This window comes from Miscanthus floridulus, chromosome 13 (assembly GCF_019320115.1).
Source record: "Miscanthus floridulus cultivar M001 chromosome 13, ASM1932011v1, whole genome shotgun sequence".
In the NCBI taxonomy this organism is placed as follows: Eukaryota; Viridiplantae; Streptophyta; class Magnoliopsida; order Poales; family Poaceae; genus Miscanthus; species Miscanthus floridulus.
This window is the reverse complement of record NC_089592.1, coordinates 75,216,476-75,287,923: the sequence shown is the minus strand read 5'-3', so window position 1 is coordinate 75,287,923 and position 71,448 is coordinate 75,216,476. Positions and strand designations below refer to the sequence as shown.

Here is a 71,448-nt window from a genome sequence, read left to right as displayed (position 1 = left end):
ATTTGATTATTGCAAGATAATTTAGAATTAGCCCAATTCACCCCCTCTTGGATATCTTGATCCTTTCAGAAAGCACATGTATATATTCAAAGTAACATTAACAGACATATTTTAAGCAACTTCACTTGGAAAATAAGCAACTTCTATGTGTTCAAACGGACACAAACGTCATTAAAACTAGGAGGTTCATCAAACCATTCCAAATCATCGTATTACGCACTACTAAGTACCTACACTTGAAAACTAGTATCTATACTGACAACCTTTACTACTATAAACTAACTAAATAATAAATACCTAATCAATCCCTAAACCCAAAGGCCTAACTAACAGTAACCTAAACCTTAACTACCTGACAAAACCTTAACTATACTACAACACACAATGTAAACCCTAAAAACTACCTACCTAAATAAACAAATTCACTAAATTAACTATACTAAATCACTAACCCTAACTATCCTAAATCACTAACCCTAACTAAAATAACATTCATAATAACAAGAAATCGAGAGAGAGAGAGAGAGAGTACCTTGATATGAGCCAAAGGAGAGGAGGCGGCGCTGGAAGGCGAGGCGGTGGCGGCTGGTGCAAGCGAGGAGTCGCTAGCAGGCGGCGGCGCTGGCAGGGGCTGGGCGGGCGGGGGCGCAGGCGATGGTGGCGGCGGCGTTCGGGGGCGAGGGCGGGCGTAGTGGGGCGTCGCGGGCTTTTAATTGGGCCTTGCCACGCCACCAGCGATGACGCGTCACAGCCGCGCCAAGATGGATGGCGCGGCTGACCCAGCCACGATGACGCCACATCATCCCCTCGCCGCGCCACCATGCATGGCGCGGCAAATGTGTTTCACCGCGCCATGGCAATAGGCGCGGCCAAAAGTGTTAGTTTTGAAAAAAAAACAGTGTTACATTTAAAATTAGTTTACAAAAAGTGTTAAAAATAAAAAAAAAAATCTCCATGGCGAGGAGCGGACCCACCACGACGAGCTCACGGCAGCTGGCGCTGCAGGGACCCACGGCAGGCGGCGCCGATGAGATCCATGGTGGGCAGCGCACGCGGACGAGATCCATGGTGTCCGGCACTACCGAGATCCACGGTGGGCGGCGCTGGGTAGCTCCGGCGGCGGGAGGCAGATGACGACGTAGGGCAACTCGATGGCAGCAAGCTGCAAGCCGTGTTGCCGAGCTCTGACAGCGGACGACGGCGCTGGGCAGCTCGACGGCGGCGGGCAGCGATGTTGGGCAGCTCGACGGTGATGGGCGGCGCTGTTGAGGTACAGCGGCGCAGGGCACCAGCTCGTGCGGTCGTGCTTCGTTCGGCTGATTCCGACCAATACAGACCTCTCCAGCTCGGTATGTGACTGGCTGATTAGTAACTATGGCAATACTACGTGGAATTTGAGGTCAAATTCGAAGAGTGAATTTCAAGACTCCAAACACGTGGTATTAAAAATATGCAATTCCAATTCTCTGATTCATATCTCAATGCCAACATCCAAACGGGATGTTAGTTCCTCCCCTAAAATTTACTTCCTATCCCATCGAATGTTTGGACACATGCATAGAGTATTATATATAGACTAAAAAATAACTAATTGCATACTAATTTGCGAGATAAATCTTTGAAACCTAATTAGCCCATGATTTGACATTGTGATGCTACAGTAACACATGTGCTAATGATGTATTAATTAGGCTTAATAAATTTGTTTTGTGGATTAACGGATTCTATAATTTATTTTCTATTAGAATCCAAACACGTTATGTGACACTTCTCATGTAACACCTGATAGATCTAGATTTAAACCGGGCTTGATGAGTCATGACTCATGAACGAATGAATGAAAGAAAAAGGACGGTGAGCCACGCCAGATCTGTTTTGTCCCTTTGAATAGGACCCTTCCAAATCGCTGATTGCTTGACCCATGAGACGAGAGGAGAGAACGGGACACAGGGAATCCACTCATCTTGGTTTAAATTGACTGGTTTGCTGCCGGTGCCGGCCGGTCCTCCCCGATCGTCCCCGGCAGTTATAAAACCGGCAAGCCACGCACGGCACGCCTCTCGGCTCCCGCAGCCCCCCCCCCCCCCCCCCCCCCCCCCCCCCCCCCCCCACATCGGCGCATCCCCCGTTCCCCCCGCTCCGCGAGCGAAGGCGAGGCGAGGTGGGGATACGGGCCGTGAGGGTCGCGCCCACTTCCACGGTTCCACCTCCCCCCAACCGCCGCCGCCGCCGCCGCCTTATTACACGGCCGCACACGCCCCGGCTCCTCCTCACTCTAGCTAGTACCAATCGCCCATCCAGCCTCATAATCCGACCACCAGCACGCCTCGCGCTCGAGCTTCCCTCCCAACACCGTGCCACCTCCTTCAATGGCTTCTGGGGCGCGCCTGCCGGGCTCGCCGGCCTCGATCGCCGTCCTCATCCTCTCCTTCTTCCAAGGTACGTACGTGGCGGCTCCGATTCATTTCCCTGCCTTGGATTGATTGCTTGGATTCGTGGGGGGATGGATGGGCAAGCTGCAAGTGTGTGTGACTGAACCGTGTCGATTGTTTCCGGTGGCGGTGCTCGCGTCCGTCCGTCCGTCGCGCAGGATCGGTGTGCGGCATCACGTTCACCTTCACCAACCGCTGCGACGACACGGTGTGGCCGGGCCTGCTGTCGGGCTCGGGGACGCCGCCGCTGGAGACCACGGGGTTCGCGCTGTCTCCAGGGCAGTCGCGGTCGCTGTACGCGCCGCAGGGGTGGTCGGGCCGCTTCTGGGGCCGGTCCGGCTGCGCCTTCGACGACTCCGGCAAGGGCTCGTGCGCCACGGGCGACTGCGGGTCCGGCGAGGTCGAGTGCCGGGGGGCCGGGGCGTCCCCGCCCGCCACGCTCGTCGAGTTCACGCTCGACGGCGCGGGGGGCAAGGACTTCTACGACGTCAGCCTCGTCGACGGCTACAACCTGCCCATGCTCGTGCAGGCCGCCGTGCCCGACTGCCCCGACACGGGGTGCCTCGTCGACCTCAACGAGCGCTGCCCCGACGAGCTCCGCGCCGACGACGGCCGCGCCTGCCGCAGCGCGTGCGAGGCGTTCGGCAGCCCCGAGTACTGCTGCAACGGCGCCTACGGCAACCCCAACACCTGCCACCCGTCGCAGTACTCGCAGCTCTTCAAGTCGGCGTGCCCCAAATCCTACAGCTACGCCTACGACGACGCCACCTCCACCTTCACCTGCAACCACACCGATTACACCATCACCTTCTGCCCCAAATCCACTCCGACGAGGTTAGGCTCTTCTTATTACCTCTTGCGCAAATCAGATCGTCCATTCCTTCATCTAGCTCCTTCAGTTTCAGTTTCAGTTGCAATTTCGAGCTGCAATGCTTGTTTGACATACTCGATTACGTGAGGAGGTCTTGATTCGGAATTCTTAGGCTTGGAGCAAAGCAAAGAAGCTTTGATTTGTACTCTTCTCTTTCCCATCCTTTTCCTTCTGTCCCCACTCAGCACCCTTGCCTGCCACCTTGTGTGGTGTGTGACTAGAAAATCACAATTGCCGAGTTGGAACTGCAAGGAACACATCAGACTGATCGAGGGTCTCACATCTGTTGCTCTTGTTGACGAACTACTAATATACTGTGCAGACTTGATCAATATTTCTTTTGACATATTTGCAGCAACAAATCCAAACATTCGCCGCGGAGGCCAAGCCACGAGCAACTGGAAGATTCAGTGTGGCTCGCATCCTTGAAGGCAAGTGACGCCAGTGCTCTGAAAATAACGTCATGGTGGTCGGCGTCCATTGTGCTCCGATCTGCCCTGGCAATTGCAGTGGTGACCTTGCTTGTTGCACAACTTACACCGTATCATCCTATGGTCAGCTTGCTATGATTCGGCAAGGTGCGATCCACAAGTTATTTTCAGACTGGAAGAGGATTAGAGCAGCAGTAGTGATCAGCAATGGGTTGAGAATATTCTGTAGGCTTTTTGTTTGTGGATAGGTGCTAGAAAAGGAATGATGTATTACAAGGTGGCAATCGGAATACCATGAATGCATTGCATAAGCTCATTGCCTTTCGGAAACACTTCTCTTTGCATTATTCTCTTCTTTGTGCATCAACTGTTTTTCTTTGGGGGGCGTGATCGACGCCGCATGCTGACCCGGCGTCACATTGGAATGACAAGAATATGCGATCTGATATCTCAAATGGATATTGTAACCATTTGATCTGCACAGGTGCACAGAGTGATGCGATTCAGGTTGCCATGTTGTCGTCGGGTCCCTTTTCCTATTTTTTCAGTAAGGCGCATAAAAAAATATCTCAGATGGATACTGTAACCATTTGATCTGCAGAGGTCGACACTCGACAGAGTAATGTGACTCAGATTAGAACTCTACACCGTCATGGTTGTGTTGTCACTTTGTTTTCTCCTCTAATTTTGCGTGACTAGTTTTACATTTTGAATGATATAAGCAAGTTAGTGACAGGTCTGATCCAGAGGAAAAGTCTGACAGCTCAATATATGACTAGTTTCCCTGTTTACAAATTTTACTAAATCTGAACATGAACACTGCATAGAATGCCTTACATTTCAGCACAAATTTTGGGAGTCATAATGCACTATTTACTAGAATCTAGAATGGATATATGAAACAAAAAGGACAAAAGGAAATTTGATGACATTTTTATTGAAAAAGAAAAGTCGAAGATAGAAAGGCGATCAGTAGTGATGCCTTTGGACAAAGAATGGGCATCCCCGCACTCATCGTGCCCAATCCAAAGAGCTCACCCTCCCCGTAACAGCTGCCCACCCTGCCTCCGCATCAGCCACAATGCGGCCGCCGGACGTACCACCGGGAGCTGGTTGTCCGCAGCGCCGCCGTCCACAGTACCGAGTTTGTTTGCTATGTGGAAGCCTATAAAGCTGCATGCCAACATTGCATCATCTCCCTTGCCTTTGCCGCATCATCTTCCTTGCTTTCGCCTATTAGCTTTTATACAGTATATACTACCAGTATTTGGAAGATCTTAAAATATCATAAATAATAAAAAAAAGATTCAAAAGAACAAGATAAGCCATTACTTGTCATAATATAAATATTGGCAGCTTATAATAATGACAAATTTGCTCAAATCATATCTTCAATAAATAGTCAATCCATTGATACCTACACAGAAGACTAGTAACCCAACATTTTAATCCCAAGGAACAATCGCTCAAAGACAAATTCTGCAATTTAATCTCAATGAACAAGTGCTCAAACACAAATTCTGCATTCTTTAATCATCAGCAAGAGACCCCCAAGATGCTAGAAGTTTTATTTTAAGATTGAGAATACATAACCTAGATAAAATATAGGGACTAGATGGAGCAGAGTACAGTAACCCTGCTTCTATCATGATCAGAGTACAAAAATTATTTCTGTGACATCAAACACCTGCAGTCTTAAAGAAAGGCAGTCATTTACAAAGTGGAACAAATTATCAAGCTCACTGCTCACTGCATATACTTTTTTGAGCGTGATCACTGTATATATATGTGGTTGGAGATTGCAGATATTCTAGGATAATGTTAACTAATATGTACAAATCCAAGTACAAGAGGGTGCATCCAGAAACCTTCCGCCTCCTTGATGAGGACCTATATTTCTCTCCTGCAGAGACAACATAAGCATACCATTAATCAGCAGTCACCACTGAGTCGTACACAGATTCAACGCATCGTATCTCAAAATGTAGAAAACAAAAATCATAGCTCACTGAATAGGACAAAAGAGAATGCAATGCAACTGCAAATATAAAGGGCGTACCCAGTGCAGAGAGCTCCCGCTCTATGCGGGGTCTGGAGAAGGGTGTCAGTGGCAAGCCTTACCCTCGCCTGTGCAATACGAGGAGACCACGACTCGAACCCGGGACCTTCCGGTCACAAGCAGTAAGACTCTACCGCTTGCACCAGGCCCGTCCTTCAAATACCAAAGAACCAATGGATTAATGGGAAAACGTTACTGGTCATAAATAATATATATTAACAGCTATACATCACAAAAATTCAGACAGGCAGCTCCAAGATGCACCATTATTCAATTCAGTCAAGCACATAGCAAGCATATGGGATGCATGTATATATATAAATTTTTCAGCCCAGTTGGAAATGTCAATACCACTCTTCTTGCATGCCAAACAGTAGGTTCAGTCAAGCATATATGAATCATGTGTATGATACTTGCTAATCTCAACTTACAATGGTTGAGACATAAGTAGTGACTGATGAACAGGGGCCGCTGCATAATTTACACACAAGTTGCCATTATGATTGATTCAAAATATAGACAAAATTTGCTACATAGTCACCATTATTAGTAGGCGGATCTGATCTCAGGCTTGTTATTACTATCTAGGGAGCACTTGCAGATCATGGTCCCAAGAGTCGACAAAACACAAGTACTGGCATAGACTAGTTAAGAAATTACCAAGGAGAAGCCGACTGCAGCGGCAGAGGTGTTGGTAGGGTTGGATGACGCCTTGACGATGCAGGATACGACAGAAATTACAAGGGAAATCGCTGTAAGTCCCTTTGTCGGCCAAGAGAAACCAATGGACGTGGAAGAAGTTAAGCAGAAGAGAGGATACTAACTGTAAGCTAATTGAAGCAGAACATACATTTCTTTGGATTGAGCCTGGTCAGCCATGTAGATCAGAGTCCATGCCGGGTTCTCTCGAATGGAGTAAGCCATGCTACAATGCTAACACTCAACTGAATTTGATTTGGATGTGCCTATAGAGATGATGAGATGGAAAAAGGATCTTTTCTTCAGTGGCAGGTGTTAGATGCGCCAGCCATTCAAAAGGCATTTGTACTCAAGGAAAATCCTCCAACACCTAAAAACACCAAAAATCATGTCACAACTGCACCATGGAAAATAACTGAAGACAAAAATGGGTATTATTATTGCCAAAATTATTGTGCATGCCAAGCCATCTATGAATAGTCATACTCTCCTTCTGATTGTACTGGTAAAGATGATCTCTTCCTTCAAGAGAAACAAAAATACTGACGCTTCTTCTTTTCACGTTCACCTATTGCAAAAAAAGCTCATGACCTACCAAAGGACATTGGTGTTATGTGAGCAGTGGCTGCATGGTATGACATATTAGATATGTAATATCAAAATAACACAAAAGAGGTTATAAGATGAATTCAAAATATTGATTCTTGCCTCGAAGAAATATCAACGAGGGGAAGCTGACGCAACATCCATTGTCAAAGCAACAGAGGTCCTTAATTTGATGCAATCCTTCTGGCTATTCACAACTGAACCCTTGGAAGCTTCATCCCCATTTCTCACTCCAGTCTGAGCAAACAAAAGAACATGATTTATCATTAGTTAACTAGATAGTTTTTTTTAGATAAAAGTGAACTAGATAGATCATTGCAACTGATGAGAAGATAAGAAAACTGCACATCTAATTACCTCCCTTCTAATATATAAACTCATCGTTTCAGGAAAGAAAGGTGTAATTATCTAAAAATTCTGATAAACAACTTGTATGTTAACTGTGACAAGAATAAATATTTCTTGAGAAAGCAATAATGTATTCACTAATAATCACACACAAATGCAATCTGATTCCAAGAAACCACACATGTTCCTAATCTTGCTTCTTCTCCACTAATAGTGTAGTAGTTAAATATAAACAAACAAATAAGTAGACACAGAAGCATTCAGTCTAATCAATAGAGTTAACAGTATGTGCATCCTTAGTGAGTACCATTAGCTTCAGGTTCTGTTTATTTGCTCAAACTGTTACTGATTGGTAATAATTGAGTTCACAACTCCATAGTAATTCTCACCTTCTGCAGCATTTATCAAGGTTCTTTCAGTATCATTGATTGTATTTAAGTATAAAACAAAAATAGTAAAAAAATGATAGCAGAGAAGCAGATTTTGAATTGCCCACATACACCAATGGTCACAAATAGGATCTCATCAAGTATCTTTAAGACAAATCAAGATGGTTAAACTAACTAGTACTAAAAAGGCAGTACAGTTAAACAAAAAAAAAGGCGGCACCTACGAATCGAAGAATCCTCAACAAAATCAACAGATACAGCAATTCGCTATCTCAAGCTACAAGTTAAGGAGCTAAATCAATTTTTGGCGTGTTTAATCATGCATCCGGCACCATGGTCTCATTGCGAAGTCAAAACCAGGCACCAAATCAGACAAAGAGTTCATGAAAGCGAAACAGTCATCGTCCTCCACCAGCGCGGGCAAGTCCTGATCATTGCCTGCTCCTGTGCCCGCCCCATCAGCAGGATTGGCGTTGACAACATCAGCCACCGCCACAGGAAGAGAAGTCACGTACTCGGCCTGTGGTGCAAGCGGGTACTCACCGATGAACAGGGCAGGATCTTCCTCTGCAGCACACCAGGTAGTGGCGTTGTCCTCCACCAACGCGGGCAAGTCCTGATCATTGCCTGCTCCTGCGCCCGCCCCATCAGCAGGATTGGCATTGACAACATCAGCCGCCGCCACAGGAAGAGAAGTGGCGTGCTTGGCCTGCGGTGCTAGTGGGTACTCACCGATGAACAGGGCAGGATCTTCCTCCGCAGTACACGAGGTAGTGGCGAGGGTTGCATCGTCCACTTCATCATCGTCCTCACCGTCGCTGCCCCAATCGTCCGCGTCCCTGTTGTGCTTCTTGGCGTTCTTGCCGTGGCCACTGTGGCGGATGCAGTACACCCTCATCGGCGACCGAGCGAACTCAGGTGGGGAAGTGATGGAGTACTCGTGCATGACCCAGCCCGTGCTGCCTTTGACGCCGCGCTCGTGGAAGCTGAGCGCGTACTTCTCCCACTCGATCTCCTTGGTGCGGCCGCACACGCTCACGCGCATGCGCTTCTTGGTTTCCTTTTCCTTGCCTTCTTCCTGGCGCTTTCTCTTGCCCTGCCCTTCCCAGGTCCCGTGTCCCTCGCAGGTCCGCTTCTGGCGGTTGCCCTTGGCGTTCAGGGCCTGCCCCACCGCGAAGAAGAAAGCCTCATGCTTCCGCCCATGCTTCTCGAGGAGAGCCCACGGCGGCGCGCTCAGCGGATCGTCCACGATGATGTCGTTCGGCGGTTGGGGCTGGTCCTGGATGCAAGGGAGGAGGTGAAGCCTGACCACCTCCACGTCAGTGGGCACAAAATGGAAGCCAGGAGCAAGACCAAGCTGTGCGGCCATGGACGGTGACTCTATTGCTCCGGCGGCGGCGGCTCGCTAGGGATTAATGGCGGGCGTGGCGGTAGAGAGGAGAAACGCGAAAGGGATCGGAGTGGGCGCTAGAGGAGATGGGATCGGGGGATTTATGAAACCGCGGGAAGGGGAAGGCGAGAACCCAAAACGCGTTGTCGATCCAGCCTTCTGAAATCCGACTCCGACTCTGCACCGCGGAAAATTAAGACAATCCGACTACAGATACCAAGTACGAGGAGGGAACAACGACTATTGTTGGTGCCAACATGCCCATAGAGATTAAGATCAATTACTCATTCAATCTAAGTCCAAATTCCCCAAAACCTGAAAACCTATTGCAGGAAAAATCCCCAATTTTTTATAGAAGCACTATAAAATCCAAACAAAAGGAAAGTTCATGTTCGTCGACGTACTAGTTCGTCATCCCCGTGGCCACCATCTGAGCACGACGAGGCAGGCTCTGTCGTGGAACCAGCCGCCACCCGCCGGGCTTTGCTGAACCTCCCGAAGGCGACGCAAGTCGTCGCTGCACGTGGCGGCGAAGAAGAAGGGCTCGCCGACGTACGGCTTGTTCGCTGCTATTGGGGTGATTTGGGCTGGCTGGCCCTGGTTCGTTACGAGAGGAAAATATTGTTGGCTGGCTGGTTTGTGCGGTTGAAATCAACAAGCGAATAGGCTGGTAAATCCTTATATCAAAAGAATCCTATGTAAAATTTGAGAGAATTCAAGGCTGAAAACCAGATATTTTAAAAAAATTATAGCAGATCAACTATTTATTATTTCTATTTTAAAAAATCATCTTCAGAGTCCGTTATTGTTTATTTAGCTCTTAAAAGAAATTAAAGCAAACTAGACACACTTTTTTTATTTTATTTTTATTGTTCAATCTTTTTTTCTAATAAAAGCAAACTAAGAATAATAAAAGAAAAAGAAATACTTATCTAGATATACAGGGCATGTTTTCTCCCCTAAGATAGTTGTTGTCGTGGTTGCTCAACGAGATGGCCGGATGTGGAGGTGCTAAAACAGAGCCTTCCAATTTTGATTTTGTTGTTGCTGTTGTTGCTGGAGGCTGGCCATCTCATGTCCCATGCTTATCTACCATTGTATATGATTATGTAACATACATTGTATGGTATCGTTTTGTCTATTCAATGGTTGCAAGTCTGTTGACGAAGCAGTGGAAGGCCTCCTAAGAGTCATGATATCCTCGGCTAGAGAAAGACATGCGTCCTCCCTCGGTTCACTAGGTTCGCTCTTGAAGATGAGGATTCTTGAGGTGGTGCCTCCAGTAGTGGCACTTTCAATGGTGGTGCCACCTTTTTCTGCTAAACCTATCTTGGTTTTAAATTTGATTTTGGTTTGACATGTTCATTCTTCTTGCCTTGTTCTTCCTCCTTGTTTAGTGTTTCGATGTCAATCATCAACAGTATAAGCTGGCAACATCTTGTGTGTATCATTATTATCGATTTAGAACTTTCACTTATAGAATTTGAGGGATCAACTCCCCCACACTTTGCTCGAAGTGTGTTCTGCTTATAAAAACAAGGTAGAGATCAAGTGCATGGACTCTGTTGGTGGAAAAACACCAACAGAACCAAAACTTCATTTATTCTTCTTTAGCCTTAGGTATATTGAATCATGATAAGGTTGATGTTATGTGCATTATTTATTCTTATAACAAGGGTGATAAGATCAGAAGGATAACAGAAAGAGTGGAGTTGCTCAACCTATGAAGGATTGTCCATCTTTATAATGTATCAAACTTTATATGATTATGACTATCATCTTCCAAAGATAAGATATGCAACATTTTAGCTCATTTGGTTAAGACTATGAGATCAAGAAAGTGGTGCTATGAACAAACTTAAGGAACAAACACATGTTGAGTTAATCAAGTTAAATCAAGCAAAGTTGTAACTCAAACGTGTTTATGTCTTCATTTATGTGCATACCAAGATCAATAGGAAAATGATGACCACTTATCTTAAGATGTTATAAGAATAAATAATGCTCGAAGCAGAATGATGACCACTTATCTTCATTAATGATGACCTTCATTATTGAAGCAGAATGACACCATGTGATGAAGGGCAGATTACTTGTGGTGGTCGTCTCTTTCTGCTCGAAGCTTTCCTTGCTTGAGCTCTTCATGAGTATCTTGTCTCCTATGTCGCACTCCCTCTTTCTCATTCTTTTACCATGCCATCTTTTTGTTCTTTCTTTTGAGGATCTTGTCATTTTGTTTGGACCTTCTGCTCTACTCATTGTTTCTTCTCTGCAAAGGATTAGTGGACAGCACATATCCAAAGGAGTATACAAATGATTTAAAACAAGGATAGTGTTGTCATAGAGCTAAAGGTCATCTGTATCCCATGTTTTAAATAATGTGCATTTATTATTCACCACTACTTCAATTTTTCAACAAGGTTCAGGCAAAAATGTGCAAAATTATTTTGAAGAATATCTCAAACCTTGATTTGTTTCTTCGAATGATCTCCTAACATTCCTAACAAAATTTGAATATTTTTCTGCAAGGGTTAGTCCACATATACAACCAAATTCTATACAAGTATGTTTTGATTTAATGATTATGTTCGTATAATATGTCGAAACATACTTACAATAGAATAAGAAAGTTTAAAAGACTAAAGAGATTCATTCGAGTAGAAACAACAATATGTATGGTGACTCAAAGGAGCATGATTATTTAAATTGTTACTTATTAGAGATTTAGCAAGTTGAGCACATCACAAAGGTAGGGATGACCAAGACAAACTAGCAATATGACATGAGATGTTTTAGAGAACTCTATTCCCCACACTTGAATTTTGCAGAATGCATAATCAAGTTTGGTTGACAGAATTCTCTTGTGAATGTGATTCCATGTTGCATAATGCTTGGTTGAATCTACCTTGTGTTTTCCTTTGTTTTATTGAAATTATTAGTGACAAAACATACCTGAAGGAAGCTTATCCAATTTACCTATTGGCGAGAGCTTCATGGCTTTAGGTCCATTGAGCAGGACCTCTTCTTGCCTTTAGCTTTTCTTTGCACCATCCAATCCTAGAGATGAGGATACGGACAATTGCATGTTCTTCTTCCATCAACCTTTCTTGATTTTTGTTGATCCTTGGTTGACGAGTTAGGGTTCATTAAGATGCAAACTCAAATTTCTCCTTGGTTGTCTTTGTCCTCTAATGACATGGCGGAGAGTTCTTCTTCTTTGTTTGTTAGTGATACGCCAGCCATCTTGATAGTCGAGGAAGAAACCTCATTGGAATTTGCATGAAAGCTTCATCTCTGATGACTTAGGGATGTCTTCTCGTGTCCATGGTTGTTCATGATTCCATGAGACACCATCTATAGATCACCATTGATTGATGACATTCTGTTGACATAAGATTGCACGCCATGATGTAGTGGCATCTCGTTGTCTTGGTCCTTGCTGCCGATATGCGAGTTGGTGTTTTCAAAGATGATGAAAGCAGACATCAGTTTGGCTAATATGAGGTGAGTTGCACCCTGCTTCTCATCAGCCTCCTAGCTTGAGTCCTAAAAAGGTGAGTTGCTAGGTTGTTAGGTTGCCTTCGACGTTACTTATGGCCTATTGATTTGTTCGTCCACTTCCTATGATTGAATAACGAAGTTGTAACACTACCTCCTTTCCTTGGCTAGCAACTTGCAAGTGAAAAGTAAAAGAGACCAGGAAGGATATTTATACTCGACGTAGATGCTAACAAACGTTAGAAGATGTGAGTCCCCGTAGCGTTACTAATTACTAATAAAATAGATTCAGAATACGAGTAGTCAGAGTAGTAGTCGAGGGGTTGGCACATTTTCCTATTCTGATTATGAGAAAGTCTAGTGCGTTAAATACTGTCAACGCAAAAACGTCGACACACAGCAAAGCGGAAGGATCTGCTTAATGGAGCAAGGCTGGAGATCCGCTTGGCTTCAATGCAGGACCAGTCGACCCTGCAAATTCCTCCCGAGGGCATGCCAGTCAATTTGACCTGTAATAGACAAGGAGCGAAAGCTTATTAGTAATTTAAGGTGGAACATGCCAGTTTTTGCCCAGACAGTTCCAAGTGTGCCGCTTCAGGAGCAGCCAGTGTTAGCCCACTGGATCACGGAGATATCCGACCACTCACAAATGTTCCCAAGCACGCGTTAGTGATGCCGACCACGAACCATCATTATTTTACCTCTAGTCATAGTGTGTGGTCGGACAACGTTAGTCGTGGTCGACAACACTGGTGAGTGCTCAACGATCCAGTGGCCTAACAGCCAAATGGGAAAATCGATCAAATAAACTGATACAAGAAGAAAATCGACTGTTAAGAACTGTAATGCTCACAGGTTGTGACTGATTTTATAGTGACAATTGCGACGTACCCAATTTTAGTGATTCTTTTCCTTGAACTATTAACATGTATGTGTCAGAGATACATCACTAGCTAAATCAGATTTCTATCAATACGTAGTGTAGAGCCAATGAATTTAGTAAGAAAAAGGGATATGCCACGCACACAATCGACTATTTGATACAGACAGACCCATGAACTGTCTAGACCTAATCCATTGCCATCAACAGTGAGGTTCGACCGGATCGATGTAGCTTGATGATAACAACAAACTAAATCCAGAGAATTCATAGAATCGACCATACTTTAATAGGTTCATGAGAGCGTGTCATATTTGTAAAAGCGCGGATGAATCGGCTAAAAGAGCCGATTCGGGTTGAAAAAGGATCATAGCATGTGAACAATCAACTATTCAACACGAGCAGACCTATCAACTCCTCAAATCTAACATATTATCTTTAACAGCGGGGTTCGACCGGATCGATGCAGCCATAATAAAGATAACAGATTATATCCTTAAAGAAAACAAATCGACTCATATTTAGCAGGATCATGAAAACACACTATGAACATTGAAATACGGGCGATCGGCTATTTAGTCGATGCAGGCATAGCAAACAGCCAGGGCCATGCCTGGTCAAAAGCAAACCTACCAGCTAGCATCCTCCAATCTAGAGTACTAACAGTGGGGGTCGACCGAATCGATGCAGCCGTGATAGTGGGCTATAGACCAGATTCAACTAGCTAGTAAACATCCTCAAGATCAGACATGCCTTGACCGCGTACTATGCACAATCAAGATCAAAGTAGACCAGCCAATAAAACATAATCCATCATTTGAAGTAAGAACCATTGCAATGTAACAAGATAAACGAGGGATTAAAATGATGTGAGGCCGATCTAGATCAATCTTGACTGGGCAGGTTGATGTTGCTGCAAACTAACGACGATAAAAACATCAGCAAGATCGATAACTTAATGAATCTACCCGAAGGATGCCACCCTTAGGTAGAGCCGATAACTTGACCTTAATTTAATTCGAGCAGTGGAGGTCGACCGGATCGATGCAGTCATACTTAAACTAGATAAAGATCGATAACTAGCTTATACTAGAGTTCATAGTGGATGTCGAACTTAACCGATGCAGTCGTACAAATAGAAATATAAGCCATGATGGTACTTACAGGCAAGCCGGAGGTCGGCCGAACCGATGCAGCCCTTCTTGTTGAAGAACTCATTAGCTTCTACTCTACTCCTACTCCTAAGGGTTGGCACGGAGCCAAAAAAGAAAGTAACTTGTATTGGTTGATTGGATGTCCTTTTTACAATAGTCGGGGTCCAATATTTATACCCGAAGCCTAAGCATGAATCCTACTCAAGTATGACTCAGTACAATCTTTGGTATAAAAGAAAACATTCCTAACTTAAGATAACTTGGACCCTAATCTTTCTCTTTTTGTAGAGTCCGATATGTATTTCCCGACGCCAACCACAGCTCTTTGTCGTTATCGGTTGACGTCATTCGAAGAGAGTCGATTTCAGTGTCATATCTGAATCAACTGATATCGATCCTTATGCAATTGATTCTTGATTGACACAATCTTGGAAGCTTCGAGTTCCTGCGTTCTTCTTCCCAAATTTTGGTGTAAACACATGCCCCCCAATTTTGGGATAAAAATGATTTTATTCCAAAATTCCTATTTATCTGTTTACCACGTCACAACCATTTTATTTCGAGATATACGCGTGACTCCTGACTTTCTAGTCCGAGTCTTATATCATATCCCAATAGTATCTCTTCCAACTCACTCGACCCATTTGCTTTCCCTTTCTTTCTCGAGAAAATCTTAACAGTCGGCGCTGCCATCGCCAAAGCTTCAACCCTAGCGAATCCTCTGCCCTATCAAGCTTTCATCCAAGTGATCTTTCTTAGATTCAAATCTATTTTGGCTGTAATGGTGACCAGCGACCATGTCCCTAAGGTATGCTTTCAAGTTCCCATTCTCCAAGTATCGGCCGCTTCCCTGCATTTCCCTTCTTCTCAATTTTATTTTATCTGATTTCTAGGAAATGAGGAACGAAATCTTGATTCCATCGGCTAGTGCTCCTAATGTCTATTTTCTTGGGCCTATGGGTGACCCTAATCCATCTGATTTTATCTGTTAAGAAACCAAGCAAATCTCCTTCAAACAATCTATAGTGGATTCGTCTTCCTGGAATATCAAGACTCCCTTCAGAAATTGGCCCAAAATGCCTAAGGGATGGAGAGACTGGTTTCGTAGGATGTTCGAGAAAAAGGGTGGAGATTAGGAGCTTTATGATCTAAATCAATGCTTGACACTTTCGTTGTTTGGGATGAAGAGAATGATTCACTCTTAATTTCTGCATCTTATTTCTGGTCCAACACCCTAAATGCTTTTGTTTTTTGTCATGGCCCAATGACCATCACTTTGGCCGATGTTTATATGCTGACCGGCCTTAGAATAATAGGATCGATGCAGCCTTATGACTTCTTAAGTGTTGGATCTAAGAAATTAGCCAAAATATCAGATTGCACAGGATGGGCAAGCTACATTCTGAACCATATTGGAGATGAATCAACTGTTAGCGAAAGAGAATATGTGGCCTTTCAGAACATGTGGTTAGAGAGATTTATTTTCTATGGGTCATCTTGTGGTCTAACTTACAATCATAAACTTATGATAGAGCATCTAACAGTAGGCAAGGATATTCCTCTTAGAAAGTATCTGTTAGGAGCTGCTTATTATCTGATGTACCAGGTAGCTGCCTAGTTACTAAAGAACGAACCAGTGCATACTATTAGTGGCCCTTGGTGGTTGATACAGTTATGTTTGAACCTGTATATGCACAAGATTGTAAGGCCTGATCTCAGAAACCTGAGCTTTCCTTCCTCCAACTTTGATGAGGAATATAGAGGCGAAGAAGGAAGAACCCATCAGTGCATGAGTTATGGTGAAGCTGCATCGGCCATAACAATTGTTGTCTATGTTGGCCATCTCTTCAAAAGGTTTTATGGAGGGTTTGATTCAGATATCCTGACTTGGCTACCCTATGATGAGAATGAGAACAATAAGTTGATCTTCCCATTCAAATTTTGATTTGAATTAGGCTGTTTAGATGAAACGGCGGCCACAATCTTTAATTCTTTCATCAAGCCCTGTGTTCTTCCAGCCGAGTTTTGTCATGGCCACGGCAAAATGTCTATAGGTTCCTTCCTTCCAAGCAACCTTCCAACCTATGAGTTTTACAACTCTTCTTTTGTAGCTCATTAGTTTGGTCTTGGTCAACTACCTCCTCAACTATTCTTCAACGATATACTGAGGCTAAGAGAGGGCATTAGTGAAGTAATGAAAGACTCCAAAGTTTTCCAACTAGGATCAGATCTTCCTTCTCTTTACTTGCACAACTGGACAAGAGTCAACTTCTCTTTTAATCTTTTTGACTCCTGGTGGCAAGAATGGCACTCCCACCTCTTCTGTGGGCCGGTCCATCCTAGATGCATAGCTCTAGATGGAGAGTTTGCTTCTGATAGTAAGGTAACTTACCATTCCTTTTTTCAAAAACATTACTTGATGAGTTCCCCTGCCAACTATTCTAACAGACCTTTTCAGGACACCAAATTCGATCCCCCAAGCATGGATAGAGAGGGGCGTCCTATAGATTATCAGCCACCATGCCTAGTTTCAAGAATAGGATCAGCTGCACCTCCACTGAAGAAGCTGATGAAAACTCAAGTTGCCCCTACAATCATAACGTATCAATCCTCAAAATGCAAGATAGGCCAAGGGACAACCCAGAAAACTATTACTAGGAAAAGACTTCGCAAAATGAGACCATCGGCTGCCTAGGTAAACAATTTATTTTTTCCTCAAAATGATATTCAACTTCTAATCCTCTTTCTTCACAGCTATCAACCATTGCATCCCAATCGACTCTGGGTGTAGAACTATTATCCTAGGCATTTGATTCAGCATCAACTTGACCTTCATCAGCCGATCCCCAAGAGGAGCCAACTTTGGTTGAAATAGCTAATGCTTCCAAGACAGCAGAAGATGTGAGCCCTTCCATTTTACCCTTGATGTTGTTGAAGTATTTTCTCAAAACTTTTAATTTTATTCAATTTTTCATCCTTCATCTGACTTCTTATCATGCCAGATACTTCCTGAGGAAACACCTATGCAAGAGCAGGAGTCTGATAGTCTCCTTATTAAAAATGATCTTATTGTTGTTGACACTCAAACTATCGATTCCCCAGTCTAGCACACAACTGATGGTAAGAAAGTCATATGCTTAGTTTATTTCTCTGCAACAAACATGAACTAAAAAATCTTCCTTGATGTCTGTAGATATCAATGTTGAGAGTTCAGAGCCAATTCAACCAGATATCATTAGTGCATCATCAGCTGCTCCTTCTTCCTAGATAGAGGCTACCATAGAAAATGTATTGTACTTGCTTCATCGTTTATCTTATTATCAACCGATTCAATCCTCTTAACAAGATTTTCTTATATATAGGCATTTAATCTTTCAGCTCTAAGCTACTCTTTCAATCTTGAAGAGTATCTAGATGAAGATAAAATCAGCTCATCAGCCACCTCTTCTAAAGAAGCTCTATCAGAAAAGACCAGAAATCGGCAAAAGGATATGTTGCTAATGCTTGAGAAGAATATAGCTGATTTGGTCTGAGATGTGGATTTAATGCAAAGAGTCTCCTTGGTCTTTAAAGGTAATCCATCCCTGGTTCTTACCAAGGTTTTGTCATCCTTGTCCATTATTGAGGATCAAGCTCTAAAGGTGAAAAAGGCCTAGAGGAGACTGTCTAACCATGAAGCTTTACTAGCCAAGAAGAACTCCAACAGGCAAGAGGACAAAGAGTTGACATAGTTGATCAATGATTTGAAGAACTCTTCTCTCAGGATCGATCTAGAGCTGACCCAACTGGAAGTTGGGTGTGCAGAACTTGAGAAGGAACTAGAGAACGTGAAAGCTACCATTGATCGCCACAAGTCCATTCTGGCCTAAATACCCGATGCCATTAAGCAGAAGAAATAGGAACTATTGACCAAGGTCAGAGAAGCCAGGGTCATCTACAGTAGCCTCAAGGATATCCCTAGATCAGCCAAAGAAGATAAGCAACAAATCACATAAGTCTATGCTATCCGGCTAGAAGTATTGAAAACAATCCAAGATGCTCTAGACTTATAATCTGTATATCAACATGTATCTTGTGTAGAATCAATGATAACCATATTTTCTGTTGCCTTATCATATTTCTTGTTTTGGCTAAAGAGCTGATTTGAAAATAGCCGATTCCAGACTTCTATCCTTAATCCGATTAAGTCTAAAAATATGGCCTTTATTAAGAGAACTCCTTCAACCTTCTATCTTTAGTTATCAACGTCGTATTCTCTTCGGCATTAGTGCAGTGACGCTTCGCCTTCTATTAATTGCGGTTGCCTTTTGCATGTCCTGAGATATCCACCACTTTGCTTCGTGGTTACAAATACCAGCCGAGGGCTCTGACCTTGAACACATCTACACTCGCAACTGTTCCTATTCCTTTGCACTTCTCCACCTTCTCAAATCCTGTAGCGGTTTCCTTTCTCCTCTCTATAGATCCAACCAAACTCCATGGCCAGCGAGGACAACCGAGGCAAGCGCACGACGAGGGAGGTTCTGGAGGAGGACATGTCGGTGAGCCAGCGCCTTCATCGTATGAGGTGAGATCGATATCTTTTGCTCACGGCGGTGAACTCTTCTAACTTGTTTATAGGTTCATCTTAAATGATAGCCTTTGTCCTCTTCCCAGGGCCAGTGAGCCCTCCAATGTTGTATCTGATACTGCTTCTATGGCGGACTAGTTGTTGGACTCCTCCGACTTCTATAATGGCAACGATGCCTGGCGTTTCCTCCGAGAGTGGAGGGTAGCCAAGGACCGTTATTTCGAGGCAACTCGAGAAAATGGTCAGCTCGAGATCTACCTCGGGGCTTCTCAAGCAGCCCTTCACGCCATCGAGGGGGAGGCCAGTGCTGCTCGGGTGCGGCTGGCCGAGTATGACGCCATGGTGGCGGGTAAGATGGATTCTAGGAACACCTTTATTTTGATTTCCACTGTCTTTATCTTGATAACTTTTCTGCTTCTGTGATCGCTAGCCCTGATAGTGTAGTTGGAGTCTCTCTAGTTGGTGACGAACATGGCTACGGCGGCCGTCAATGCCTGGGGCCCCCTCATCAATGCCCGCCTCCATGATGTTCCGACCCTCATCTAGGAGATTGCCCTTCATGGCATTCGTCATGGCACATCGGTGGCACTGGCCATGGCGTAGGTCAAGACCGGGTACAAGCTCCATATCATAGAGACTAGCTTCCTGATGGGCTACGGCCTCGAGGAGCATGAGGAGTTGATTGAGGAATTCGTCGAAGCAGCGGAGGCCATTGTGGACATCACATCCGCTCAGGATGTGATAAACATGTCTTCGATTAGTTTGTATTTAGGGCAAACTAATCAATAAAGTCCTCTATTTTTTCATGATTGTATCTTAGCGTACTCCTGCAATGTTTTTGTATATATCATGAGTGCTCCTGTGTTTGTTTTGCTCTATAGGTGATACATCTTGTATCGGCTTTTCCCCTCTTTTGGGTTAATTTTTAAACTAGAGGCGATACCCTTCGGGTACCGTCTATTAGAGTCGATGACTGAACAAATCGGCCATCAAGTGTTGATCCAAGCACTAGGATAATATTCCTTTAAACATTTTCCATCGATTGCTTATTGACAGGTTACACCATAACTTTTTAGATCAAAGATTAAATGATCGATCGACCCAAGCCAAGCATCTCATTAAGCAGAACAATCTTTAAATTCCCTTTAATAAATCTACCAACTCTGGCTTGTACTCAGGATTTGACTTAGCGCTCACGTACATCGGCCTAGGCCTATCTCTAGGACCAATGTTTATCTCCCTTAACCCATTGGTCGACGCGAAGACATGATTATCCATCAAAACAAACTCTAAGAGCTAATTGCTTGGATTGGCTGTTGGCTTTTATCACTGATCTTAATGAAGCCTTTTTCCCATAGCTTGCCAGAAAAACACTCAAAGTCTTCTAGCTCCCAATATATTGGATCGGCCGTTGCGATACTCACAGATTCATCAGCGCGAACCAGCTCAACATCATCTCCATACCATTGAATCAAACAATGATGCATGGTCGATGGTACACAACAATTTGCATGAATCCAATCACGACCGAGGAGTAAACTGTATGAACCTTTTCCATCGATGACGAAGAATGTGGTGAGCAGAATCTTACTCTCGATTGTTAGTTCGACGTTCATTGCCCCCCGGGTCTTAGACGCATTACCCCCAAAATCCTTAAGCATCATATCAGTTTTAATCAAATCTCCTAGTCCCAGGTCTTAGACACATTGACAGAAGCACCTCCGTCCACCAACATCTTGCTCATCAACTTCCCATCAACAAAATCTTTTACATATAAAGCCTTTAAGTGTCGATGTTTCACTGGCTTATCGAATATAGCCCGCTGTATAACCGTCAACTTGGCAACTATCTCTTCATACTCTGATTTATCAAAATTCGAATAGACTTCTTGGTTTGCTGGAGCTCTAAATTCTAATGGTAATAAAAAAGCCACTTGAATATTAGCCGATGATTGACCCCTACCGGCTGTTTGTTTAGCACACTACACTTGAGGTCTACCGGATGCCTAAGCCTGTTCTAGCTCTCTGCTCCTTAGGCATTGCATCCTTCTTTTTTGGCTTTTTGTCAAACCTCCTGGACATCATTGGCCTTCCTGCCAAACATATTCTTCCTCATTACTTTTTTCTTCATAATCAGCCCAATTTTGATCAACAACTCGCTTTTCAAGCCGATCATGAACACTTCTATTTTTTAAGCGCCGATCCATGTTATTATGATGATACTCATCTTCAGTATGGATAGACCGACGATTGGTTTGAGATTGCCTAAACTCCCAATATTACTCATAGCACTCTGGATAGTTATTTCTGGTAATTAATTTCAAACCTTCGTTCTAGCAATGTCTGAAGAAAGGACAATTCCAATGTGATTCAACTTGCTTTCTTTTATACCTCTCTTTTTCTTGTTGATGCTGGTATTCTTGCTCTTCTACACCAACGCTGATAATCCTTTTCCTTCTGCTGCTGTCACTTATTCAACAAAATTTGAGATGTACCACGCGGCTTGTCGCCCCATCCCTTGATGTCTCTTCCTGCTCATATCGACTCTTTTGTTGGTCACGACGCCTTCTAATCTCTCTATATTCATCAGCCGATATTTGCATCTCAGGATTGACTATTCTAGTTTCTCTTGATCTGGTTGATGTTAGGATTTTAGTCTTCCCTTTGAGCAGCCTAGCATCAACCATGTTTCTGATCTATTGGGAAAGGATTATCATCAACTTTCATCTTTTGAGGCGTATCAAATTTGAGCCTCCCTTGTTGAATAGCCCTCTGTATGTGTTCCCAAAAAATTCTACACTCATTAGTAGAATGAGAAGTGGCGTTGTGAAATTTGTAGAACTTCTTATTCTTCAACTGATCAGGAGGCAACATGACATGATTATCGGACAACTTGATTTGTCCCTTCTTGAGCAAGAAATTAAAGAGCTTGTCTAATTTTGTGATGTCAAAATCATAGCTTTCTTTGACTCTCCTTCCCCAAGGATTTGACACCATTACTATCTTCTTACCCCAATTCCACTCAGCCGTGGCAACCACCTCTTCATCATCATCTTCATAGCCGTCATCAACTAAATATGGATTATAGGTTTCAGCAATTACGACATTCTTCTATAATCGGGTATCTCTGCGCATATTCTGGAATTGGCTATTGAGAGCTGCCACTCATTGAGCCAACTAACCTAAGTTATCAAAATCGTATCCCAGTAGCTTCTCTCTCCACGTTGACAACATTTCTTGAATGACCAAAGCAGCTAGCTGGTCATCAGTTAAGTTCAATGAGAAGCATAAATTTCTGGTCTCTCAGAACCTCTAAAAAAACTCAGTGCCCGATTCATTAGTTTTTTGCCTTATAGTCGTCAAATCGGTAATTTTCTTTTCTCCTGTCCTAGTGTAAAAATATGTATGAAACTTCTTCTCTAGGTCAGCCCAATTGGTAATGGAATTGACTGGCAGCGACGAAAACCAAGTGAAGGCTAGTCCTGACAGAGACAAGGAGAAGAAATAAACTCGATGGGCTTCTTCAATGGATGTTTCACCCAACTGTGTGAGATACCGATTGACATATTCTATCGTGCTTGTGCTATCTTGACCAATAAACTTAGCAAACTCTAGGAGCCTATAATTTGTAGTAAGAGCGACCAAATCATACCACTCTGGATATGGGCGTTTGTACGAGAAGGTCTACCATTTTGGCTTCAAACTGAAATGATTCTTCATCATCTCGGTCACTCTAAACAACAATTCATCACCATTTGAATTTGGATTTCTCTGCAATTACTGACCCATCTGTGGATTAAAATTTTGGGTACCTCAATACCCTAGATGTGGAATCATATGAAGAGTATTGTAATCTGTACCATAATAATATCCTTGCGGAACCTCTATCTGTTGGGTCCTTTGCTGGTTTGTTGCTTGAAGTCTCTGGTTATAGATATTAGAATTTATATCTCTATGAATCCTTTGAACTGATGGCGCTATTTTTTGAGCCAACGATGGTATTTGGCCTAATGTGCCAAAATTAACCATCTGGTTCTAACCTTGCCCCATCGACTATTGCACATGTTGTGCTGATGATCCAGGATTATATTGTATCTGATTGGTGGTGGTACCTTAAATCTGCTCAGATGAGCTATGAACTACCTGGACATCATCATTACCAGCTGGTGCTGCTTCTTAATGGCTAGTGCTAGCTTGATTAGTCTCCTGAGTCAACGGATGTGGAATGTTGTAATAAGCCAGTCCGATCTGATCAACTGGATATCCATGAAACACCTCTTTCATGGTGTTGTGGAATGTGTTCGAAAAAAAACTATATTATGGTTTAATATGGCATCATGAATAGATTTGTTTATGGCATCCACGAAGAAATGCATGTCCTTAGCTTCATCTGTATCTGATTGCCCATGCAACAAGATTCTTGGTAGTGGAAATTTCTAAACAACTTTATTGTCGCGTGTCTTGGTATAGGACAACAAACACTTGTTCTAAAATTCTTCTATAGCTTTGTTGATGACATCTTTATCTTCATCGGGTAGGTCTTTATAAGGCACCATAAGGATGTCATTATTGTTGTAAGTCGCTATGACAATTGTGGGGTCCCACCGGGCATGCCAAAACATGTGTCAACACAAAAATGTCGACACACAGTAAGCCGAAAGGATTTGCTTGATGGAGCAAGGCTAGAGATCTGCTTAGCTTCAACGCAGGACCAGTTGACCCTATGAATTCCTCCCAAGGGCGTGCTAGTCAATTTGACCTGCAATTGACAAGGAGAGAAAGCCTATAAGTAATTTAAGATGGAACATGCTGGTTTTTGCCCAGACCATTCCAAGTGTGCCGCTTCGGGAGCAGCCAGTGTTAGCCCACTGGATCACGGAGATATCCGACCACTCACTAATGTTGTCGAGCACGCGTTAGTGATGCCGACCATGAACCATCATTATTTTACCTCTAGTCATAGTGTGTGGTCGGACAACGTTAGTCGTGGTCGACAACGCTGGTGAGTGCTCAGCGATCCAGTGGGCTAACAGCCAAATGGGAAAATCGATCAAATAAACCGATACAAGAAGAAAATCAGCTGTTAAGAATTGTAATGCTCGCGGGTTGTGACTGATTTTATAGTGACAATTGCGATGTACCCAATTTTAGTGATTCTTTCCCTTGAACTATTAACATATATGTGTCAGAGATACATCACTGGCTAAATCAGATTTTGATCAACACGTAGTGTAGAGCCAATGAATTTAGTAAGAAAAAGGGATATGCCACGCACACAATCGACTGTTTGATACAGACAGACCCACGAACCGTCTAGACCTAATCCATTGCCATCAACAGTGAAGTTCGACTGGATTGATGCAGCTATGATGATAACAACAAACTAAATCCAGAGAATTCATAGAATCAACCATACTTCAACAGGTTTATGAGAGCGTGTCATATCTGTGAAAGCACGGACGAATCGGCTAAAAGAGCCGATTCGGGTAGAAAAAGAATCATATCATGTGAACAATTGACTATTCAACCCGAGCAGACCTATCAACTCCTCAAATCTAACCTATCATCTTCAATAGTGGGGTTCGACCGGATCAATGTAGCAATAATAAAGATAATAGATTCTATCCTTAAAGAAAACAGATCTACTCATATTTAGCAGGATCATCAAAACACACTATGAACGTTGAAATACGGGTGATCGGCTATTTAGCCGATACAGGCATAGCAAATAGCTAGGGTCATGGTTGGTCAAAAGCAAACCTACCAGCTAGCATCCTCCGATCTAGAGTACTAATAGTGAGGGTCGACCGGATCGATGCAGCCATGATAATGGGCTATAGACCAGATTCAACTAGCTAGTAAACCTTCTCAAGATCAGACATGCCTTGACCACGTACTACGCACAATCAAGATCGAAGTAGAATAGCCAATAAAACGTAGTCCATCATTTGAAGTAAGAACCATTGCAATGTACAAGATAAACAAGGGATTAAAAGGATGTGAGTCCAATCTAGATCGATCTCGACTGGATAGGTTGATGTTGCTGCAAACTAACGACGATAAAAATATCAGCAAGATCGGTAACTTAATGAATCTACCCGAAGGACGCCACCCTTAGGTAGAGCTGATAACTTGACCTTAATCTAATTCAAGCAATGGAGGTCGACCGGATCGATGCAGCCATACTTGAACTAGGTAAAAATCGATAACTAGCTTATACTAGAGTTCACAGTGGAGGTCAAACTTAACCGATGCAGCCATATAAATAGAAGTATAAGCCATGACGGTACTTACAGGTAAGCCAGAGGTCGGCCGAACCGATACAGCCCTACTTGTTGACACGGAGCCCTACTTGTTGACACCGATACAGCCAGAGGTCGGCTTCTACTCTACTCCTACTCCTAAGGGTTGGCACGGAGCCAAAAAAGAAAATAACTTGTATTGGTTGATTGGATGTCCTTTTTAAAATAGTCGGGGTCCAATATTTATACCCGGAGCCTAAGTATGAATTCTACTCAAGTACGACTCATTACAATCTTTGGTATAAAAGAAAACATTCCTAACTTAAGATAACTTGGACCCTAATCTTTTCCTTTTTGTAGAGTCTGATATGTATTTCCCGATGCCAACTGCAGGTCTTTGTCGTTATCTGCTGATGTCATTCGAAGAGAGCCAATTCTAGTGTCGCATCTAAATCAACTAATATCGATCCTTATGCAATCGATTCTTGATTGACACAATGTTGGAAGCTTCGAGTTCCCGCGTTCTTCTTTCCAAATTTTGGTGTAAACAAATACATAGAGCTATGGACTTTCTGATACACGGGCGATTCGAGTAGTAACGGCGACGAGCAATGGGAACGTACTTGAGCGATGGTATGTACAACACTAACTGCAACTCTAGCGAGGAGGTGGACGACCCGGAGTACTGCGAGTCGGCAAATTGCCAGAGCACTAGCGAGGAGGATGGTGTTGTTTTCTCTTTCTCTGAAAACTCAAATCCCTTTAGAATTTATGACTTTTTTCAGGTTGGAAAATCCATGGCGATATCAATAACCCATTTAATTATTTATGGAGGGTTTTTCATCCCTAGGCCTGACTTCCTCTTGCTTCCAAATTATAGGCCTTAGTTCAAACAGCCACAGATGCAATCACACACAAAAAAAAATCGACAGATGCAGCGCAACAAGCTACAACGAGTAGGTTTATTTTTTTCTTTTTTTGGTAATTTTTAGGTGTCAAATTCATGCATATTTTAATTATTTATTTATTATCATCCTCTTTTAGTTTTATATTTATTTATATTATTATGAAAAAAAACAAAAAGGCAATAACTAACTCATCGGATATATAAACAAGTGCACAGGAGAAAAAATGAAAAGATGGATATTAGGTAAGTAACATTTTATCGTAATCATTTCCTATTAAATCAAGGAATAAGTTACGATCTCTGTTGAGCACCGCGCCTGCGCGCCGAGTAGTCCCTCCAACACGCCTTGAAAATTTAATTTCGCACCACGCCGAGTAGTCCCGCCAACACGCACCAAAAATTAGATGTCTCTCTTTTGCCCTCCGCGCAGAAAATAGGTTTACCACGCCATCGATTTCAGATAAGGGCATTTGTGGTAATGTGATGGCACATAAAAGCGCAAAGAGTCGTCGTCTCCGCCTCCATCTCCATTCTCCACCCGCACCGTCTCTCCTCCAACTCCAACTCCAAATCCTAGTCCCATGGCCTCCCTCTCCACTCTCCAGCCGGCCCCTCTGCCACCCCGCTCTAGACCCTAGGTGCCATCGACACAGTAGCTCGACTCCCTCTCCACTCTCTAGCTGCACCCTATCTCATACATTTCTGAACCCCAGCCTTGACGATGGCACAAGCCAGATCTAGATCCCCTACCTTGGCTCCTGCCATAACCGACCAAATCTAAACCCTAGCTAGAGCTAGATCTATTACCCCTTTGTCAATGTCGGCTGCACTAGCTCCGCGACCATGATGACAAGACTGGATCTGAACACGGACACGAAGAAAGAGGTACCCAAATTCCTTTTATGATGTGTGCTCTACTGTAGAGACTAAACCAAGGATATGTAGATAGCGATGGGGTTACATATTTCCTATATTTGAGTATAGCTGACATGTGCTTTATTAGATTAATGACTTCCGTATAAGTTGTCATTACTAGTTAGGTGCTTATTTGCATACTCTTGCTCTGCTGTGTTGACACTTGTACGTAGGGATCAATTTAAACTTCATGAATTGACTGGAGACATTTGTCAGGACAACACCCTACCTAGCCCTATGAGAGATTGCCCATAGCCAGATGATGATAGCCATATTGAAGAGGAGCCCTCTAAGCTACCTAGCCCTATGAGAGACTACTCACGGCCAGATGATGATAGCCATGCTAAAGAGGAGCCCTCTAGGAAAACTCCCGTCTCCACCTACCCGTAGAACAATAAAAGTTGTCTAGGTTGGTATTACCTTACACATGTCTATCAATTAATTCACACTAGCTATTTGATATCCATGTTAATTTTCTAATAATCTGAATGTATGAAAATTTTATAGTACCATTGCTGAGAAGTGTGAGGAAGCCGATGCCTCGAACTCGTGGAATTTTGCTTGACAAAATGAGCAAATCAATGGGAGGATTGAGGATGCCTAATGGAGACGGGGATCCCGATCTTCCATCAGGTGATGGTAGCTATCGTTGTGGCAGAGAATGACACACCGATCCGGCTTTAGATCGAAAGATCAAACCCTACAATCTTAGCACCATAGCTCCTCTAGTTATCAACCAAGTCACGAATCAGGTTGACCTCACCAAGAAGGCTAATCCCTACCTACGCATCGAAGAACACAAGCAAAAACAAGAAAAAACGCAACCAAATTACAGATGAATGATTATCTCACAAAGTTGGGGGCTCACAAACCGATGAACGACAAAACTGTTCTTGATAGAATAATCTAAGCAAAACACCAAAACCTAATGATGGCGGTGGCGTATGATTATAAAGGTCTTAGGGTCGTCGTCTACCCTAGACGCGCCCCCTAATAGGCCCAAACACGATACACGGTCTAATGGACCAAAAGAAGGTGTCGTAGCACCCTGGCAGATTCTAGACACTGACTTGTTTTGACGATTCCTGTTGATTCCAAAGATCTTTTGACGTGAAACCACTTGGATTAGCTTCCTTATCAAATTATCTTTCCATCCATATGTGTATCATCAAAAACGGAGTCCGGATGCGTCCTGTGCGACCAGTTTAAGGCAGACTAGTCCTGGATTCCGAGGCAGACTCGAACTTGAGTTGCTTTGGGCCTCCACCTCGGGGACTCAAACCGAATTAGCCTTAGGCCTCCATCTTGACTTGGACACCCTTGCTGGCCTCCTTCCTCTCCATCCCATGCGCCAAACATGGTCATATGCATGGGTGTCATGTCCTTATCATCCTCCCCTTCTTGATGAAAAGCCGTCCTCGGCGTCGATTGTGCTTGAAACTAATCATGCACAACATAAAGGAGAACGGGGTTGCGAGGACAAAGAAAACTGAAATGATTGTGAGAAGGAACATGAACATGTTTCCAAGTTTCTAGCATGTCATCTCGCATAAAAATTTCAGCAAGCATGTAGACTCCATGATCCGAATGCACACGATGTATGTCAACACTATCATGCAAAAGATTAGAACTAACCAAAGACAATGTAGGAATAGATGGTCGAGCAGACATAGGTAGCAACCAACAATGCTCCCCTTCTTGGAAGTGAATTTGTTTCTTTAAGGAACATGAGAAAATATTTGTATTATTATTGCTGCCCTCTAAATGATCATAATCTTATACAACAAAAGGAGAATTCATATTATTACGAATGTATACTCGATGTATCATATATTGTCCCTTGTTGTTATATCTGCCAATAACATGATATGTGTGTTTCAAAAACCAAGGCAAATCAGCATATTTAAAAAGGCTCTCTTCCAAACAATCTAGGATACACAAAATATCAAATTCAATGTAACCCAAAGTATGTAAAGAAGACAATTAGTAGCAATATGAATAACATGTTTATTTTCAGCATAAGTCACTAGTTTCAAAACATGTAAAACTGAAGCATCTTCAACCAATTCATCTTTGTCCCAAGGAACATCAAGCAAATTATCATGGGACAAAGATAAATCAAGAGAGGGTTCCACTAACAATTGCTCTATGACAGCATGGTTTGTGGAAAAATTTAGTACATTAAGACAATTTTTACCTTCTGTGAGTGTAGGACTATGGGCATTACCTGTGTTCTCAGCAGGAGTAATAGGTGCATGGTGAAGTGATGGTTCTGAATTTGCATATGAGGTTGTGAGCTCCTCATTTTCTTCCATGTCATCCTCTCGCTTATGTACATTATTCTGCAGAAGGTTAGTCATAGCAAGAGGAATAACAACAGACTCTTCCTCTAAATGGTGCACCTTAGCATACGAAGTCAAAATAGGAGGTGGATTAACAAAGGTTTCTCACATAAGAAGTTTCATATCATTCCAAGTTTGAGGTTTATCAGAAGGATCTAAAGACTCCCACCAAGATAAAGCAGAATATCGTAAAACAGTAGCTGCATTTTTACCTTTCTCCTTAGACACATAAAGCGAGTAGCAAATATGTTATCGATGGCAATTTCTCACTCTATGTACTCATCGGCACCTATACCATCATAAGTCGGTGGATACGAACAACCTGTCATTGTAAACACAAAAACAAGGAATAAATGGTGAAAGTTATCCCTACCAAATAACTACGTGGTTGCAGTGGTGTCACTTTTTACAACAAGTGGAAATGTCTTACCAAGCTCTTACAAAGTTCTTACCAATGCAAGCAGTGGCGATATAATTGGCGGCTGGTTTGTGATACCTATGAGGCAGTGGTACCGAGATTACAAAGCCCTTTTTTCTGTACTAATCTAAAGAATTTGTGGAGCTTGGAAGACAAACAAAGAGTAATATATATATCTGGCACATAAGTCAGTAACAGAAAGTAATGCTAAATTATAGTCTAAAATACTTGTTCTCATTGCTGGTCTAAAATATTCCAAGTATCAGATGTGTGACAAAAGTATGGTGGATAGCAAGGTGATAAGTGTATGAAAAACAAGTATGGTGGATAGAAACAGCAACACAAACAAAGAACCAGACAGCACACGCTAACACAGCTCACTTTGGTCTTCTCTATGTGCTCCTCTAAATATTGTTCCTCTTTTGCCCCTCTTTTTTCTATTTTTTGGTCTGTCATTGTTTTTTTTTTGGGAAATTTTGATTATTTTATTTTATTTTTTTTGATATTTTTTCTTTACTTAGGGGCACAAAAGAAGTAACCACAGAAAATATGAGCTGAAACAAGTAAAAGATGTGGCCTATGGAATTTTTAGAAAACTTGCTCAAAATCGACAAAAACCTTGTGACCACGAAAAGAGGATCTTGTGACCACTTTTTGACCAATCTAAAATTTTTGAACCCCAACAAGATGGGGGATGGACGGATCCAAAAAAAATTTCTAATCGATTTTGATATATGGAACGTCAAAATCAAAGTTCGTATGCGAAAACTAGACAAGTTTTAAGAATTAGCTCCGAATTAGAGAACAAAACGGGAACAATATGCACAAAACTGGTCACAACAGCAAAGATTTGATGGAAACGATGGGGGAAAACACACGAACAGGACTCTAACACGACCTAACTAGCAACAAGATCTCGACCAGGACACAAACTCAACATGACGGACTCTGAAACTGAAATATGCAAAGGTTATGACGTGGAAGGTTCTAGGACAGGAAAAACGAGTATGGCACTAGACTATGGGACGAATGCAAAACACTCAAAACTAAGGAATAAAAGTCAACCTGACGGTATACCTTAGCTCTGATTACCACTTTTTGGAGTTGGGGATCCCGATCTTCCGTCAGGTGATGGTAACTATCGTTGTGGCGGAGAATGATACACTGATCCGACTTCAGATCGAAAGATCAAACCCTGTAATCTTAGCACCATAGCTTCTCTAGTTATCAACCAAGTCACGGACCAAGTTGACCTCACCAAGAAGGCTAATCCCTGCCTGCGCAATGAAGAACACAAGCAAGAACAAGAAAGAACGCAACCAAATTGTAGATGAATGATTATCTCACGAAGTTAGGGGCTCATAAACTGATGAACGATGAAACTGTTCTTGACAGAATAATATAAGCAAAACCCCAAAACCTAATGACGGCAGCGGCGTATGATTATAAAGGTCTTAGGGTCGTCGCCTACCCTAGACGCGCCCCCTAATGGGCCCAAACACGATACATGGTCCAACGGACCAAAAGAAGATGTCGCAGCACCCTAGCAGATTCTGGACGCTGATTTGTTTCGATGATTCCTGTTGATTCTGAAGAGATTTTGACGTGAAACCACTTGGATTAGCTTCCTTATCAATTATCTTTTCATCCATATGTGGATCATCGAAAATGGAGTCTGGATGCGTCCTGGGTGATCAGTTTAAGACAGACTAGTCCTGGATTCCGAGGTAGACTCGAACTTGAGTTGCTTTGGGCCTCCACCTCAGGGACTCAAACCAAATTAGCCTCGGGCCTCCTTCTTGACTTGGACACCCTTGCTGGCCTCCTTCCCCTCCATCCCATGTGCCAAACATGGTCATATGCATGGGTGTCATGTCCTCATCAATGCCCATCTCTGTTGCTGAGGGGAACAGAAGGCCACATGATCCAGTGCAAGCTACTAAGTTTGCCTCAGAGGCAGGTATAGTAGTCAGGCATCAAATACCAATTTTGACACATTGGAAACATTATAAGAAGCCCTCTGGTATCATCCATTACAGGAATTTTATGAATAGGCTAACTATATGTATGGGTATCCTCTCTTGACATTCAACTCTGCTTTGAGCAACTTTAACGGATTTACTTTTCATTCACACTACTGCGTGCAATCAAGGCTGGACATTGACAAGGCTCACCCACCAACACAAGAAGCTTGCTAGAATATATTGTAGTCTGGGGTACGACAGGCACACTATAGGTTGAAGCAAACACACTTCAATGATGTCCCTGCTGATCAGATCCCTATGACCTCTCATGTCTCGTCCATAACCAATGCACAGTGGTGTGAACTTCTTGAGACTTGGTCTAGTGCCAAGAACAAGGTGTGTGTGAACCCATTAATTTTTTGTCTAGTCATGTTATGGTCTACTTGGGCTGCAGTCTAACACAAACAAAGCTATAGGAAACATCTAAGAAGAACAAGCAAAACCGTGCAAAAGTGAAGTACCACCAGTCTATAGGATCTCGCTCCTATGTTGTCCAGCTACAAACATTTATAAGTGATGGTTGTATTTTATTATTACTCTTTCCTTTGTATAAATATAAACAGAAACTCATGTACAATGTGCACAGAAGGAGAACAAGAGGAAGGCCATAGAACACAAACAATGACTTGATGAACAACATAATGATCCAGGACTTGAACAACATGGTCGACCTGATGAAGATGTTAATGCTATGGAAGTCTTCAAGGACTTCCATACTAGTATGAAAAAGGGCCTGAGCGATGATGCAAGAGCAGCAGTTGTAAGTACCCTCATTTGCTTTCCTTAAAATCTACTAAACACATTGCCATAAAAGAAGGAAACACATTAGGAGCCTAATGTGGCAACATCATTTAATTTTGTAGTTACAATTTTACACCAATCAATATGGCACCTGTACATTGTGCTTATGTAATCTCTATAGGCAGTAGGCTACAAAAAGACCTATGCATTGTGCTTATGTAATCTCTATTAGCAGTAGGCTAAGGAAGTCATATGCATTACTTGTTATGAATTAATTTCTTGGGTTTTCAATTGAAGTCCTCTTCCACTATCTGTAACCTAATATTTTACTGATTAAATTTCATAGGAAGCTATGAAAGCTATGCAAGCAGAACATGTTGCTGATGAGCAGCAACCAATGACTAGTGCTGATGTTGCTTCCAAGGTCCTCTACCTCTACCAGGGCAAGCCCCCTCCTAGGCAAGCAGGAAAAACCATTTTTTGAAGAATATTGGTATCCTGAGAAGCTTCACTAGAGCAGAGACATCAGTGGAGATGACACTTTGGGAGCAGCTTGCTGGTGAATAGGAAAGTACCGCTACCCTCATCGAACTAGTGGATGAACTAAAGAGAAAGACAGAATAGTTTGGAAGGGAGTTTGAGGAATTCAAGAAACAGCGACAGGAGGAGTACAATAGGCTTTGTGAGTAAGTCATGCGCTTAAGCTCTCCTGGTAATTAACTCTCAGTCTTCAACTCATGCGGCTTAACGCAGTGAACATTTGTGGTCTGTTGTGTGGACTCATGTGATGGTTTGTTGTGGTGAAACTCTGTCAGTGGCTTGCTGTTGACGTGTGAAATATTAATTATTGGTATTTAATTGCTAGCTTGAATAATTATGTTGTTAGTCTATGCAGTATTGACGATCTTGAATTACTTTTCTGATGTAATTAGTCCTGCACGCGGTAGAACTAGGATAGGCCATGTGATCAAATAAAAATGCGACACGTGGACCAACCAGTGCATGACACATGAATTGGCCAGGGCACGACACGTGGGTTATCAAAAATCCGACACATGGAAGGAAATCATTAAGCCACGTGGACATATAAAAATACAACACGTGGACGAACAGCATCGTGACGCGTGGTCAAATAAGAAACGGACATGTGGGCCAATAAAAATACGACACATGGTCCAATAAAGAAGTGACATGTGATCCAACGGCAACACGACACGTGTGCTAGTAGAAAACTGACATGTGGAACAATAAGGAACCGACACGTGGTTCAGTAAGAACCTAAAACATGCAAGAACCAGAGATGGCCACGTTGTGCAATAAGAAGGTGATTGTTGATATTTCTTAACACATATAGAAATAATCCACAAGCGCATGGAATTACCGTTGTAGCATTTCACCCGGAAGTATTCAGGGTATCGTATTTTCATGAGTAACGGAGGTGTAAGAGTCTCTTAAGCTAGTTCACCTAATGAAACAAGAAAAAAGATAGGTCGGGTCATGAGGTTTTCTAGGGATAGAGATCCTAAGTTAAGATAGCTTTGCCACTATCGACTTACTTCGGGCACCGGCTTATACTTGGTCTGCCAAGTACCTATGGCTTCCAACTCTACACTGAACCCAAATGTGGGGGGTTACGAGGGATGGACAGGGCTGTCACCACCTGCCACCTATCCCTTAACCATAGGGAACGACACAAACAAAGGTAGCCTCTAGCCTAGACACCACGTCTACGCTATCCACTACTACTCTAGCATCGATCAAGTTTATCCGTCTTTATCAGGGCCCTTTACTAGAGTATTCATCACAAGGACAAACAACGAACCCGCAAGTAAATAATGAACAAGACTAACTTAAAGTAGAACTCACCACCGAAGATAAACGCGAACCTTATACTCCAAGTAGTATTCAAAACGTAGAGGTATAAGTGTAGAAGAGCCAATGATTCTCGGCATTCCTTCCGCTAAATATACAAGTGGCCCATCGTACACTAGTGGAGGTAGCTGACAACTCTGGTACTTCTCCACTCTTACTCTCTCACTCCCTACACTATAACTAGCTAGAAGTTAAGATAAGAGTGTGGCTCTTCTTCTCTTCTTGCTACATTTGTGCCCTCTTGTGTTGTGTTTCTTCCTTGATGATCAAATGAGGAGGGGAGAGGCCTCCTTTTATAGGTGGAGAGGAGGGGATTCCTTGGAAAATGTTTCATCCCCTCATGGAGAGCACCAAACCAACCTACAAACCACCATCTAGGTGCACTAAAACTGGACGACACCCTAGGACCCGACATGGGTAAGGCGGCATCTATCAACACGTGAAAGATGGGCCCGAGAGGCCCTAGTGGTGGTGCGAGCGCACTAGTGGTGTGGCCACACCCCAACTGGGCCCAAATGGCCCCATCTTTGGTGGGATGCTTCCTTTGGGCCTCTAGGTCGGTCCTGTAAAGTTTTGCGTCGTTTGGAGTTGATTTGATATGGGTTTTGGCATTTTTTCTCTACCTCATTGGACCCTGATTTGCCTAGTAAGTGGACCTTCTCCTCTTGGACTCATGTCAGGTGATGTTATGCCTTGTTCTTTGTGTACTTTTGACACATTTCTTGTGTTAGCCCAACATGTCCTCCTGCAATTGATGAATCACCAAAACTCGTGGAACTTTGTTAGTTATGAGCCCTATTTCTAAGTTTGGTGTTCATTTCGATAGATTTTATATAAATATTGGCGGTTAAAAGTGTGAGTTAAGAACCACCAACAAGCTCCTCCACACTTAGTCCTTTGCTCATGCTCAAGTAAAGTTCTAAGGATTAAGCTGGCTCATCTCCTCGATTGAAATCTGCATACAAGTTATTCCAAACCTCACCGGGGCATGTGAACATTCTGAGTGTCTACCCTAAAATCTTGAGTGATTGGATAATGAAACAGTAAGGATTCAAATCTTTCTACTCTACTTTTGCTTAGAAACTTGGATTTTGTTTGATTTTGAAAATATAAAGTTTAGCTTTGCTCCTCAAAATGATTCACTCGATCACTCAATGTGTATAGTCCTTACTAAAGGCTTTTGATATTTGCCTTCTTTTCATCCTACCTCTAAAGGCTTTTTATGTAGTTTTGGGTAGGTAAGAAAGAGAGGCATACTTGCATCACATAATATTGCACTGGGAACCTAAACTTTATTATTATTACATTTATTATTATTATTATTTGTTTGTTTATTTTTTATATTATATTATATTATATTTGTTCACCTAACTTTTATCTTTTAGCAACACTCAAGCAAGGCTTATGGTAAAGATGCAATAAATCTTGGCCTTGGTTTATCTCCAACATAATTACTTCCATTGTTTATGACAGTAGTACTCCAAAGTTCATTCAACCAAGATTACACCATGTATAATTTTGATTAAAGAAGGCCATAATGATGAGCACATGTGGGCCATATAAGTTGGGCGGTTCTACCACAGGTACAAGTGTAGAAGAGACGATGATTCCCGGTATTCCTTCCGCTAAATGTACAAGTGGCTCGAGTACACTAGTGAAGGTAGCCGACAACTCCGGTACTTCTCCACTCTTACTCTCTCACTCCCTACACTAGAACTAGCTAGAAGCTAAGATAAGAGTGTGTGCGTTCGCACCCCAACTGGGCCCAAATGGCCCCATCTTTGGTGAGATGCTTCCTTTATGCCTCTAGGTGGGTCCTGCAAAGTTTTGCGCCGTTTGGAGTTGATTTGACATGGGTTTTGGCATTTTTTTTCTCCACCTCACATGGCCCTAATTTGCCTGGTAAGTGGGCCTTCTCCCCTTGGACTCATGTCGGATGATGTTACGTCTTGTTCTTTGTGTACTTTTGGCACGTTTCTTATGTTATCCCGACATGTTCTCCTACAATTGATGAATCACCAAAACTCGTGGAACTTTGTTAGTTATGAGCCCTATTTCTAAGTTTGTTGTTCATTTGGATGGATTTTATATAAATGTTGGCGGTTAATAGTATGAGTTAAGGACCGCCAACCGTGACACATACCTAAACCATCTCCAATGCAACCGGCTGTAGCATGTACACGTGAAAAGCATCTCCAACAGAAGCACCCACCAGCGTGACAGCCCCCCTGCCATGCATGCCAAAACAGTTCTATGATGTTCTGTTTTCGTCACAGATCAAGCCACTTCTATGACGATTTGCGAAAATGGTCATAAAAGTTAAAGTATGACGCGACTTCTATGACGAACTGTTTTTCGTCATAAAACTGAAACTATGACGAATTTGGCTCTTTCAGTAACGAAAGTTATTTGTCATAGAAGTGGATATTTCCAGTAGTGATATACTATGGGTTTTAGAACTTATTGAATTAATTGAAATAAGCTTGGACCAAGTGTAACTAAAATCCACAACAAAGATAGGTAGCTCTTTATTACTGGTATGAACGGGTCCAGGTGTCGTTGCAAGCACGGACATGTCTGCTAGCGGTAATAAGAGGATTTGTGATGAAAACGAATGGGACCGGTCGGGATAGATCCTCTCCTATTTTCACTTTTACATTTTAATATGGAAACGAAATCGAAATCAGGACGGCCAGAAATGGGAACGAAAACGGGATTCAACGAAAATCGAAAACGGATCCATTCGAATGGAAACATGTTGATAACATGTCAGGATATAGACAGACAAAATGTGAACGTCGACATATAGAACCAAGAAACATGACTGACCTACCGACCTGACATAGCAACATTGTCAGCACATAAATAATATTAGACCATGTCGTAAGGCTCATAAGATGATAGAAGTATAAGATTGCAAGATATAAGATGACAAGGCTACTACGATGTGGCATAAATGACTGTGCTGCATTATTGCACTTTCTAAAACAGGATATCTATCCTATGCAGACAAAAGCGGATATCCCGGCAGAAAAAACGGAAAAAGCAAAAACGATCGAAAAAACAGTCACTTTCGTCCTAGTTCTAGATTTGCCAAGAACAAAAAATGAAAACGGTCGGATTAATGACCATCAACACGAATTCAAGCGAATTAACCGCAGAATTTGGGACGGAACTGATGTATCTTTCAATTGTTAATCCATTTGTGCAACAGAATCTAAACGTTTCCAAACTGTAAATCACTTTTAGGAATCAAAGCTTAACACAGTTTGAGACGAACACTACCGGCATTTCAAGAGTAGGACGTACTATCTCTGTATCTACATCTACACAACTAAAAAGCATGAAGCGCTTGTGTCCAACCAGCACCTTTTGCCGCATGCGCCTTGCACCTCCAGTAGTGCCCTGTGCGCTGACAGGACGGACCCGGATGCCCTTTTCTCCCACTCTCATCTCTCCTCACCCTCATGCCAATCCCGCACCACCGTCGTCGTCATCACGTGCCCTTCCCGCGCCGCCATAGATTGGGCTAGGGGTACAGGGCAAGTGGTGCTGCTAGATCCATCCCTCCTCCACCGGATCTCTCCTCCGTCATGACCAGAGAAACAAGACAAATTTGCAGTTTAACAAGGATTTTGAATTATTTTTTTTAAAAAAGGTTGATTTTTGGTTTGTTAGATTAGTCCTCCGAGAAGACATGAGGTTGGCTAGGATGTGACTATGAGAAAGAGATGTAGAGAGGAGAGAGGAATAGAGAGGTGGGCATCACATGGTAGAAATGGACAATAGCAAAGGGTTGGGCGTCTGGGTGATAGTTTTATTAGTGCTATGTTTTCTATGGGTCGGGTGTTTTTAATATAGGTAGGCCTCGTATTCTTATTTTAGAGCTGGATGGCTTAAGACTTCAGGTGATGGTTATTTTTTTACCTCTATAAATAGATCAATCGTCTCTGAAAATCGTCGGTTTTTTAAGATAGACAGTTTTGGTCCGCCTCATAAAATAAAGAGGTTGTCTCCTAAATTTATTTTTTTTAGCAACGGTATTTCACGCTGCATCATAAAAAAATGGTTGTTTTGGCTTTAAAAATGGACTGTTTTGGAAGACCGCTAGAGAAGCACACCATGTGCATACGTTCGTTGACTAGGTGGTCGTGCTATGTGAGGACAGGACACTGTCCTAGAACTTGCCTAATCCGTGGCCGACGTGCATCGCCGGCTCCCCATAGTGTATGAATGACGTGAAATATGGGTGCAATAGTTTCAATGGATACAACATTCAACAAGTAATAGTTATGTGCTAATAATTAGCTTCTTGATTTAAATAGGTCTAACTAATAATTTAGTTAATTATTAGTTGAATAGTCAAATAACAATTGTTTCACTAGTTGGACCAAACTAACTAACTAATAACAACTAATATTAGATGTGAACTATTAGCGGCTAATTGATCTAAACACGGCCTCATAAAAAAACATACAACAGGTATATATATTATTACGTTGAAGAAAGAAAAAAAAAAGCGTTGATTTTGGATATTCATGTGCCTGTATACGGCATTGACGGTTGCAACATATATACATAATACATGGTCTCAATTCATGTTCCTGTTTGTGTCATTGATGGTTGCAACGTACATGATTCCAATGACTAAAAACTATATTATGTCGTGAAAAAAAAGGCCTGATTGTGGGTAGATATTCTTATGCTTGCTGCATTGCCGATAACATATATGGTCCCAAAAGCTAAATAAAGTACATTTATATGGGGAAGAAAAACGAAGAAAAAGTTAAATTATGGATGTTGAAATTAAGTGCTTGTTCCACCTGCTGGTTGTCATGATTTGTCGTGACAGATTAGCTGGACAATGGCCTGTTCGTTTGGTCGCATTCGGCTTATAAGTTATGGCTTATCAGCCAACGAATAATATTTTTTTCTCACACCAAATAAGCTAACAGTACTTTCAGCCATAGCTTATAAGCTAAATAAGCCCAAACGAATAGGGCTATAGGCCACGGCCATCACAGATCACGCCGAACCGCAGGACGAGGTAACACATGAACTTTCCACCCTCAGGCCTCAACTCCTGCCCTCGTGCCTAGAGTAGTAGCAGTAGGGGGAGAAGTAGCTTGTTGGACACGACTTGCTTGGACTCCTTTTTTTTTGATGAGTTGGACTCCTTTTGTTGCAAGTAAACAATAATCCTGTAACAATAATCTCTTTGGTGCACAAGTAAAGGAGACTGGTGTCGATGGCCCTGGATTTTGGGTGGACAGACTCTCGCTGCAGGCGTCCGCTGAACTAGATGAAGTGAGGCAACTGGTGAATCAAACAACACAGCTTACGGATGCAGAGGATGCCAGACCAGACGTGGAGCATTTTGTCTGCCAAATGGAAAGTTTGACTCCGGCGGACTGTACAGATCGATTACTCAGGTCGCGTGATGGAACCCCTGTTCCTGCTGCTGCCTTTGTTTGGGACAGCTGTGCACCAAAGAGAGTTCAGCATTTTACATGGCTCCTCGTTCAAGGAAGGATTCAAAGCCGGAGCAACTTGCTGCGCAAGAAGATCGTGGACAATGCTATTTGTGAAGGATTTCTGGTCTGCAATCGGCTTTTCTACTCCCATCCTCTCCTCTGGTAGGCTGGGTGACATCCACAACATTTGTTGCCCATCTTAACCTTCCTCAGAAACATTTAAACACATTTGTTGCCCTATGCTGTTGGCAGCTTTGGTAGCGTAGAGATGGAGTCATCTTCAGGTCTGAAACAACTAGTCTCCAACAGACGTTTTCAGCATGTATCTATAATCTATCTCTGATGCCAATCTATGGAAGCTTAGGCTACCTAGGAAAGGACAGGAACCTTGCCGATGTATGGGTAGGTGTTTTCACAGCTGCAATGTAAGAAATTGGTCACTTGAGGATCAAATGATGTAAAATTTTCTGTAAGAAATTGGTTACCTTCAAAATGTAGTTGTTTACATTCACTAACGCGGCCGGAGACCGGCATTCTTGTGTGACAAACACTTGATTCTCTTTAAATACAATGATACACAGTACTCGTGCGTATTCGAGAAAAAAAAAACATCAGATGATGTAAAATTTTCTGTAACTCAGTGCCAACGGCACCATTCAATCAATACAAAAATTCAGGTGTGGATCCTTTCCCCACAGGTGACCATAAAAAAAATCATGTAACAGCATTTCTGGTTCTGAATCTGCCTCCCTTTGGAGTTGTTGCATGCAATGGACAGGAGGACCCCTTCTCTCGGGAACCCAACTAATTAGTAATTGACTATAGTCTCTGGCCGGCAGCAAGCTACGCTACTTAGAGCAATGCTAATAATACAGTCAGCTGGCTGTAAGGTTCTTTGTAGCATTCTCTCAGCTCACTCATATAGTAGTTGGCTCTTTACAGTTAATACATGGCCCACTTGTCTCTCTCACAGACTTTCTTGGTTCTTGTGCCTAAGCCGGCTGTAAGCTTACAGCCCGCTTCTTCTCTCTCTCCTCCCCTCTCTCCTCCATCTCAGCATTTAGTCGCCTTACAGCCTGCTATTATACTTGCTCTTAGGCTGTGTTTTAGCTCCCAAAAGTGTTACGCATGGCATGCATGTAGCCATGCGTGTAGGAACGGCCGTGTGCACAACCCCCAAAGAGTTCTAAACTTGGTTGCTACGGAAACGGGACGTTTCAGATTGGAACCTCGACTCTCTTAGCTCTCATGTACAAGTACTAGTGGGGTGTCAAACTGTCAATAGTTCTATGGCAACTGATGAATATACATTCCACTAGAGTCTATGTTTCAAAACTCCTTAAAATTTCTTATCTAAAAAAACTACTTAAATTTACTATTAAACCAATAATCATGCAAAGTGAATAAAAATAAACCGCGTGCTAAAACTGGGATGGAGAGGGCTCCTAGACAGATAGCAAGCGCAGAAGCAGCATGCGTATATTTGTGAGTTGAGAAGATGATTTACCAAGTGCTTATCTTTAGATACTTCAGGTATAAAATTATTGGAGGGCTATTTTCTCCTTTTCGAAAAAGACAATTTAGGGAGTTGTCTTAAAGTTGTTTTTTTATTTTTTTCTCTCTCTCTTTAATAATGATCTAACAAAACTCAACTCGTGGCAAACTCTTTTTGCCGCACTTTTGAAAAGAATAAGCACCCTGTTTGTTTTGGCTTGTTTGGCTTATAAGTTGTACTTTTTTAGCCAACGAACAGTACTTTTCTTTCACACCAAACCGGTCAACAGTACTTTCAGCCATGGCTTATCAGTCAAACAAGCCCAAACAAATATGGGTGAAGAAAACGGTCGATCTGTATGTCTGAACAATCAAAGATGAGATGGTATGGAAGAAATAATACAATTGGAATCAAGCATGCATGCCGCATGCCGCCCATCCCATTTGCAATGTTGCGCCGATCAGCCCTGCGAGAATAATGTCAAAGGAATATCAATCCCTTCTCTTGCATTGGGATCCTGCAGTCCAAACATGAAGAATTGACTGTCTTCCAGATCGTTCGGGCCATGTTTAGTTCCACAAAATTCCCAACTTTGACATTATATAAAAAGAAGATTCTCCGTCACATCAAACTTGCGGTACATGCATGGAGTACTAAATGTTGACGAAATCAAAAACTAATTGCACAGTTTGGTTATACTTTGCGAGACGAATGTTCTGAGCCTAATTAGTCAACGATTGAACAATTATTACCAAATAAAAACAAACGCTACAGCATTCTCGGCGGCCCTGATTCGGTACAACTAAACACGACCTCGGTTTCAAACGAACAGAAAGTTTCTTTCTTGCATGGTACTCCAGTGAGAGACCTCCTAGTTGTGACTTGTGATGAGCTGCGCGCGAGTTTGGCCCTACTACTCCTAGCACATAGGAGGAGTAGCTGTGTGCTCTTGCAGTCAGCCAGGTACTCTTACGTATAGCTAGCCGTTGTGCAATCCCCAACGATAGATGGGCTTTTCCTTGCATGGAATGAAACAAACACCAGATCTCGTATACGATATATGCTTGGCTGCTACGGGAACAAACACAGGATGTCAACATTGCAGTTAGTTTTTTTTTCGTCTACATTTAATGCTCTATGTATAGGCCGCAAATATTTGATGTGATAGCTACTGTAACACTTTTTGGGATTTTGGATTGGAACTAAACATGGGCTAAACGTGTGTGCACGATGTTAAATATGGCAACTTCTTCGGCCGGCGGCGGCGGTGTAAAAACGTGTAATTCGCATTAATGGATGGGCTGTCGTCCAGGTCGATCTCAGCTCGCCCAGGTTTTCCAGCCCGAATCGGTGAAGGACGGACGGACGGTCGGTCCACCATGGATCTTTCTCACCAGTCACCATATATAATATAGCACATACGACGACCGAGGTTAGCGACGACGAGTTGTTGCTGCGATCCACATCGTTCGGTCCTTTCTGTCTTCCTGAGCAGGTATATGTAGCTACAGCTACACATAGCTGGTGGTTTTTGTTACTACCTCTTACTACTAGTCAACACAGTAGGTAGCGTGGCAATAGCGTCGTCGCCGTTGTCGGCGCCGGAGGAGGAGCGGAGCCACACACAACCTAAAAAACGATTTTTTAGCAATAGTTTGATTTTTTTAGAGGCGGCTGATGATGGAGCCGTCCCTACAGTAACGTGCTCGGATGCCTAGACATCAGCCGCCCCTACAAATGGAACAGCAGGGACGGCTGGTGTTACGAGCCGCCCCTATAAATGGGGTCTGATTTGTAGGGGCGGCTCAATCACCAGCCGCCCCTGGAAATTCTATTTATAGGGGCGGCTGGTGATTGAGCCGCCCCTACAAATGGCCCCATATTTATAGCATCGATTTGTAGGGGCGACTTAATCACCAGCCGCCCCTACAAATGCCCCCCATATAAAACAAATGTAGCACCTTCTTTCTCATCGGGTCACTTACTCCAACCCGTGAAACAAAGGTGGAGAGGCCTTGGGCACCTCCCAAAAATTGCTCTACTAAGGGAAAAGATTTTGGTCTCAAATCCTTTGGTGGAGATGTTGTAGAAGGTAAGAAAATGATATTTCATACTTTTTTTTTGAAGTTTTAATGGTTGGTTAGTGAGTAATTAGAGTTTTATTTTTCTCTCTCTTCTATGGTGCTTGGGCTATTTATGAAGCAAATTAGACCCAACGTTTAAATGTACTAGGGTAAATTAGGGAGGGAAACAAGATCATACCCTTATTTGATCCATGTTTCTTAATTTTAGTGAACAATTAGTTAGTTTTATGGATGTTTCATGTGCATGTGGATCTAGATCTAGGGTTTGGTTTTTTTATTAATTTCATTTTTGTAAATTTATGTTTGATGAAATTGGACTAGGGTTTGTATGAAAGATATTGGGTCAAGTATAATTGTTGCTAATTGTTGTCTTTGAAATTATTTATTGTAATCAATAAATATGTATTTTAATTATTTATGGATAAATGGGCCGTTAATTAATTTTCTTTTACCATGGTGTGTTTGTATGCTTCATGTAATTATATTAGATTTATATTCATATATATCTGAAGTATATACAATTATTCTCAAGTAATTATTAATTTGTTTTATTTTTATATATATCTGAATAAGTACTTCTTTAATGTTTGTTTTGTTGTTGTTGTAAAAGATGGAGTACATGAACTCTTGGATGTATGGTTCGTTAAGGTTCAAGGCAGGTTTCCGTGAAGAGGTGGATAAATTTATTGAAGCCGCAAAGAAGCATGCAACGATATTGAAAGAGAATAAGGATATAATTTTTTGCCCATGTAAAGATTGCAAGAACCGTATGGCATAGACAGATGTGACTATCATCAGATCACATTTGATTATGTGAGGATTTGTTGAGGACTACACAGTATGGATTCATCATGGTGAAACAGTTATTGTTAACGATGAGGATGAGGAGAAATACGACGACGAAACCATAGAATCCCTGTCCCAATATTCAGCAGAGCTTGATGCACGAATGGATTTCGAGTTTGGCAATGAACAAGGTGGTGATGCTGGTGGTTGGAGTGGTAACGACGAAGGTGGTGCTAATAATGATGGTGGAGTACGTATCGGGGATGAAGATGATTTGGAGGACATGATTCGAGCCCTTGGACCAGAGATTTTACTAAATAGCCCGAAAGGTCTAGAAAATTTGGAAAGGGTGACAAAAACATCGAAGAAGACTGTGTATGGTGTTCAAAAGGGTTGTCCGATACATTAGACATTGCTACGTTTTGTGCTTGAGCTGCTCATTCTGAAGGCTAAGTACGGCTGGTCAGACTGTAGTTTCAATGATCTATTGTATCTCCTGTCATGGGTGCTGCCACAATCAAACTCAGTTCCCACCAACACATACTAAGTGAAGAAGGTCATAAGTCCATTGACAATGGGGGTTGAAAAAATTCATGCATGCCCCAACCACTGTATATTTTTTTATGGCGAAACGTTCAAGTCACTAGATAAATGTTCCTAGTGTGGGGGCCAACCGGTACAAGAACAATGACCTTTACGGTGGGGACGAACCCTCCACGAGGAATAAGAAGATACCAAAAAGGTGGTACAAGAATCTCAGCCCCCAGAGGACACTTCATTAGGCAACGATGCAAAGCAAAGAAGAATTCCTGCCCTAGTAATGTGGTATCTACCAGTGGCCGACCGCTTGAGACGTATCTTTCTAAACCCTAAAGAAGCCGCACTCATGACATGGTGGGATGATGAGCGCAAGGTGGATGATGATAAGATTGCACACCTGGTTGATTGTAGTCAGTGGCAAAGGTTTGATGAGAAGCACAAAGAATTCAGCGATGACCCAAGGAATGTATGGTTTGGCTTGAGCACCAATGGAATGAATCCCTTCAATGAGAGGATGAGCGACCACAGCACATGGCCAGTGATCTTGACCATGTACAACATTTCAACATGGCTGTGTCAAAAGAGAAAGTACCTTCTCCCCACTATTCTTATTTCTGACCCTAAACAACCAGGCATTGATATAGACGTGTTCCTCGAGCCCTTGATGCAAGAAATGGAGAGGCTATGGAGGCATGGGGAGCAGATGTACGATGCGTTCTGAAAGGAGGACTTCATATATAGAGCAATAATATTTGTTACTACCAATGATTATCCCGCGCTGTTTGCTTTGTCTGGACAGATCAAAGGGAAGACGGGATGCTTGGTTTGCTTGGATGGTACTACATGGGTGTATCTGGATGCATCCAAGAAGATAGTTTACCTAAGGAACCGATGCTTCTTAAAGATAAGTCACAAGTACCGCAGCAAATTGTTTTTTTAGATTTTATAACAACGCCCCGGAGATTGAACCCCCTCCGGAGAGACGTCATAACGGAGAACACGTGTACAGAATGGTGAAAAACATACGCGTCATCTATGGAAAGAAGAATCCGGATGGGACGAACAGAGATAGAAGCACACCTCCTGTCGAAGGCGTACCTTTCAAGAAACAATCGATCTTTTTTTAGTATCTGCCTTATTGGCTAGACTTGGAGGTCCCCCATGCCATTGATGCTATGCACATGCAGAAGAATGTCTTTGAGAGTCTCATTGCTATCTTGATGGACACTGGCAAGTCAAAGGATGGTCTGAAAGCATGGAAAGAAATGGTGCAGCTAAACATGATGCCACAGCTTCACCCGGTACCTGAGGCTAATGGAAAATACACTCTGCCCATGGCGTGCTTCAACCTAACATCAGACGAGAAGAGAGCTATATGCACTTTCCTGAGAGGGATCAAAGTCCCAACTGGGTTTTCAGCAAATATGAAGAAGCTAGTGTCGATGAAGGACTTGTCTATAACACACTGCAAGGCTCACGATTGCCATGTGATGCTGACAGTATTTCTACCTATTATAATCAGGGCTATAAAGCCAGAGTTCTTGAAAATGGCCATCACCCGCATGTGCTACTTCTTTTCAAAGATCTCATAGAAGACGATTGGCAAGGAAGAGCTGAGTGACCTACATGAATTTGTGGTGAAACCAACTGGAGATGTGTTTACCTCCTGCTTTTTTTATATAATGCCACATCTCATGATTCACATGGTTCATCAAATATAGGCGCTTGGCCCTAGCTACTTGCATGAAATGTGGTCCTATGAGTGGTTTATGTCAGTTCTAAGTCGATACGTGCATAATCGAGCATACCCAGAGGGCTCCATGATAGAGGGTTACAGTACTGAAGAAGTCATCGAGTGCTGTCAAGAGTACCTAAAAGTACATAAAGGGATTGGTAAACCCAATTCTCATCACAAGGGTAGGCTGGCTAGGAAGGGCACCAGTGGTAGAAAAGTGTTCATCGACCATGATTACAAAGAGGTGAGTCAGGCGCATTACAGTGTCTTGCAGAGTACACAACTGATGCAACCGTATATTGATGAACACTTGGCTATCATTATGGTGGAGAGAAATGGCCGTTCGGATGATTGGGTCATGAAACAACATAAGCAATGACTAACTATATGGTTGAAGGACCAAAACATACCGCCTGGAGAAACTATAGACTCTATTACCATCAGTAGGTTGGCGGAGGGGCCATCGAGACAAGTGACATCTTGGAATGCTTATGACATCAATGGGTATACGTACTATACCCACGTAAAGGATAGTAAATATGTGAACCAAAATAGCGGCGTTTGAATAGAGGCTCTCGATGGATTAGGGCAAAAGATCCAATACTTTGGTATCATTGAAGAGATATGGGAACTTGACTATGGACGGGATATAACGGTGGCCCTGTTTCGATGCCGCTGGATCAAACAACACCAACTGAACGAGATCGGATTGAGAGTCCTAGATCTCGAGAATCTAGGCTACCAAGATGACCCTTGGGTGCTCGCTTCACGTGTCGCACAAGTTTTCTATATGTCTGACCCACAAAGTAATCTCCTCCCGAAGAAGAAGACAAAGCACGTGGTTGCCTCCGGGAAATAGCACATTATTGGAGTTGATGGCGTGGACGATGTTGAAGCTTACAATAACTACGATGAGATGCTACTATTCATAGACTTTCCTAAGAAGATCAGTCTTGTGGAAAAGAATCTCCCCAAAAACATAATGCCATAGGAATGAAAAGGTGTCAAGGAAAAAGTCGTTACAGCGGGCTAGCTAGTTGTTGAACGTGTAGTGTTTGTGTAAGTGTATATTTGTAAGACTTCATTTATGCATACGTGTGAGACTATATATTTATGTATGTATGTAAGACTACATATTTTTGTATGTGTGTGAGACTACATTTTATGCATGTGAGACTACCCTTTGCAACATCCAGATGACTCTATTTGAACATCCACTCTATTACTACTAAAACTTTATGAAATCACTTAACACTTTATGAAATGATTAAAATAAAAGTAGGAGATCTTGATGAGTTATACAACTCTTATATTCATCACATTTACAGCTGAAATCATTTAGTGTTAGAAAATCAGGTTTAAAGCTATCATTTTCTGAAATTTAAAATTTGAATTGTCACATGAAGAAGTGATCAAAATAAAAGTTGTAGATAGTGAGGAGTTCAACAACTTTTATGTTCACGACTTTTATTGTTGAAATCATTTAAGGTTTTAAAATCTTGTTTAAAGTTGCCATTTAATGAAATTCAAAATTACAACGGTTCAAATTTAGCCAAATGAAAATATGATCAAAATAAAAGTTGTACATATTGATGAGTTGTACAACATTGGTATTCATGAGTTTTTCATCTAAAATCATTTACTCTTTTAAAATATTGTTTTAAGTTGAAATTATTTGAATTTCAAAATTTGAATCGTTCAAACAAAGTCACATGACAAGATGACCAAAATAAAAGTTATACATGTCGATGAGTTATACAACTTTTATGTTTACAACATTTTCATTTTATTTAATTTAAAGTCATAAAATTGTAGTCGAAATTTTAAAATTCAAATTTATAATTTTTTTTGTTTTCTATATTGTTTTGACTACAATCGTTTATATATATATTTCTTCATATATATAATAATACAAAATATTATATTTGTGCATATACACAATTATTTTTATATTACTTTTATTTTGGTCATAATTGTTTTATATATACACAATTGTTTTTATAATACAGAATTAACAATTTAAAAAAAATATATTTCTAACCGCCCCTACAAATGCATTTGTAGGGGCGGCTGGATCAGAAACCGCCCCTACAAATCATTCTGTCTATATATACGAGGGTGTACGGGTGTTGTCTTTATTTGGACGCTCTCTTCTCCTCCGACGCCGTCAGGCTGCCCCGTCGACGCCGGCCCGTGCCCCTTCCCCGCTGACGCCGGCCCATGCCACTTCTCCTCACCCGTGCGCCCCATCTCCACCCCCGCCCGCCTGCTCCTTCCCCACACCCGCGCGCCTGCTCCTCCCCGCCCTAGGGTTTCTGACCCCACCGCCGATGCTCGCCCGCTCCCCGGTGGTTGGCCCCCGCCGCCCGGCCGCCCCAGGACAGCCCGTGCGGGGAGTTTCCCCTGTGCAGGTTGCCCGCCCTAGGACCTGCTATAGCTCTGTTTCGCGCGGTGGTTGACGGCCGTCTTCAACCTCCGATGTCGTCAGGCTGCCCCGCCGACGTCGGCCCACGCCCCTTCCCCACCGACGTCGGCCCGCGCCACTTCCCCTCACCCGCGCGCCCCATCTCTACCCCCATGCGCCTGCTCCTTCCTCGTACCCGTGCGCCTGCTCCTCCCCGCCCTAGGGTTTTCTGACCTTGCCGCCGACGCCCGCCCGCTCCCCGGTGGTTGGCGCCTGCCGACCGGCTGCCCTAGGACAGCCCATGCGAGGAGTTTCCCCTGTGCAGGTCGCCTACCCTAGGACCAGCTACAGCTCTGTTTCGCACGGTGGTTGACGACCGTCTTCAACCTGTGCGCGTCGCCGGCACCTCATCTCCAGCCTCCATTAGTCCCCGCCACATCTCGATCTGCTGGAGGAGCTGAGCCCACCGGTGACGAAGGTATGCTGCGTGCTAGTTATGATGATGATATTTGCAATGTTGCGGGTGGTGGCTGTCTCCTGGACTATCTCTGATCTATGCATTTTGACTGTCCACTGGATTATCGCTGAATTATTCTAGCATACTACTTGAGTACAGAATTATTTCTTTAATGATCTGTTCTGACTTTCTGGATTATATACTATAGTAAAACTTAATTATTTGTTTTTTATCAGCGAGTACATATGTTATTTCTTATTTGCAGTATGACATAATATGATTTGTGGTAGGTTCTTGCATTATTTGTTCTAGCATTGTTCTAGCATACTACTTTTAGCACATGCAAGTCTTTTTAGTGGCATTTGCCGTTCATATTAAGGTCAGACTTGAAGAGTTCACAAAATAGTATATTACATTAGCTTCACTCCGACATAAACACTTATATTTGAACTGTGCAACAAGTAGAAATGTAAAATCTTAAACACTTATATTTGAACGGTGCAAATTAATAGTCAATCCTTTTGTGTGCTCAAGGTGAAATAAGCACTGGAACTGAAATTATGTTTGTGATACTAGCAGAGTCAATCTTCTATTCTCCATAGTAATGTAATAACAACAATGGCTACTTTTAATAAGTTATAAACAAACTTAATGGATCACTGGCACATTATAGAAAAAATAGCATTAGATTAAGAAGTCATATGTTGCTGTATCTCGACCTAAAGCTTCAAGCTAACTACTGTTAGTTGACTAGACAATTCTTGGTAAACTACCCTATCTATGTACCAGCAGGTTGCCAGTAGCAAGTTACATGAATAAGATATCTCCATCAGTCCTTCTATGTTACCACTCTTTCTCTGTCTTTTTTGTTCTTTTTCATAGTTGTTTCTTGATGCAACATCAACACTTCTTGGTAGACTTCCAGCTTCTTCCTCCAGTTGGTTGCACACTTGCATCAGCTTCTTCTCATATTATACATACACTGTATTTGCTTTGATGCTATTGTCTGTACTCTTACTCTTACTCTTACTCTTACTCGTACTACTCTCTATACTACCCTACTACTACAAAGTTAACTGGATATGTGCCTACTACTTCTCTTACTACTACATAACTACTGCCACTTCTCTATACTACTACTACTACTCTGTACTACTTAACTGCTGCTGATACTCTATACTACTACTTAACTAATACTTAAGTTGTCCTTGCTACTACTTTATACTCTTACTACTACTTCACTACTCTTACACTACTACTCTTACTACTACTCCACTGCTCTTACTACTCCTACTACTCCTCCTCTTACTACTCCTGGGCATGCTTGTACAACTGGGCATGCTTGTACAATTGGATGCCGCAATTTGGATCCACCACTACTCCGCTCTGCTTGCTGCTCAAAATTGAAACAGGCTTCCAATTGTAGAAGTTGTTAATGCTTATCTTGGGACATGATGATGGCTATTTCGATTTTTACACGCTGAGCAAAGTGCCTAGAGTAATGGGAACTATACATGATGTTCATGCCCATTTTGATTCACACTGAGCAAAGTGCCTTAGGTCAATGATGTTAGATTTGTAGGCGCAGGAGGAGCACCCTTAGGTGCGGCAGCCGCACCTTACTTACGATTGTTGTCTGCAATTTTTGCTAGCTAATAATCAGCACACCCCCTCAGTGCATCCTCCCTGTCTAATTAGCACTATTTCCTAATGGTATCTGTGGACTGATTAGTAGCTTTGATGAGAACTTGGGTTATTAATTGAGACCTAAGGCACTTTACAATGATGTTTCTATACATTCTTAATAGTATTATTTCCCATCTGTGAACTGTTGGTACTCGTTTTCTGCCATTTGCAACAGCTCATTAGCTCATTAATCCTAGCTGTTCTTTCATTGTATGCTTGCATCCTTGCATTTGTTTGTTTAATTAGTGGGACTTCGATTCATCCAGTTTCATTTTTTTGGGAATAAATATCTGCTGAGTAGAAATAATCCTTGCATTTATATTATTCTTCTTACATTGTCATTTGTATGCTTGCAGCCTTGCACTTGTTTGTTTATATTATTGTGGCCGGTGGCTACTAATCTTCTCTGTACTTGATGTCTTCTCTGTACTCCTCTTCTACTACTACTCTCCTCTACTCCACTCTACTCCTCTCCTCTCCTAAGCAGCTGTTGTTTTTTTTTTGCTACTTCTACTACTTCCCTACTACTACTGTCTACTACTTTTGATTGTCCGATCTGCTTATCAGGTTCGAAAGATATTAAGCATATGATGTTCTTACATTGTCATGTTGCTTTTTCTAGGAAGCAGCACCTGCTTTTTTTTGCCAAATCTCCCCTCTCCTCTATTTGTTGCCACCTTTCCTATCCTCTATGTTTTGGAAGCAGCACCTGCTTTTTTTTGCCAAATCTCTCCTCTCCTCTCCTCTCCTCTCCTTTGTTTTACCGATGATGAAATCATCTAAGTCCATACATTATATGGAATATGAGCTGATGATCAAGAACTTGTGAGGAATTTGGCATCATTAGCAGCCGCCCCTACATTACCTTCTCCTCTCTTCTCTGTTATGATGCCTTGATGCTCCAAGTTCAAGATCAGATGCTGTTTGACATGTTTCTGAGGCCTCTACCACTGCTACTTCTCGTTTTTTATATATTGTTGTTTTATAGGACTACTTTGGTTTATAGACCTTTTTGATTTCTTATACCTTCTCACGTACCTAAAGCATATTTTCTTGCATTTATTAGAACAAAGCATGAAATAATGTCGCGAACACCAGACAGTGTAGCCCGATGCCCCGAGCATGATGAGCAACCAACCCTTGAGAAGCAAGCACTAGAGGGCCAGCTTACTCAGGAACAGTTCAATAAGGAGGTACAAAATGATCTAGAAGTGATGCTTACTCAGGAGCAGTGTGACAAGGAGGAAGGCCCCGAGGAAGAGGCTGCTGAAGGCGAAGAAGAAGAGGATGATGCTGATGATGACTCAAAAGAGGGATATATAAGTCCCAAGGATCCTTTCCCATGTGAAGCCAGAATAAGGCCAACGGAGGAAGATTTGGACAAGGACTTTGACCCAAACGAGGAGGTAGGGAAAAAGCCTTAGCTTGTAAATTTTGCTAAAGCTTTGGCTATATTACCTCTGCTAACACTTTGACCTGTCGTATATAGAGGTCCCTCCTAAAACTCAGAAAAGACGACGTCGACGTCCGCGACATCTCGCTGGACAAGACGGAGTAGAGGAAAGGAGAGCAGAGGCAACAGCCACAGAGACGGACCACGATGCCTCTGCTCCACAACTTAAAGACACAACCACGACTACCAAGCCTAAGAGGAAACAAGGGGATAGAAAAAGAAATCTATATCCAGATAAGGCATGCTATGTGATAACGAAAGTCGGGCCAGCAGGGGAGGTCCTTGAGCCGAAGGAATTAAGAGGACGATTTCATAATGCGATCGGGGCCCTAGTAAGAGATAAATTGAACCCAGCAATCCCTAATTGGAAAGAGGTACCAGAGAACAAAAAGAATGAACTATGGAATAGGCACCTGAGGGTCAATTTTAGATTTCCGGAGGGTAAGCATGAACTGGTAAAAAAATGCTTTTAGGATGATGGGAGAGGTATTCCGACGTTGGAGGTCGAAGCTCAACATGAAGTATATCCAAAAGGGGTTAACTCCCTTTAAAGAGTTCAGCAAAATAACTCCTAGTCAATGGGAGGAGCTCGTGGCTCAGAAAACTTCACCAAAGGCATTGGAGCTCAGTGCCCATAACACCGAGCTAGCGAAGAGGAACAAACACCACCACCATCTAGGTCCCGGTGGCTACTATGCCAAGGAAGAGCAGTTTAGGAAGATGGACGAAAAGGCCATAGCTGCTGGGAATATCGATGTGACGAATCTGAAGGTACGCTCAAGGAACTAGATATATGCGAGGAGTATAGAATCATCCGACAGTAATCTTAAGTTTAATAAGCCGGAGACCCAAGAGAAGGTATCAAGGATACTGAAATATGCTAAAGACAAGGAGAAGGGCTCCTTCAATCCTTCTAGAGAGAGGGACGAGCTTAGCCTTGGCTTGGGAAACAAGGAGCACACAGGCTGCACCAGGGGGCTAGGGAAAAGGACGGCCTGGAAGCAAGGATTCAAAGAGGACAGGCACATGTACAAGAAACATGGCCGAGACTGGGAGACTAGTCTTAAGCTCCAAGTGAAGGCTCTAGTTGTGAAGGCGCTGGAGGAGCAAGGACTATCTATAGAGCCATGGATATTAGTGACGCCACCGGGAGAACTAGCATTAGTTGGTAGCCCTCCAAAAGTTCCTAGCAACCAAGGTTCCACTACAGCCACAACCCCCATCGATCGCATACGGGAACCAACTAGTTACACCTTGGTGTTTCTTAGCGGCCAACAGAACACTGTGATGGAGGTGGCAACGGGTGTGGCACATCCTTCCAGTGGCTTACACCACAATAATAAGATACCGTCGGACTACACTAGGGTCGAGGTGCATACCGTGAAGCCCAAGTTCATGCAGTGGAGGATAGACTACGCAACTCCCGAGGGGCTGGTGTTACTTGGAGATGTTATTGGGCTGTTCATCCTCTGACACAAATGGGACATTATATTGACTGCTTCTTCGCCGCCTCCCCTTCTCCCAAATTTGGAGCGAGTTGTTGTGGTTGGTGAGATATTTTCACCGTCTCGTGACCACCACATACCTAAGATGCCACATTCTTCCCTGTCTCCTAGCAAGCATGTGTTTGATGAGATGCCACAACCTTCTCTAGCTCGTACCAAGCAAGTGCATGATGAGATGCCATAGTCTTCTCAACAAGCACAGCCGATACATGAACAACGAGTGCCTCTTGAAGAAGGTGATGCACAAGAAGACGAGGACGTGTCTGAATAGGAACTTTGAAAAAATATTCCAATCAACATAAGGCCAGTTTATGTTTCGATGAAAGACGTCTCGTCGGTGTCCAAGTGGTATTCACATGACCAGTTCAAGCCTGAGAACCAAGTTAAACAAGTCCCATCATGGGGTTCTAAGGAGGCCGTAACTAGCAAACTCCACCAAATTGCAAAGCAGTATCCAAATATTGATGACATCAAATGGTCAAAGAATTGCCCGAAAATATATGAAAGAGGCAAGCCCTTCATACCAAACCAGGACATGCAGCGCCTATCACTTGGAATGAGAATGTTTCATGATTGGTACTTGCGTGTTCTCCCAACAAGCATAGATCTCGTACAAGCATGTTTCCCCACCGACACATTTGGAAGCCCAGTCAGGAAAATTGTCTTTAACTTCAATGACATGCACATATGCTTTCATCTAGGAGAAATGGAGATGAATCTAATTCGCACGTGGTGCTTGTAAGTCCTTGTCCTTCCGATATGATATGAATATAATCTTTGAATTTTGTTGTAACTAACCAACACCGTGATTTGTAGAATGCAAGTGCACATTGTCAAACAAATGCCAAGTCTAAAAGCCGAGTATATAGATCCTCAAGCTATAGCCCAACCAAATTTTAATTACCCTAAACAGTGGACACTGGATGTCAAAGAGCTAGCTGCTGCAAAGTCTCTTTGGGAGAAAGAGCGCATCCGTACGGCGAAACTAAAGGAAGAGTCCCTTAAGGTTGCGGCATATATTGCTCTGGCTTTCAAAAATCTACAACACTCTACTATATGGCTACCATACAACTTCGAGTAAGTTCAACTATATACTTAAAGCTTTGTTCGATATATTTTATTCGATGCAAAAGAGCTTATCTAGTTCTATGATTAAATCCATACAGCAACCACTGGATTTGTATAGCCGTCGATGTCTGGATGAGCATGGCATGGGTTTTTGATTCAATAGATAAGGACTTGGCGACATACAAAGACTTCATATCGATTCTCAAGATGTATACATATCGACAATCCTCATTAGCTTATATGTTTGTATACATACTTGTAACGTTCACTTATGGATACTAACAAGTTGTATTTGTTAAAATAATTCAAACAGGACATTTAGGTTCTATGTCACTCATCATCACGGAAGGCATGATCCAACGAGGAAGGAAAAGCTGGCTATAAAAACACTATATGCGGTAAGTGTAACTTACTTCTTCAGTACTCCGTTACATGGCTGTCAAAAGCATTACCTAATATTTTCATATGCAAAACACACAGTGCCCCAAACAGAGGCCTGGGAGTGTACATTATGGATATTATATATGTTCTATGATGAGTAACACTAGTGCCTACAGGAGACACTCCTTAAGGGTAAGTTTGAACCTCTTCATCAGTAGTATAAAAACTTCATACATGGTATGAAATACTAAACCGAAACTTGTTCTCTTGTAGTGGAGAGAAGAGAAATGAATGAAAAAAGACCCATACAAGGATGACCAACTCTTAGAGCTCATCGGCGACCTTTGTAACTTTATATTAGACCAGATTATATACGTCAAAGGCGCCTACCATGACCGAGAGTCTGACTTAGGTAGAAATCCTCAGTACAAACACCTTCATGAGACTGAAAAGCTAGCTCTAGGACGTTGATAACAATGTTTATGGAATTTGTATATTAAATGATGGATTGTATATATCCTTATGAATTGGACTTGTAATTGTAGTTTATATAATACTATTGTGCTTGTAGTCGCGTTCGGAATGTTGGTCATGGGGCGTTCGGCAACGCGAACGCGGTTCAGAACGTTGGTCGCGGGGCGTTCGGCAACGCAAACGCTGGATGGAATACGCGGAAACAAACAGTTCTGGTCGAATTTGAATTGTAAATTTGAATTTTTTTACGGAAAAATGTACTGTAGGGGCGGTTCTAGACCGCCCCTACAAACAGGTATTATAGAGGCGGCTGGCACTACAGCCGCCCCTACAAATCGATTTATAGGGACGGTTGATGATTGAGCCGCCCCTACAAATCGATTTGTAGGGGCGGTTCGTAATACCAGCCGCCCCTACAAATAGATTTGTAGGGGCGGCTCAATCACCAACCGCCTCTACAAATCGATTTATAGGGGCGGCCTGGGAACCGTCCCTACAAATACATGATTTGTAAAGACGGTTTGGTAGGGGCGGCTGACCAAACCGTCCCTACAAAGGGTTACCAGCCGCCCCTAAAAATGTTTTTTTAGTAGTGACCGCGACGAGGAGGAGAACGGCGGCGGCGGCGGCGGCGGCGGCGGAGGCGAGGGCCTACCAGAGGACCAGGTGTTCGAGCTCCTCACGCGCGTGCCCCTCGACGACCTCCCCGCGTGCCGCATGGTGTCCACGTGGTGGCGCAGGCTCACATACGAGCCGGCGTTCGCGCCGCTGCACTGCCGCCGCGCCGCCGCCGTGTCGGGCTACCTCGTCCAGAGCATGGCCCGCAACCGCTACCACGCCGACTTCGTCTCCATGCACGGCTCTCCGGGGGCGGCGCCGAAGGCGATCTCGCTCGACTTCCTGCCGTCCGCGCACGTCCGCGTGGAGGCCGTGTCCGCGCACCGCGGCCTCGCGTGCTGCGTCGAGGCCGACACGGCACGGCCACCCTGCTACTACGTGTGCAAGCCGGCCTCGCGGCAGTGGCGGGCGCTGCCGAGCCCGAGGGTAAGGTTCCGCACGGCGGCGGTCGCCATGGTGGCCCGGCCTTCCGCCTCTAGCACCGCGGCGGAGCTCAAGGTCATCCGGTTCTCTGTCCCGGCGCTGCGGGACCGGCTGCGCTGCGAGGTGTTCGACTCGCGGCGTTTCGCGTGGCGCCGCGCCCCGGACGTGCCGCTGTGCCTGGATTCGCTCTTCCGGCCCGCGGCGCCCGCCGTGTGCGCGCACGGCGCCATGCACTAGCTCTGCTGGCCCGACCGCCTCACGGGCTCGCAGGACGTGTTCGCGTTCGACGTTAGGGCCGAGGCGTGGCGGCTCATCGCGCTGCCGAGGGAGGTGGACGAGATGGACGACCCGTGGGCGCGCAAGCGGATCGCCGCCGTGGAGGGGAGGCTGTGCCTGCTGGTGCTCACGGACGCTGCTGTGGACGAGGAGGTGCTGGAGATGTGGGAGATGGCTAGCTATGGAGAAGGGAGGTGGAGGAAGAAGATGACGGTGAGCTTGAAGAGCCTCCACGCGAAGGAAGGGCCGGCGGTGATCCTCGGTGACCTCCACTCCTCCGATGTCGCCTTCTTGCACAGCTTCTGCAGAGTCATGTGGTAATCAACTAGTAGCGCTGCATGACGATCGACATTAGTTATTGAATTTGCATTCATAATCCAATAATAATGTGTTTGACTTGGATCGCAGGTATGATTTACGGAAGGGAACGATGGCTGAAGTCCAAGTGAAGCACGTATGCATACAAGAAATTTTCAAGTACGAATCGGATTTGATTCCCTGCAACATAGGTAGAGCATGCCGGTCGCCAGATCGAAACTGCATGTTCTGATGATGATGATCATGACGACGACGATGACGACGACGACGTCGACAAATTCAATTAGCTTCTTGATCTTTACTGCTCCATTCTTGATCCGCTTCTATAGCATTCTTTTTTAGAGTAAAAAAAGCATTTTATTCCTATCTACGCGTAACTTAATGCACAATTATTAGTTCTAACCTTCAGCTCTTAAAATCAAGACTCGAAAGCAAACGGTTAGTTGGGTTTCTCGTGGTAGTACCTGCCCACCCAGGTTTAAGTTTTCGATTTGACACAAGTGCTCTAACCTTTGGCTCTTAAAATCAAGACTTGAAAGCGAACCGAGCGTAGCTTAGCTAGTTGGGTTCCTTGTGATGAACCCACACACCCGGGTTCAAGTCCCTAACTTGACATAGGTGCTCGTATTTTTTTGTATTTATTTCAAAATTTAACGGCGCTATTCTTTCAGTAGTAGGCGACGTGCCCCTCGATTGCGAGGCGCCTATGGTGACTTCGTCAATCTCGAGATTTGTCGGTCCAACTCTGTTTGAGATGCTCATAGGGGTGAGTGTGCGCTCGTGTATGTGAGCGTCTGTGTCTGTGATCTTAGAAAAAAAATCAAGAATCGAAAAGCAATTAAAAAAACATGACGGGCAATCTAATCGTTAAAGCCTATTACTAGACGAGAGTCCGTTAAAAAAAAAGATGACGCTACCAACGCTCGGCGAAGATCTCAGTTCACTGGACATGCCTGCTGCCATATATCGCTTTGGGAGGATGGTGATCGGTACATGCCTGCAAATAGGATTAATTAATCTATTTTTGTCACAGAACACATCATTTATCTCTGGCAGTAGCTAGTCCGGCGGTGGGTGGGCGGGGCGGCGAGGAGGTGGAGCACCGCCGGCTGTGGTGGTGGAGGCGGCTGTTGGGAGCAGAGCAGGGGCGGGGGAGGCTCACGGACGACTAGTTGACGAGCCGACGGATTAGCGGAGTGCGGGGTCGAAGGGCAGGGGCGGACGGTGGGGTAGGGCCGCAAGGCGGTGCTTTGCCGACGGCTGTGAGTGGTGGTGCGAGGAGGCGGCGGGAGGAGTTGCATGCTTCACGACCGTGTGCCCCGTCACGCGTTAACTGCCTCCATCATTTATACTAAACCACGTAGACAAAAAAAAATTGCACTCGCTTTCACTCTAATTTGAAATCGTATTTTTTAGTCTACTAGGTGAAGCCAAAATCCTAGAATACTTGTCATATTACTTGGTGGCAGTAAACCAAATGTGGTTTGAAGGACTCTCCAAATAAATCTTGTAAGACAATTAAAAAAATTGGTGTTGGATGGTTTTCTTATTGCAAAAACAATATCTGTCATCTCGATTTTCATTTTTCTTTATGAGATTGTCTTTTGTTAAAATGGCTCCGTAAAAGAAAAAACCTCACAAAGATTTTGATTTTAAGAGGCAATTTAACATCTAAAAAGAGACTTATTGAGAGGCAATACCATTTCCTTTTACTAAATGTTCATACATTGAGTGCACTGTGAAGAACTGAAGATCCCTTGATTAGTAAAAGACCGTTTGACGGAATCTTTTTGGCCATCGTGGTGCACCAATGCAACTTTTCTAACCAATTCATTCCATTTAGGTATTAGTGCCCACTAACATTCTCTAAAAAGTTATATTAAAAGGTGTATGGTTGAGGACATGAGCAAACGAAATGTGCTTTTTCCTTGTAACTTAATATAAGGAAGGTGTTGTCTGAGAGTAAAGTTTCGAAACCACTTATTCTCCCATGACCTGATTTGGGTGCCACTGTGAAGATTAACACTAGAAAGATTCAGAAAGTGATCTTTGACCTTCATAAGGCCTAATAAAAATTGAGTATATATTTAGATCTAAACAAAATATTAGAATACTTTGTTATTACACGTCTATTTAGTAGAAGAATATGCAACATAAACAATATAAAATACGGGTCTAGAGTTATATATTTATAATAAAGTGTATGCATTAGACTAATACCCATGAAATTACTGAAATTCGCAACAATTTGCCTAAATTTTGAACCCTGGTCGAGGAATACATGTTGTTGCTATAATCACTTCCACCTCTTACAGTAGCTATAACCAAGATACTACTACCACAAGTATATAGAAAGAGAACAATTAATCAAGTACTTTCTACTTTCCTTTGTGCACTTGGGTGATGACTGTCTTGGATGCCAAAGACGCTAGCAAGTACCGGAGCTTATTTGCAGCAACAGCAGCTGTGCTCTCTCTGCTAACACTGTATAATGGCTGTTTTGGCTACTAAGAAGTTCCAGCGAACAGGCCTGCTATATAATCAGCAGTTTCATAGAGTTCCTTCCTCCTCTGAGCAATTGTTGTTTCCATGAACTCTTTATATTCAGCCATGGAATCAAGAAGCTCCAGAAGATCCTTAGCAGCCGCCTCAGTATCTTCTTCAGCTTTAAGTGTTGCATCTTGGAGCCTCTTCTCTGATATCTATCAAATCAAATTTCGTTTGAATTGTTTTACTCCAATGTGCTAAACTAATAAAGGAATGTATTTTAAGTATTAACAAAACAAAAGGTCGGAAGTACCTTAAAAAAATCAGCTGCCTCCTTTTCAAGAGAAATCAAACTATTCTTCTTTTTCTCCAACTCATCTTTCATTTGTCTAGCTTCAGATGTGAATCTTGAGTCATCACTTATAATTTCACGATCCAGTGAATTCAAACGAGCAACCATCTAGACAACAGATACAAGAGGTTCAACTTTATTATTTTGCAATAAATTATTCTGTAAGAATCCAGATAAGCTTAAGCTGTATGGTAAAAGCCAGGCCAAGCACTTGTGCATATCGATAATTGTTTAGACTCTAGAATCACCATGAAAAGAGAGTGGATAAGAAATTCATGAACACCCAAAAAAGGATGCAAACCGCAATAACATAATCAATTAAATGCTCCTACATAGGGGGGGGTATCCAATTTCAAATATTTGACAACTGTTCCAACATTGACTGATCGGCATATTCATTGTTTTATTGCGGCCCTAAATTTGATATTGTCTTCAAGATACTCATCAACTCCACATACATAGAAGTCCTAAATTCAGATGAAGGTTGGAGGGCATCCACTTACTCCCTCCATTCCAAATTACAGTTCACTTCGGCATTGTCTTATATCAAACTTCTCCAACTATGAACGAGTTTTTAGAAAAATATATTAACATCTACAAATTCAAATAAAGACACAAAGACATTTCATGGAAAATGTAATGAAACAAATTTGATGTTGCAGATGTTGATGCATTTTTCTATAAACTTGGTCAAAGTTAGAGAAATTTGATTTAGTAGCTCTCAAGTCTAATCACAACATACCAGTATAATCAATGACATAAATCCAAAATCGAATTTATTAACAGCACAAATGAATTTTCGTTAATCAAAGGCATTCTTCATGCTTGAAGAGGACTTACTTCGTCATTTTTTGCCTGGAGACTGGAAATATTATTCCTTTCCTCCTCTAGAACCTTAACATTTCCTTGCAGCTGCTTCCGTAGATAATTTAGGTTTTCAAGATTTGAGAGACAGATCCTTTTGTTCTCCTCAGCATGAGCCACAAGTGCAGGTTTTAGTACAGTTTTGTTTCCAGTACCTAGCATCTCAGCAGGAGAAGATCCTTTTGAATTTATCATGTACTGAAAAGGAACAGTAGGTTTCAACCTGAAAAATGGCCCAGAAGTGTAAAAATGAGCACATAATACAAACAGAACTAACAAAAGGAGCTAGTAGACCAAATACAAACAACAGAACCACAACATTTGTTTGCCTTTCTGTTTAGTAAACACAACAACAGCAAACAGAACATGATGTCAGCTGGCTATTCAAAGGCCCCAAAAGTTTAGTGAAATGTTTTTTTTCCAAAAAAAATCTTGGAAACTAATCGTTGGACTTCACAATCGATTTTCAGCGTAAAAAATTACAGTATTCACCGTTTGGCACATATTCCAGCAAGTTCAATTTATTTGTCTAGCAAAATTATCCTATTACTAATATCCATGTCCAGTCCGCATTATTCAATTTTTTGAGGTCTTAAGGACCAGGCATTAAATATTTTTAAGAAAATATATAATAGAATAACATAGTTTGTACATAAATTACTTTTCACATTGTGCATTGACTTTCTTTACAATGGTCTTGATTTTAAGTTCTTTGTGGTTCTCTGATTTATATACCATTCATGGTGATCAGGAAAAATATCAAAATAGATCAACACCAAAGTCATAAGGCCAAGCTGATTAATCTTTCATGCATTTGATATTTTGTTGATTGCAGATAGATAGTAGCACTGTAAATTTAAACCAATCGAAACTCAAGGATAACTGAAAAATCAAGCATTCAAATGTGTAATAAAACCACTCATGAAATTTCAGATTCATAAATACAAGTGAACGATAACAACCTAACCTACACTAATTTATATGTCATGCAGAACTACAATGAGCACAAATAAAGGGGCATGCCAACAACAAGAGTAACAATGTAAACTGTGATGAGCACAATAGCACCGAAACAAAACATATCTGAAACAAAAAACAATTAAGAAAATTAATAAATTTTTAGAACCACAACTATATAAGGCCTAAAGATCTATACAGAGCAAAATGATTCTCCCAAAATACAAAGAGTTTTGAGCTAATAAATTTTAACAAGAATCTAGAGCATGGCACTTGACTATAAAAATATTCAAATGAATGATTATATATAGTTTTCTTTATCAGAACAGAAAGGTTTATTTTTTTACCAAAAAAAGAAATCAACAATCAATAGGTAAATAAGAATGGTATGGTTAGCCTTGGTTCCTAGGTGTAGCTACAGACAATTTCTATTAGAATGGAGAGAAGTAAAATTAAGAAAGTATAGCAGATGCTGCAGCACGTTCGTACTTTTTGAGGGCCTGGTTGCACTGCTCAGCAAGCGTCTCAAGCTCCTCAAGCTTGGTAACCAGCTTAGCTTCAACTTCCCAGACCTTATCCTCCAGTGCTGCTTTCCCCTTCTCAGCGTTGGCAATATCATCTTCAATCGCCTGCATCTCCCTACGCATTCTATCCATATCCCTCACATTCACCGGCTGAGCATCCACTTGTTTCAATAGATCCTGAACTTCAGCAGCAGCGCGCTGGGTGTCCAACACTTTTGCCTCCAACTCTTTCTCCAAATTCCCCAACACATGTTCCCTTTCGTTGATCTTTGTTTTCCAAGCATCCACCACGGCCTCAAACTTGAGAATATCAGCAATGAATGCTTCCTTCTCTGACTCCAGTGCTCCCCGCCGCGAGGGACCCGAGATGAGCTTATTCACCTCGGTCTCCAGTTCCTCGGCCTCCTTCTCCAGGGCACCAACTGTTGCAACGGACGCCTCACCAGTCATCCGGGCTTTGGAGGAGTACTCCTCGTCGAGGGCCACGACGGCGTCGTCGTCCCCCAACAAGAAGTGGGAGTAGCCCTGGGTGGTGTAGAGCAAGAGATCGTTGGATGGGTCGCCCAGGGCATCCAGGTCGTCTCCTTGGGCGTAGCAGAGGGTGGTGAGCCAGTGGAGTACGGAGAGCACCACCGGCCACGAGTGCGGGGTGCCGGGGGCCTTGAGTGCGGAGCGGGTGACCTTGTAGGGGCACCCGAGAAGGCGAAGGTCCTGGATGAGGTCATCCTCGAACGTGGCGTCGTTGCGGGGCAAGTGGAGACGGTCGACGAGGAGGCGGAGCGCCGCCTGGATGTCGCGCGCGGCGGGCAGAGGCCCGCGGAGCGTGACGGCGGGGGCGAGGAATCCGTTGACGACGCGGAGCGCGGCAACCTGCGTGGGGCGGTCGGAGAAGTTGGGGGCGGCGCCGACGCCCGCACCGACGGTGGAAGCAGGGCGGCTGCTGCAGAGGCTGGCGGCGTCGGAGTCGCGGCGGGAGAAGGCGGAGTCGAGGTTGCTGATAACGCTGGCGTCCAGCGCTGGGGTGGCCTCGGCCGCGGTGGAGGGCGCCAAGGAGGGCTTGGGGAACCGGCGGCCGCCGCCACGCCGCATGGTCGCCGCGGATCTAGTGAGTATGGGGGCTGGGTTTTTTCTGTTTGAAACTGGGTTGAGTTTTTTTTTTTTTTTTGAAAAAAAGGAGCGGCGCCGGCGGCAGGGAAAAGGCGAGCGGGCCGTACGGCGTGCGGCCGTGCGATGCGGAGCGAGGAGTGTTAGGATTTAGCGGGCTAATCCGCTGCGTCTATTGTTGGGCCGACAGAGCCCAGTAACTTGTTCTCAGCCAGTCTAGCATCCACGCACCGGTGACTTCTAAAAAACCAGCCAACTTGTTACCGTCCAAGTTCTGCTCAAAAAAAAAAATGTTACCATCCAACTTTTTCAAAAAGAAAATAAAAAAAAACTTGTTACCGTCCAAAGGCCGGGTGTGGAGACTGGGGAGGAGGGTGCGGGCTGCGGGGTGGACAAAATAATTTTGGGCATTTTCCTCAAAAAATATTTTTGGGTATGAAGATGGGGAATGAACGGGTTTGGCCATTTCTGCCCATTGGCATCGTTAGAACCATCACATCAGAGTTTTGCAACAACTCCCAGAGGTGGTTGCCAAGCTTGGAGCGGAAGTTGGAAAGTTATATGAAACTTTGACTCCTGTTGAGATGCAAAAACCATTTTCAAAAAAAAAAATCATATACAAATAGAAAATCAGGTGCATATGTAATGTAAGAGACAAAAATCACGTGAATTTTGTCCTCTAGTGCACATGAACATAAATCATGTTGTTTTTGTATAAATTCTTTAAAGATTGAACTTACGCCTCAACTTTTGATACAAGGTACATCCATCATTTCTCTTTTTAAACACTTATAAGTATGTGTTTCAATTTGGTTTTTATAATTGCGTCGGAAATTTATCCTAAATAGAAGAATCTTATATTTTGAAATGGTCGGGACGGACAATTTATTTATTATATGTGAGTTTTTTTGGGAAACATTTATTATATGTGAGTTGAGTTGGGATGTATAGTTACGGGATCATACGAGTTTATACGGGGGAACTGGGGAAATACACGCTCAGTGCTAAATTAGACTTGTGTTATGTTAACTAGATATATGCCCGTGCGTTACGATTTTTTGTCCATGTTTAATGTGAAGGATTTGGTCATTTTTACAAAATAATAAAGAAATGATGAAAAGATTTTATATTGGCCACCTAAACTATTTTCCAATGCACTTAGGCTTTTTGATAATATTCAAAATAATCGACGCCCATGCCAATTCTTTTGTTCTAGAGCGAGAACGGACCTGACATCAAGTATCTTCCGGTCCGCACAAGCATACTTATATTCGTGACTTTGGAGTTAACAATTTTTAGACTTTTCAAACTGATTTCTGAACAGACTGTCTATGTGTTGTACATGCTCTTAAACTTTCTGAGATTTATATTTCACAAGTAGTGACATGGTTACACTCTCTGGTCGAAATGAACTTAACAAAATTTGAATTATAATTTTTGGGTTTAAATTTAATTTTATTTTGATTTTATAAGTTTGAGTCATTTTGTGCATTGTTTAGAAAAAAGACAAGAAGCTAACAAAACACTTTGTATTGGGAACCTTGAAGTCTATGTAATTTTGAGATCAGCTTTTGCTATTCATTTGCTGTTTATATTTGTTTGTATTTTTCACCTGAAACCCTCCACTTTTTCGTATTCTTGCATCACGAATGTTTGCCATAAAATAAGAGAAGGATAACGTAGTTTCACCCTGTTCGCTTGTTGGTTTCAGCCAGGCTTATTCAACCAGCCAACAATATTTTCCTCTCACAATAAACCAGCACCAGCCAGTTCAAACTAACCCAGAAACCAACCAACGAACACGCTGTTTGTTTCGGAAACTGCCTGGACGTGGAAATGGCCTTATGGGGGTTTGTTTCAGACAAGGGCCGGGACGGGGAAACGGCCTAGACGGGATTTGTGAGCGGGGTCGGGCGGGGTTAAAGATGGCAACGGGGACCCGATCCCCGATTCCCCGCGGGGAATTCTCCTATTAGGGGACGGGGATGGAGTCAAATATGCCCCCACGGGGATCTAAACGGGGAGAAAACGTCCCCCGTCGGGTTTGGCGGGGACGGGTCTGGGGGAGCATTCCCCGTCCTCGATACCCGCATCCCCGCCCCGTTTATATACAGGCTTTGCTCTCTTTCCTGATGGCCCAACCAGCCCACGAAGGCCCAATGTCTTCTGAGTATATATAACAGCAATAACCCTAGTTCTACACCTTTGTGATGATTAATATCCTGCTTCTTGCTATTTAGCTATTTTTGGATTGTGATTCGTGGTGTACTCTAATATTGTGTCGATGAACTCATGTGAATGATGATGAATTAACCTGAATGGTGATGAACAAATGCGGGAACGGGGATCCCCGACGGGAATTTTTCCCCTCGCGGGGGCGGGGATGGGGGAGAAATCGTCCCCGTGAGCTTTGGCGGGGACGAGGACGGGGATTTTTTCTCCCCGCGGGGACGGGGATGGGGAGGCAACCTCCGATGGGGAATTCCCCATTGCCATCTTTAGGCGGGGTTAACGCAGGGCGAGGAAATACACGCTCAGTGCTAAATTAGACTTGTGTTATGTTGATTATGTTTTAAGTAAAGAAAAACAAAGGCCAAGTCCAGCTCGATATTTAGGCAAATATCGTCTTTGTTTTTTTTAGCCCAAAGTTTTACGGGACGACACCAACGTTTGCCTCGTTTGCGTTTCATCTATGGATGGCAACAGGTACAAATTACCCACATGTCCACGGGTAAAAACCCGTTAGAGTGAGGATATGGGTACCATTTTGTACCCATGGGTGCGGGTTTGATTTTGTGCCTGTGAATAAAAAATTTACAGGTATGAAAATACCTTATCTATGCCCGCAAACCCACGAACCCACCTGACATGTGGGCCTGCTGTTGTGAACTGTTATTTGTGAACTAGTGCTATTGTGCATTGGATATGTGATGTGTACAGGTTTGTGATTGTGAACTGTGAATTTGTGATCTGGTTGGCGGGCACGGGTGTGCCCGCGGGTACACTGTGCTCGTGGGTAACGGGTGTAGGTTCAATTTCATACCCGTGACGGATCGCGGGCGCAGTTGGGGACACAGGATTTGCTTCGCGGGTGCGGGTTTGTAAACCCACTACCCGCGGGTAATGTTATGTGCCCGTTGCCATCCGTCCTTCATCGTCTCCCCCAAGAAAATCGAAGGAACGCGCCGCCGTCGGCAACAAAGGCAACCCAAAGCCTCCCTGAACTGACTTCATAAGTCACAGACGCATCCAATTTGACTCCCAGCACAGACAGAAGCAAGCCCCTCGCTCTCGCCGGCGGCGACTAAATCAGGAGGCCAGGATGGCCCGCTACGACCGCGCGATCACCGTGTTCTCCCCCGACGGCCACCTTTTCCAGGTGGAGTACGCACTCGAGGCCGTCCGCAAGGGCAACGCCGCCGTCGGCGTCCGCGGCGTCGACACCGTCGTCCTCGGCGTCGAGAAGAAATCCACCCCCAAGCTCCAGGACTCCAGGTCGGGACCTCCCCCCTAACTCCCTCCCTCCCTCCCAGATCTCTTGATCCCCGCCGCCGCCTCACCCAAAACCCCCCTTCCCCCCAAATCTCCGCAGGTCCGTGCGCAAGATCGCGAGCCTGGACACCCACATCGCGCTGGCGTGCGCGGGGCTCAAGGCCGACGCGCGCGTGCTCATCAACCGCGCCCGCATCGAGTGCCAGAGCCACCGCCTCACCGTCGAGGACCCCGTCACCGTCGAGTACATCACGCGCTACATCGCCGGCCTGCAGCAGAAGTACACGCAGAGCGGAGGGGTGCGCCCCTTCGGCCTCTCCACGCTCATCGTCGGCTTCGACCCCTACACCCAGAAGCCCGCGCTGTACCAGACTGATCCCTCGGGGACCTTCTCCGCTTGGAAGGCCAACGCCACCGGCCGCAACTCCAACTCCATGCGCGAGTTTCTCGAGAAAAATTACAAGGAGACGTCCGGCAAGGAGACCATCAAGCTCGCCATCAGAGCACTCCTCGAGGTATATGCTCAGCCCTTAATTAGCACTGGTGGATCCAAACAGGCCCTCATATATATCCTACAAGAGTGATTATTCATTATTCAGAGAAACATAGTACTTGAAGAGTGTCAATTGAGAGTAATTAGCATAGGATGAGAAAGATCAACTACTTATAAAAGCAATAATTTGTCAGCTGTCACTTAACTGAACCAAATGATGTGCCGGTTCTGGAACTAAGCTTATATTGCCAACCCAATGTACCAGTGGAGTGTTCAAATCCAGACTTTGTGTGCGCTCTGCCAGCCAAGTCTCTGCCAGCCAAGTGTTTCATGTGTCATGGTTGATTGTTTATGAATAGTGGTATGATCAACTATAGATCCCAGTTTAACCGACAGTTGGATCAAGTTCCATGGGATCTTTATAATCAGGTGGGTTATAACAGCATAGGTGAAACTAAATAAAGTTGGATAAAATTAGTTTTACTGAACTTGCTTCACCATAGGACCTGTCTGGATTGGAGTTATTTCACTAAGAAGTTTCAGATCTAGTTAATCTGAACTAATTACTAAATTTTCAATGATATACCCTTACCCAAACATCCCCTTACTTATTTACTTATATTGTACTGAAGACTGCAGAATACATGCTCATAGCTTTGGCATATTGTATTTGTTATACACCTCTGACGGACTCGTCGCATTTAATATGGTTTTCACCCACCTTATAATTCATAAGAAAGTCGTTAAAGGAATTTTTATGTAAGCTAATTTTTGTTCTTGGTTTCTGCTTTCTATATTGGAAATTGTTCAATTGACCCAAAGCTTTCGCCTTTGGGTCATGAAGAATTTGCCCCTCTAGTTGTTCTCCTATTTTTTGCTCAATTGTTTAGATTAAACCTTCAACTGTATTTGGTGGCACCGATTGACCATCCATAATCTCTAGGTTGTTGAGAGTGGCGGCAAGAACATAGAGATTGCAGTGATGACACACAAGGATGGCCTTCGCGAACTCGAAGAGGCTGAGATCGATGAGTATGTTGCAGAGATTGAAGCAGAGAAGGCCGTTGCCGAGGCTGCAAAGAAGGGTGCGCCAAAGGAGAACTGATTCAGCACAAGTTTAGATCGTGCCTCTTGTTCCACAGCATGTCTTATGATTCACTTCTTTTAGACGGATGCTCGGCTGTTTGGATACCAGGGATATTTATAAAGTTTCAGATTTCAGACGAAGCCGCTTGGATGAAATTCATGCTACGTGATGCATAGCAGTGCATCTACCATGGTGGTGCGTTTGTGGCTTGTGTGACTGTTGTCGCAGTGGTCTGTTGGTCTGTCAGCCCTTGATCGCTTATGCTGAAATTTGGTTTATGCTGATGTTTATGTTGAAATGCTGTGAGAGGAAAGTATTTTTCTATAGCTGAAAAGTAATACTGAATAAGCTCAAGCGTGAAACCTGACAATGGTAGTCAGTTAAGAGGCTCCTTGTTGTGTAGTATTGTTGGTAGATTTGCAATCGAGTAGTCCTCGTCTTTCCTGAAACTGGGCCATGGAAATTGGGGGGCCCAATCCAACCGCCCCATCGATCGCGTGCAGTGCGCAGCCCGGCCGTAGCGGCATCACGATTCCATGAGAGAGAAATGCGCGTGCGGTGCTCGGGCCTGGCCACCTGGCGCCCGGAGTTTACGATTGGCCCATTGAGGTTTGGAGCGGGCCGGCACATCGTATTAGTATTAAGGGATTAGCCCGGGAAGCCGCTTTTTTTTTCCTTTTTCGAAAAAAAAACAGAAAGCATGGTCTAGCGGATAACTTGGACCCCGCCATGCCGCCACGTCAGTCTAGCCTGGCCGGTGTTTTTTTTTACAACAACCTGGCCGGTGTTGTTGCCACCCAGGCCACTCACCAAGCAATGACCGATGAGTATAATCCTGAAAGCGAGGCCGATATAGAAAAACGGGAGCAATGGGAAAGATTGATTAGTAATAAGAAATGAAAATAGAAATGGCAGGGGCTTACCGTGCAATCAAGGAGCAAAAGGAGTTGTTCCATCCATTTCAAAATAAATCAACATTTAGAGTTATCCCGATTCAAACTTTCTTAAATTTAACTAGATTTATAAAAAAAACATCAATATTTATAAAAAAATTAGAATTATTCGAAGCATCACGAAATATATTTTTGTACTCCATATATATTTGGTGCCATTGGTATTAGTATTCTTTTTTTTCTTCAATAAATTAGTCGAAGTGATACCACGATGTGCTTTATGCCATCACAAGCCGGATAGTCACCCAACCCAAATCCCAAAGGCAGGAAAAGTGGAAAACAGAGCAGCCCCCACACAAAGGTAGACAAAGGTAGGGGCGTACGCAACGGTCTCGGTAAATCGCCGGCTTACGTGTAGCCTAATGACAATTAAAAAATAAAAAGTCAGATAGTGGCAACGTATGCCAGAACCTGAAAATTCTCGAGAAACGTGCGATTTCTCTCTTGTGGATTTTCTCTCTCTCTCTCCTCCTGATTGGCCCGGTGCTCCTCCTAGCTAGCCGAGCTGGACACCGCTGGGGACACCCTAAGAAGCAACTGTCTACATTTGGCCAATCAGGTTCCCCTGCCGCTGTCGTGACGGCCTGACGGGGGGTGGTGCGATATGCATGAGCATGATGCAGCAATCATATGGCAGCCTGAGCGCGCCGACCCAATCCAGGCAAAAAAAAAAAAGAAAGTAATAAATAAAGGGATAAGAACCATCGGGCTCCGGCGGGCCAGACGTGGCCGAACAGGGCCCACGACGACCAGCCAAGCCAACAACCAAATGTTGTCAGCCCGCCCGCTAGGATGGATAACACAGCAAGGAGACAAGGAACAGAAAGGGAAAGTGCAACAGGTTTCGTACCACCACAATCACCAGGCCGCGCTACCTAATCCAGCTCGTCACGTCTGGCCTGGCCTGTGATTGGCGCATGGTAGTGACAACAAACACTGTTAGTGTCAGCCTCAACCTCCACACTGTTTGCTTAATTTGTTTGGCTTATAAGCTGTACTTTTTTAACCAACAAATAATATTTTTCTCTCAAACCAAATCAGCCAACAATATTTTTAGCCAACGAGCCCAAGCGAAACAGGGCACTCGCTCGCCAACAAATCGTGCATCAACGCCCTGGTCGCTTGGCTTATAAGCCGTACTTTTTTCAACCAACGAATAATATTTTTCTCT

General features: G+C 43.3%; 4 protein-coding genes and 1 pseudogene across 9 annotated transcripts; 3 read left to right on the top strand and 2 right to left on the bottom strand.

Annotated features, from left to right (window-relative positions):
- Positions 1-2,113: 2,113 nt before the first annotated feature.
- Positions 2,114-4,045, top strand: LOC136500750 (thaumatin-like protein 1). The gene is made up of 3 exons (XM_066496173.1): positions 2,114-2,439; positions 2,591-3,266; positions 3,659-4,045. The coding sequence occupies exons 1-3, from the start codon at positions 2,370-2,372 to the stop codon at positions 3,870-3,872; spliced, it is 960 nt and encodes a 319-aa protein (XP_066352270.1). The 5' UTR covers positions 2,114-2,369; the 3' UTR covers positions 3,873-4,045.
- A 1,116-nt stretch (positions 4,046-5,161) lies between these two features.
- Positions 5,162-9,804, bottom strand: LOC136500751 (NAC domain-containing protein 83-like). Of its 6 annotated transcripts, none has more exons than XM_066496176.1 (8): positions 9,630-9,804; positions 8,568-9,403; positions 8,379-8,468; positions 7,201-7,335; positions 6,618-7,117; positions 6,454-6,504; positions 5,794-5,946; positions 5,170-5,637 (listed from the first exon to the last, which is right to left on the bottom strand). In XM_066496176.1, the coding sequence occupies exons 2-4, from the start codon at positions 9,202-9,204 to the stop codon at positions 7,313-7,315; spliced, it is 750 nt and encodes a 249-aa protein (XP_066352273.1). In that variant the 5' UTR covers positions 9,205-9,403; positions 9,630-9,804; the 3' UTR covers positions 5,170-5,637; positions 5,794-5,946; positions 6,454-6,504; positions 6,618-7,117; positions 7,201-7,312. The 6 variants fall into 6 exon arrangements, with proteins under 6 accessions (XP_066352276.1, XP_066352275.1, XP_066352273.1 ...); XM_066496177.1 differs by having other exon boundaries at positions 6,618-7,060; XM_066496175.1 differs by having other exon boundaries at positions 5,173-5,637; positions 6,644-7,083.
- A 9,431-nt stretch (positions 9,805-19,235) lies between these two features.
- LOC136500046 (uncharacterized) lies at positions 19,236-58,196 on the top strand (annotated as a pseudogene).
- Positions 58,197-60,125: 1,929 nt separating this feature from the next.
- Positions 60,126-64,272, bottom strand: LOC136501682 (kinetochore protein NDC80 homolog). Its single transcript, XM_066497203.1, has 4 exons — positions 63,114-64,272; positions 61,644-61,890; positions 60,765-60,911; positions 60,126-60,666 (listed from the first exon to the last, which is right to left on the bottom strand). Exons 1-4 carry the CDS (start codon positions 64,235-64,237, stop codon positions 60,472-60,474), a joined length of 1,713 nt encoding a protein of 570 aa, XP_066353300.1. The 5' UTR covers positions 64,238-64,272; the 3' UTR covers positions 60,126-60,471.
- Positions 64,273-67,436: 3,164 nt separating this feature from the next.
- LOC136501022 (proteasome subunit alpha type-7-A-like) lies at positions 67,437-69,464 on the top strand. Its single transcript, XM_066496512.1, has 3 exons — positions 67,437-67,747; positions 67,845-68,259; positions 69,181-69,464. Exons 1-3 carry the CDS (start codon positions 67,575-67,577, stop codon positions 69,340-69,342), a joined length of 750 nt encoding a protein of 249 aa, XP_066352609.1. The 5' UTR covers positions 67,437-67,574; the 3' UTR covers positions 69,343-69,464.
- Positions 69,465-71,448: the final 1,984 nt, after the last annotated feature.

What these genes read in the sequence shown, in the direction of transcription:
- LOC136500750 (XM_066496173.1), top strand. Translation starts at nt 2,370, where the DNA reads ATGGCTTCTGGGGCGCGCCTGCCGGGCTCGCCGGCCTCGATCGCCGTC. An exon ending in CATCCTCTCCTTCTTCCAAG is followed by an intron (nt 2,440 to 2,590) that starts GTACGTACGTGG and finishes TCCGTCGCGCAG; the next exon opens with GATCGGTGTGCGGCATCACG. An exon ending in CCCAAATCCACTCCGACGAG is followed by an intron (nt 3,267 to 3,658) that starts GTTAGGCTCTTC and finishes ACATATTTGCAG; the next exon opens with CAACAAATCCAAACATTCGC.
- LOC136500751 (XM_066496179.1), bottom strand. Translation starts at nt 9,204, where the DNA reads ATGGCCGCACAGCTTGGTCTTGCTCCTGGCTTCCATTTTGTGCCCACT. An exon ending in AGATCCTGCCCTGTTCATCG is followed by an intron (nt 8,469 to 8,567) that starts GTGAGTACCCAC and finishes GGGCGGGCGCAG; the next exon opens with GAGCAGGCAATGATCAGGAC. An exon ending in AGATCCTGCCCTGTTCATCG is followed by an intron (nt 7,336 to 8,378) that starts GTGAGTACCCGC and finishes TTGTTTGCTCAG; the next exon opens with ACTGGAGTGAGAAATGGGGA.
- LOC136501682 (XM_066497203.1), bottom strand. Translation starts at nt 64,237, where the DNA reads ATGCGGCGTGGCGGCGGCCGCCGGTTCCCCAAGCCCTCCTTGGCGCCC. An exon ending in TGCAACCAGGCCCTCAAAAA is followed by an intron (nt 61,891 to 63,113) that starts GTACGAACGTGC and finishes GCCATTTTTCAG; the next exon opens with GTTGAAACCTACTGTTCCTT. An exon ending in AGGCAGCTGATTTTTTTAAG is followed by an intron (nt 60,667 to 60,764) that starts GTACTTCCGACC and finishes TTGATTTGATAG; the next exon opens with ATATCAGAGAAGAGGCTCCA.
- LOC136501022 (XM_066496512.1), top strand. Translation starts at nt 67,575, where the DNA reads ATGGCCCGCTACGACCGCGCGATCACCGTGTTCTCCCCCGACGGCCAC. An exon ending in CCCAAGCTCCAGGACTCCAG is followed by an intron (nt 67,748 to 67,844) that starts GTCGGGACCTCC and finishes AAATCTCCGCAG; the next exon opens with GTCCGTGCGCAAGATCGCGA. An exon ending in CCATCAGAGCACTCCTCGAG is followed by an intron (nt 68,260 to 69,180) that starts GTATATGCTCAG and finishes CATAATCTCTAG; the next exon opens with GTTGTTGAGAGTGGCGGCAA.